The sequence below is a fragment of the Aulonocara stuartgranti genome, assembly GCF_965226115.1.
Source record: "Aulonocara stuartgranti genome assembly, chromosome: 6".
Classification (NCBI taxonomy): Eukaryota; Metazoa; Chordata; class Actinopteri; order Cichliformes; family Cichlidae; genus Aulonocara; species Aulonocara stuartgranti.
The window spans coordinates 40,640,434-40,712,522 of NC_138944.1; the positions used below are offsets into that span (position 1 = coordinate 40,640,434).

The 72,089-nt window shown below is 40.4% G+C and overlaps 2 protein-coding genes and 4 long non-coding RNA genes across 8 annotated transcripts; all 6 read left to right on the forward strand.

Annotated features, from left to right (window-relative positions):
• The first annotated feature begins 27,362 nt into the window (after positions 1-27,362).
• On the forward strand, positions 27,363-30,917 carry LOC309708543. The gene is made up of 5 exons (XR_014277290.1): positions 27,363-27,646; positions 29,016-29,082; positions 29,523-29,681; positions 30,143-30,235; positions 30,509-30,917. It is a non-coding gene; the product is annotated as an uncharacterized lncRNA (long non-coding RNA).
• Positions 30,918-30,991: 74 nt separating this feature from the next.
• On the forward strand, positions 30,992-33,160 carry LOC309709281. The gene is made up of 4 exons (XR_014277462.1): positions 30,992-31,499; positions 32,193-32,313; positions 32,397-32,559; positions 32,678-33,160. It is a non-coding gene; the product is annotated as an uncharacterized lncRNA (long non-coding RNA).
• Positions 33,161-36,723: 3,563 nt separating this feature from the next.
• On the forward strand, positions 36,724-41,712 carry LOC309709271 (uncharacterized protein; the record flags this gene model as incomplete). The annotated part of the gene is made up of 9 exons (XM_082537825.1): positions 36,724-36,760; positions 37,649-37,720; positions 37,889-37,990; positions 38,874-38,945; positions 39,114-39,215; positions 40,109-40,180; positions 40,349-40,450; positions 41,344-41,415; positions 41,584-41,712. Exons 2-9 carry the CDS (start codon positions 37,664-37,666, stop codon positions 41,710-41,712), a joined length of 708 nt encoding a protein of 235 aa, XP_082393951.1. The 5' UTR covers positions 36,724-36,760; positions 37,649-37,663.
• An 80-nt stretch (positions 41,713-41,792) lies between these two features.
• LOC309707814 lies at positions 41,793-43,973 on the forward strand. Its single transcript, XR_014277080.1, has 3 exons — positions 41,793-42,008; positions 43,698-43,768; positions 43,869-43,973. It is a non-coding gene; the product is annotated as an uncharacterized lncRNA (long non-coding RNA).
• A 1,384-nt stretch (positions 43,974-45,357) lies between these two features.
• Positions 45,358-51,098, forward strand: LOC309707813 (histone-lysine N-methyltransferase set-1-like). 3 transcript variants are annotated; one of them, XM_082535361.1, is made up of 9 exons: positions 45,358-45,832; positions 46,131-46,289; positions 46,368-46,424; positions 46,854-48,353; positions 49,048-49,168; positions 49,252-49,414; positions 49,533-49,725; positions 49,878-49,931; positions 50,021-51,040. In XM_082535361.1, exons 4-9 carry the CDS (start codon positions 48,315-48,317, stop codon positions 50,129-50,131), a joined length of 681 nt encoding a protein of 226 aa, XP_082391487.1. In that variant the 5' UTR covers positions 45,358-45,832; positions 46,131-46,289; positions 46,368-46,424; positions 46,854-48,314; the 3' UTR covers positions 50,132-51,040. The 3 variants fall into 3 exon arrangements, 2 of the variants coding, with proteins under 2 accessions (XP_082391487.1, XP_082391488.1); XR_014277079.1 differs by lacking the exons at positions 49,878-49,931; positions 50,021-51,040 and adding an exon at positions 51,047-51,098 and having other exon boundaries at positions 46,371-46,424; XM_082535362.1 differs by lacking the exon at positions 45,358-45,832 and having other exon boundaries at positions 45,845-46,289.
• A 2,567-nt stretch (positions 51,099-53,665) lies between these two features.
• LOC309709009 lies at positions 53,666-56,140 on the forward strand. The gene is made up of 4 exons (XR_014277391.1): positions 53,666-53,897; positions 54,702-54,860; positions 54,939-54,995; positions 55,428-56,140. It is a non-coding gene; the product is annotated as an uncharacterized lncRNA (long non-coding RNA).
• The last annotated feature ends 15,949 nt before the right edge of the window (positions 56,141-72,089 follow it).

The following is a 72,089-nucleotide window of genomic DNA, read 5'->3' on the forward strand; positions in this document are numbered from 1 at the left end:
GTGCAACACATCGTCGCATGGAGTCTATCAGATTGTCAATTGTGGCCTGTGGAATGTTGGTCCACTCCACTTCAATGGCTGTGTGAGGTTGTTGGATATTCGTGGGAACTGGTACACGCTGTCGTATACGCCGGTCAAGCACATCCCGAACATGCTCAATGGGTGACATTTCCGGTGAGTATGCTGGCCATGCAAGAACTGGGACATTCTCAGCTGCCATCTGCCCTGAACAATGTGAACCATGATTCATCCGTGAAGCGCACACCTCTCCAACGTGCCAGACGCCATCGGATGTGAGCATTTGCCCACACAAGTCTGTTACGGCGACGAGCTGGAGTCAGGTCAAGACCCCGATGAGGACGACGGGCATGCAGTTGAGCGTTCCTGAGACGGTTTCTGACAGTTTGTGCAGAAATTGTTTGGTTGTGCAAACCAATTGTTCCAGCAGCTGTCTGGGTGGCTGGTCTCAGACGATCTTGGAGGTGAACCTGCTGGATGTGGAGGTCCTGGGCTGGTGTGGTTACACGAGGTCTGCGGTTGTGAGGCCGGTTGGATGTGCTGCCATATTCTCTGAAACGCCTGTGGAGACGGCTTATGGTTGAGGAATGAACATTCAATGTACGGGCGACAGATCTGGTTGACATTCCTGCTGTCAGCATGCCAATTGCACGCTCCCTCATTGCTTGTGGCATCTGTGGCATTTTGCTGTGAGACAAAACTGCACATTCCAGGGTGGCCTTTTGTTGTGGGCAGTCTGAGGTACACCTGTGCACTACTCATGATGTCAGATCAGCATCCTGATGTGGCACACCTGTGAGGTGGGATGGATTATCTCAATATGGCAGATGTGCCCACTACCACACATTTGGACTGATTTGTGACCACTGTTTGGGAGGGATGGTTATATTGTGTATCTGGAATGAATTTTAGGTCTCTACGTCCATCCCATGGGGAATGGGAGCAGTAACAAAGGTGTTGCGTTTATATTTTTGTTGAGTGTATGTCCTAAAACATGTATGGTGTCTTTTCTTATTGCCAAGTGACCAGCGTCACCACCATCATGACCATTACCAGAGGTGATGATGTTGTAAATAGTTCTGGATAAGTGTGAAAAGTCTACAGTGGTTTTTAACTTAATTAGGTTAGAACAATTAAATTGGGGATTTTGTTAGTGACACCAACAAGATAAGCTTTGTTTCTTTTCATGTTTCTACAAAGAGAAACATATTTTGTAAAAAGCTGAAATAGTAGAAACAGAAAAAAGCCATTTCATATCATGACATCACATTTACGGGTGTTGTTCATTGAGCAGTGCTACAAATACAAGCGTCAGCAACATAACAGCTGCTCCCACGCTCACGTTTTCACTTTCAAATAAACAGAAAAATGCTGGGGTTTTTTACTGTAGTATTCTAAGATTATGTGGGCATTGGCTAATAACTATACTGTGTACTTCATAATGAACTACAATATGTGATTCTTGAAGTCTAAAATGTTATGGTATGAAGTGTACTGGTTAGCTATTGATGTCTTACAAATTTCTTTTAATTTTTTTCTTATATGAAATGTATATGAGGTCTACAGGATTAAAATAATTAAAAAGACTTTTGGTTCGTTTACTTTTCTATCCTTTGAGGCAGGGGTGTCCAACTCCAGCCATCGGGAGCTACTGTCCTGCAGCTTTTAGATTCATTATTGTTCCGACACACCTGAATGAAATGAGCAACTTGTTACCAGGCCTTTTCAAACTTGATGGCATGCTGAAGAGGTAATTCAACCATTTGATTCAGCTGTGTTGGAGTAGGCATGCATCTAAAAGCTGCAGGACAGAAGCCCTCAAGGACTGGAGTTGGACACACCTGCTTTCAGGTGACTCAGTGTGTGGCATGCCAGGCCAGCAGCGTCATAATTAAAAAGAAGCTGGAGTACACACAAGTACAGGTAGACACTGTAGGTGTATTCTTTCTGTAGCTTTTTCTTGACATAATAAAAACAGTTTCTATTGCTAAAAAGGAATTGGTTAAAGCTATATGTGTTTGAAAGGTAACCCAGCCATTTGAGCTAATTGGAATGGATTTGATTAGGAAATTCAAAATGACTTTAAATGGAAACCAGTACATATGTGTACTGATAGACTATTTAACAAAACCGCCTCCTTTGAAGTCCACGATCGCTGATGAGTATTAAATTCCGGTTCTTTTGGATTCTTTAGGGCCAAGAAAGACACGGCTCAAAATGGTCCTTTTACTTTAAAAATGATCTTTATTTTACATATCCGGATATGGAGACCTGGGCCCTGTTTCAGGAAGCCGGTTTAGTGGAAAAACTGAGTAAGTATACCCTGAGTTAACGAAAACTCTGGGTTTTCGGTTTCACAAAGCGAGTTCAGCTGAAGCCTGAGTGAGTCACTATGACGACACACTCCGTGAAGCTAACCTGCCCCCTAGCAGGTTTACTACAACTAACCCTGACTGTCTCCGCCCCTTTGTCGGAAACCTGACAGTAGGAAGTGTCGGACATGGCGTGCCACTTCCTTGAAGAGCCAGTAGATCGTGAAGCCCAAATTCTCCGCAGAGCTCTCCGCCGGGAGAGAGTGATCAGAGCGCGTTTGGACATTTTATCATTTCCTGATGATTTTCTGTGCGAACGTTACCGTTTCTCAGCACAATCTATAATTTATTTGGATAACATCCTCAGGCCATATATTACGCATGTGACACATCACGGACATGCTCTCAGTTCATTGCATATTATTTGTATTGCACTTCGGTTTCTTGCAAACGGGAGCTTTCTGTATAATATTGGTGACGCTGAGCACGTTTCCAAGGCTACCGTCTGTCGGGCAGTCAGGAATGTTACAGTTGCACTGAAACGTCTCCTGTACTCGTCTGTGGTGTTCCCCGGTCACAGACCCACAAGATTTATCAAAGAGGGATGCCACAAAATTGCAGGTATCAGGATGACCAAAACTTAATGTATGATGTGGTGATACTTGGACTACTACTTAAATTGCACATTTATTTTCAGGGTTCCCAGGCGTGATTGGCTGTACAGATGGCACTCACATTCCAATCATTGCTCCTTCAGTAAATGAAGGAGACTATGTGAACAGGAAGTCTTTCCACAGCATTAATGTACAGGTACATAGTTCCCTGTAGCATTTCAAACTAACAAATTATTTCATTATAGTAATGGATGCTAATTTGTGTTCTCTGCACTGTGAAGATCATATGTGATGCTGCCAACATTATCACAAATGTGGAAGCCAAGTGGCCAGGCTCTGTCCATGACTCACAAATATTCCGTGAATGTACACTGAGCACAAAATTTGGACATGGTGAGTTGAGAATACTTTAAAATATATAAAGACCAATTGTTTCAGGGACATTTGAACTGAAGTGTACCCTTCTGTCTTAGGAGAGTTCACTGGCTACTTGCTTGGTGATAGGGGGTATCCATGTTTACCCTATTTGCTTACCCCTTACCCTGACCCTGAACTGGGCCCACAGCAGCGATATAATCTGGCTAATTGCAGGACAAGAGCCAGAATTGAAATGACTATCGGAATGCTTAAGGCCCGGTTCCAGTGCCTGCAAAGACTCAGGGTCACCCCAGAAAGGGCATGTGACATTATTGTGGCATGTGTGATTCTTCACAACATTGCCACAATTAGAGGAGAACACTGTCCTTCTGAACCAAACATCAGCAGTGATCCAAACCATGAACATCCTGACCCTCCCACGGACATACAAGATGGAAGAGCAGTCAGAGACACCATATGTCACAATCATTTCTTTTGACCCATCACCTCAACATGTTGAAAGAAGAATAAACAGATTTTTTGTTCAACTGGCTTTATTGGTCGCCTGTATTTCCTGTACACAAAGTATTAAAAGATGTAAACCTCATAAAGTGTCTCTGTTGCTTCCTCCTCTGTAACAGCTGTCAATGTTTCTTCATTATTTTCCTGTAGTAAAGAAATAAACAACATTGCTGTTCTACTGTAAACTCATATAATCTGTGGAGTATTACTCACAACTGCATGTTGGTCTGGCTCAACAGGAGGCTGCACCAGATGCAGTACACCATCACCATCAACTGATAGAATATGAGGTTTATACAGGTCACTTATAACTTACAAGGGACCAAATGGCAATTAACAAACATACCAAGCACCTTACACTTCATTGTCATTATGCTCTCAAAGACAACCAAGGCTGAGGGAAGGCAAAATCAGTAGGAAAATAACTTCACTACAAAATAATCCATTATGGTAAAGAGTTTATCAAATGAATGAGTAGCACTGCAAAGGTGACTGGGAAGAAAGGATGTATGCACATCATGTATTATTTTGAATTTACCCCCTATGTAGGCACTTGTGTCTTGCGGGGTTATTGACTCAGAGGATGTCCCCACAGAGATGCCTTCGGCCACAGGGCGCCCACTGTTTTGGCTGAGGGCCAACTGCTCAGCCTCTGTGAGTGGTGGTGGTGGAGGACCCCCACCTGTTTTTCGGGCCTCCGCTTTTTTTCTGTTGGCTATAACGGGCCACATTTGAGCATACAGAGTAAGCAAATATGTACTTGTAATGTGCTCAGATAATTTCAATAAGTGCTTACAGAAAGAAAATTAATGTAGCCTCTAACTGCAATTGATTTACATGGGACAAACAGACCAAGCACTATGGCTCATAATACAATTACACCTTACCTGTTTGGACTATATTTTTATATTTCATTTTTACTTGCTGCCAGGAACGTTTGGGGCCTGTTGGGTTGCACCTGCGCTCACATCACATCACAAAATAAAATGTATAAAATAACAAATAAAATAACATATGATAAAATAACGTGTTAAATGGGTGGAAATCCCTCGATCAATGTTTATATTAACACTCACGCATTGACTCTGTCGGCTATGTTTTGCCATGCATGCTTTTGCAGCTGTGGCTGTGTTACTTTTTTCCGCGGAATTTGCATGTTATCGGCATATGCTGCCATCAGAATTTCGGCCTCAAGCGCTGTAAAATACATTGACCGCGCCTTCTTTCCCTCCGTCTCCATGGTGACTCGCTTAATCTGTGCTCCGCTTATCAGGGCTTTATGTATCCTCGTCCGCGCGCTTCACTTGGGGTTAAAGCAACTCCGTGTTGACTGAACTAATTGTTATCAGCCTTTCTGAAACGGAATATTCCGAGTTGGACAGTTCGGGGTTACTCAACCGTGAGTGTCGTTTTTCACTCTGAGTTTTCCAAACTGGCTTCCTGAAACAGGGCCCTGAAGACAAAACACACAACCCCAGGCAGAGGCGGAGCCAGACATTTGAAACACCCGGGGCTTAGCCCAAAAGGGTAGTATGCATGTGGGATTTTTTATTTATTTATTTTTTTTGGGGGGGGGGGGTAGAAATGACTGAAAGATTAATAGGCTCTGTTTTGAGTTTTGTTCAAAAAAGAATGACTTCATATAGGGAAAAATATTAGTGATGTGCGATACCACTGATTTCCTTTCCGATCTGATACCAAGTAATATTCAGGGTGGTATCGACGATACTGATCCGATACCGATACTTTGTACAAAAACTTATTTTATTTATTGTATCTCAAATTATAGCGTCATAATGATTACAGGACATAAGATTACTTGTTCTTATCACTTAATAATGCAGAGTTCATCACATAGAAATAAAAAAACTGAAGTTGTGCACTATTTGAACACCTTGCCTGCCTGCAGCACTAAAGGACTCTGTGAGAGACGTCTGTCTCGCCCTAGCAGCACCTGTCCCTCTCCTCCTCTTCAGTTCGCCTCAACATATGCTCGTCATATTCTGTGATATGATTTACTCTGAGGTGTTTGACAAGGTTAGTGATGTTGCCACAACCATACATGCCAACCCTGCTGAAAATCTCCCGGAGCCACCATTCTGCCGAATTTCTCCCGATTTTCCACCCGGACAACAAAATTGAAAAACCATGTTGCAGAATTCATAGCCAATTCCAGTTTCCACCAATGGCGGCAGCTACTTAGTTTTAATATTACTCTTATTTCTCTTTCTGGGTCGCAAAAAAACTTTTAACATATTTTCAGGTGAGAATGTAGCTGTGTAAACTTCAAATATCTGAGACAATCGACACATCATTTTCAAACCCCCGCGGTCTTTCACTACTCAGGTTAAACATGATATATAAGTCACTTTGATAACTTCAAAATGTTCTTGTTTGGCTTTTTCAGTGTTTTATTTGTTTGTGAGTAAATCGGTTTGGCTGAGATTAAAGTTATTAGATTAGATTAAATTAAATTTAACTTTATTAATCCCTCGGGAGGGTTCCTCCGGGGTTTTCACACAGCTGAATAAACGTCAAACAGAAAACGAATTAAACAAAGTGTGAGACGGTCGAGAGTTTACGTCAGCACCCGGGTTATATTTTAGATAGCAAGGAGCAGACGGCAGAGTTTCACTCCACCGAGGGAGCTCGTGAGGTACTACCCGGCTTTCTTTAGACCGCGAAGGCCGGGTCCTCAGGTGGAAGCAGCCTTTGAATTTGGACACCCCCGCTGTTTCCGGGCCGGCCAATAATAACTGTGACATTTAACGTAAAATGTATTTTGAATGTCTCCCTGATTCTGAGGTCTCAAGGTTGGCAAGTATGGCCACAACACCTCACTTTTTTGCCACATGTATTGCAAACCACGTCTCAGCTGTTTGTGGAGGTAAAATACGTCCGCATATGACTCCAATTATGCTCAGCTATTGTTGTGAGTGTGCACGCCAAGGGGCTGCGAGACTTTTATACAGCCGTATTTCACACATGACTATGAAAGGCGGAAGAGGAAGTAGTTCCTTTGAATGTAGGCAATCTGAATGTTATAGTTTCTTTCCACTGTGTTCCTGTTAATGATAAACTACAAATTTACCATAAATTACTAAAATATCGATATTTTAATGTGAGATTCGATTCTAGAACATAAATGACTGGTATCGGAGGAATCGATATTTCAGGATCGATCCGCACATCACTAAAAAATATATATCACATGTGCAGGACACCTTAAACTATTTTTTTAATTAAGCAGCGAGGCAGAACAAAGTCGGGGCTGTATCAAGACACGAGGACTAAACCCCAATTCAACCAGACCCAGAACTGATCCGGAATTAAAACAGGACTACAACAGTTCAAAATCAGGACTACTGAGGACTTAACCAAGACAGAACCAGAATCAGAGCTAGATGATAGTAGCACTAAAAATCATCACAGACCTGCACTACACTTATTTTTTAATTCTACCAAAGTACAATATTTAGATTGAGAAATGTTTATATAATTATTCAGCCTTGTTCTGCAAACAAGCCTGCATAACTTAATAAATGTAGAATTTGAAAAATAACAAACCTAAAAAGAAACACTAGGTACGAGATACATGAGGACCTATGATACGGTGATACTTTTGGCAAATGACCATTTGACTAACATGTGTGTCTCACCTGCTCTTGTTCATCTCTGTTCTGTCCTCATTCTCCTCTCTCTCCCTCTCTGTTCCCCTCTTCCTCTCTCTCTCTCTTTGTGCTGACAATCATCAAATATACAGATATTTACAAACTCTTCAGATAAAAACACAAACACTTTTTTAAATTGTAACATCAAATCAGACTAAATGTTTATTTTTCTTAGATTGATAAATATAAAAAACATATGTGTTAACTTTAAGAGTAAAGAGAGAAACTATCTGTATTTCTTAATTGTAAATGGCACCAAATTGTATTCAAAACTGAGCCACACTTATGGAGCTCCACAGTTCTTTTCCTGGTGTTTTGGTTGACATCTCTTGATGTTCCCATGTCACAGAAACAGGCTCTGTGTTTTGCCTTATATGCATCCACAGCTGTGCCACCAATTTACTCACATGGACTCTACTAACCAATCAGAAGCTTCTTCAGCTCAGAATGGAATCGTCTGGAGTTTCTTATTAATTAACAATAAACTTAGTGTACATGGACTCCTAATTTTGATGAAAGTGATAAAAATAGACAGATCTCTCTCTCTTTATTCTGACATTTAACTAATTCAAAATATATTTCAATATGTATCTAAAACAAAAGTTTACTCTAAATTGATGTTGTACAGTAAAAATGTTTTATGTTTTCTCCCTAAAGTGTAAATATCTGGTTACAAATGTGACTATCCTGCTGTGTACTGAAATCCCTCTTGTTTTGCATAGAAATATACTGAACAACATGCAAAGCATAATATATAAAATAACATCAATCAGAGTTTTTTCTTTGAAAGAAGCCTCTAATGTCCATTCTTATATTTCAGTACATAACTGAAACCGATTTAGTCGGGGAGGGTAAGAACTGAAAATATGAAATAAACACACTTAAGCTAAGACTCTCTAAAGAAACAGCATTGTTGTTGTTCGGCTTTTCATTTCGCCATTTGTTGATTCACTTGAAGAGCAAGTAACGTAATATGGGTCAAGTGATCAGTTTGATATCAATCTTTCGTGATGCACCGTCATATTTACATTATTTGTACGGTACGAATGATTTGCTTTGGTACCTGGTCAAACTTAAGCTCTCCTTAGTATGGCTGGCTCCGTTTCTCCAACAGCGCACTCACAGGCAGCAGCTGCCCCAAACTTATTGGTAATGTCACAAGAAAACCAATGGTGTGCTTGGTTTCAACGTAACTTTATTCTTTCATGAGTTATTTACAAGTTTCTGACCACTTATAAAATGTGTTCAATGTGCTGCCCATTGTGTTGGATTGTCAATGCAACCCCCTTCTCCTACTCTTCACACGCTGATAGCAACACCGCAGGCGAAATGCCAACACAGGCATCCAGTATCCATAGTTTCAGGTGCTGCACATCTCGTATCTTCACACCATAGACAATTGCCTTCAGATGACCCCAAAGATAAAAGTCTAAGGGGGTCAGATTGGGAGACCTTGGGGGCCATTCAACTGGCCCAGGATGACCAATCCACTTTCCAGGAAACTGTTCATCTAGGAATGCTCGGACCTGGCACCCATAATGTGGTGGTGCACCATCTTGCTGGAAGCAAGATGGTGCACCACCACATCTTGAACTCAGGGAACGTGCCAGCTTCAGTGCATAAAGAGGGAAACACATCATCATGTAGCAATTTCAAATATCCAGTGGCCTTGAGGTTTCCATTGATGAAGGATGGACCCACTATCGTTGTGCCCCATATACCACCAAACCATCACTTTTGTTGTTCCAACAGTCATGGAGGGATTCATCCAATGTGGGTTAGTGTCAGACCAATAGCGCTGATTTTGTTTGTTAACTTCACCATTCACATAAAAGTTGCCTCATCACTGAACAAAATCTTCTGCGTGAACTGAGGGTCCTGTTCCAGTTTTTGTTTTGCCCATTCTGAAAATTCTGTGCGCCGATCTGGGTCATCCTCGTTAAGATGCTGCAGTAGCTGGAATTTGTAAGGGTGCCATTTGTGAGTAGCTAATATCCGCCAAAGGATGTTCGCCTAATGCCACTCTCCAGTGACATGCGGCGAGTGCTTCGCTGTGGGCTCTTGCTGAATGAAGCTAGGGCAGCCACTTTTATTTATATATATTCTTCAATGTTACTCATCTCAGTAATCAACCTTTTAACACCTTAAAACACACTTAAAGCTCCGCTTTCACGCCCCTCCATGTGCTTCCTGTTGCTCGCTCTCTTCTCTCTTATCTGATTATCAACATCCTGTACACAAAACTCTTGCTTCTGCAAGTGCGAAAGTTTCCAAGCAGAATGCGCCTTAACTCTGACCTACAAGTCACAATACATGTTATCTGTTTCTGCAAGCATCTTCATTGACCTTTTACACCCTGACACCTTTCACAATAGATTAGAAGAAAATCATCATAACCGCTTATTCTACTAAAAGATCAAAAAGAAAACAAACATTTTAATCAATTAAGTTTAAGCATAAAAGCAATTACTTATGAGTAAGTTTTATCATAGCTAAATTATCAAGCTCCCTTGATAAAGCCCCTTATTTCAAATTAAACCCAAAATCACCCCTTCTTGACACATCTCATGTGTCAAATACGCTAAAGCCAGCTACTAAAACTGAAAATACTGAAAATACTTCACCACCCCTTATAAAAATGACAGGAAAAGCTTTGTCACGTTATTTCTCTAAAACTCTCAGCAATTCTCCTCTAGGGTATATTTGCTCCGGGCCTCCAAACCTGTGTTTAGGAATAAAATCAGTCTAATCATCCTGTTACAGTTTTTTTCAATCGCTAACAAGCGCCTACCCATACTTCAGATACTTTTTCTAAACTCTTAACACAGACTCACACCTACAAAACACAATTGGCCAAATGGATAATTTTCTTCTCAAAAATACATTTTGTTAAATATATACTACCTCTTCATTTCAAAATAGAACACATCTTTCTCTGCACACACTAACTGTACAAAAACACTATAAATCTGACTCAAAATGAAATTAGTCTGTCAAAGAATAACACTTGTTTTCACTTCACAAGGTACATGCAGTCAATCAAAGTACACCAGGTTTCAAAATACTGGCTATTATTGACATTACACAAACTGCATAGACCTTTATGATTCAGTTTTACAGGTATTTGCATGCGAAACATGCAATCCACCATTTTGACACCAGAAATGTCTTGGTTGGTAACTGTATGTCCACATGTACAGTAATGTTCACATTCAAAAGCATTCCAGTAAAAAGCAAACAAGTTTCTGTTTCTTTACTGTTTACTACAGGAGGTACAGTAGAAACACGGTATGATAGGACAGAGAAAGTTCTACAGTATTGCTTACAGTGAACAAAATATCCATGAAACACACAAGAGCATTCTGAACAAAAAAACAACAGCAAAAAGCCAAGATAAAAAGGGGGGGAGGGGGAGGGGGGCTAAAAAAAGGCAAAAAATTTGCATCTAATCTCTGCGATCTTCAGGGTTAGGACACATGTTTTCATCAACATCACATCTGATGTTATCCAAGTCGATGCACCTGGGATAAAACCGCATGGTATGTCGGATCCACCCTTGGCAATCGTCAACTGTGATGTCCCTGGAGCCAGCATCCATGGCTTCAAGGAGGGACATCTGGTCATATGGCTGATGGTCATAAACCTTCCACCTCCATGCAGAAAAGAACTCCTCTATGGGGTTGAGGAAAGGTGAATAGGGTGGAAGGAAGAGACTTACCAGTCTTGGGTGGACTTCAAACCATGTTGTTATTGCCTGCGAGTGATGGAAAGCCACATTGTCCCAGGTAATTACAAAGGTCCTCATGTTTTCACCCTCCTGACCCTGCTCTGGAACCAGGCACTGGTGGAGATCATTGAGAAAGGCAAGCAAGCGCTCTGTATTATAGGGTCCAACCTGACATCTGTGAAGGAGTAATCCTGCATTTGCAATTGCTGCACACATGGTAATGTTTGCCCCTCTCTGTCCTGGCACATCAACTGTGGCCCTTTTTCCAATTACATTTCGTCCACGTCGACGCCTTTTGGCCAGATTGAATCCTGCCTCATCGATTCATGAGGGGCATGGTTGGCCTCCAATTCCATAACTCTCTGAAACAAAGTTTATGTAAGTCATGTTATTACTGTATACCATACTGTACTGTAACCTAGTATTGTGTAGGTTACCTACTTGCAAAGTGCAAAGCTTATAGAACTGGACATTGGATTGAATATACACTATACCTGGACATATTGTCGTCGTAGCTCCTTGACCCTCTCACTGTTCCTCTCAAAGGGAACAGTGTAGAGCTGCTTCATCCGCACTACTGTGTTTGGACAATGTCCGCGTAATGGTTGTGAGGCTGATTCTATCGATATTGTCAAATATCTCATGGTCCGCCACAATTCTAGTTTGAATTTCACGCAGTTTTATTGCATTATTTGCAGTAACCATTTCTACAATGGCAAGCTCCTGATCATTACTGAGGAGCTTTCCTCTTCCCCCAGAGGGTGGAAGATGTTGCATTCTTTAGAAAGACAAAAAATTCAACATATGCATTACTGTATGACCATATTGACATGTCAAGTGAGAATAGAAACAATCCATGTAAAATGCAATACTTACCTGTTGGTTTGTTGAAAGATGCGTATAATGGAGGCAACCGTTGACCGCCTCAAATTGGGCTGCACTCTTTCACCAGCCTCTCTTAGTGAAAGACCATGGTTGATTACATGGTCAACGATAGTGGCACGAATTTCATCACTGACTACTGTTCTTGCAGCCCTTGGAATGCCACCACCACGCATTCTTACACCTCTACCTTGCCCTCTCCTTGGGCCTGCTCTTCTCCCTGGGCCCCTTGCTCCTACTCTTCCTCGACCAGACATTACAGTGTTTGTCATTTTTTTTGTTTCCAAAAACATCACTCCTCAAGGTCTTGCCTTATAAACCCCACTGACTCTAAGCCAGAATGGAAGAAGCTGTGGTTGGCCCAATTTACCCAACATAAATCAGCTGTGTGTCAATTATTCAATTGTTTGTTTATTATCAGCTGAGATATATTTTTGATATTGATATTGTTTTTGTACTGATATCATTGCAGAAGCAGAGGTTTTTATACTGTATCTAAGGTTTGGAATATTGTTTTTGCTATTGTGGGATGTTGTGTGTTAACATTCGTAGATACTACAGAAACAGTCCATAATTTTGTTGGGAGGTATAGCTTGTCTGTTAAGAAAATGTAAGCATTGTGGAAATGTGTTCACTGACTGCATATTGGGTGAACACGACATGAAATGTGTGAATGGTATGGCCACAACAGACCAATGCTGTGCTAATTGTGTTTAGAGTTTTGCAAATGTGACAACTGTTTGGACAAACGCTTGTTAGCGACTGAAAAAAACTGTAAATCTTTTACACCACTGGCTCCATTCAAACCTTCCTAGAAACAACACCTGTGTGTTAACACTAACTTCATTTTAAAACTCACATTTCCTGTGTTATAACATGTTCTTGATACAGCATATTTTGATTTCATTTTGCTCCTCTTAATGTAACGTTACATTCTAATTATACTTTACCAGACTTAACCAAAATATATATGCTTTCCTTACTTTGCTCCTGCTTTAAAGGAAAAAACCTTGGTCACTTCAACAAGTGTTTGTTATTCTATAACTGCATGTTATATGAAAAGTCTAGCAATCTCCTATGCGACTCATAAATATTACTTTTGTTTTAGTTATTTTCCTCTATAAACTTTATTTCTTTAGTGGCCTATTTTGTTAATGGCAAGAGTTATATCGAAAAGTTTCTCCCCTTTAGCATTTGGCATTTTCCCAACAATATAATCTAGTACCATAATCTAAACCCAGTCAATAAAACAGAAATTTTCTTTTTAAAGCAATCATCAGCAACCCAAAATCCGCAGAGCATCCCCTTTCTCTCCCCAACAGAGTCAATTGTTTGTCCCTCTTTATTCATGCTAACCCTCATTCACTTATTCACACGCATTCACTCAAAAGAAAAACAATTGTCTATAATTTTTGGTCTGGATTGACACGCGGCAATCCTTTTAGACAGGAACTTCAGGTTCCCACAGACGGCCTTCTCCTCAGCAAGTTGTAATCTGGAAAAGGTCACCTTATATTTGCTCTCCCGAAAATTTTTTCAGCACTGTTAATTCAATCTTGCTGGCCTGCTTACAAAAAATGAGAAAAAAGAGAGCTGATTATTATTAGCTCATCAAAACACGACACATAATCACCTGACAGGTTTTCCCTAAGTGCACTGTTACAATTTTAAAGGGCCCAATTCTAGACATGTCCAAGTTTACTAAAACTCCCTCTATTAAAATAAGAAAACAACACAAACCTAACTGACACAATCAACCCATCACTCAAACAACAAACCCAAAGATCTTAAACACAAAAAAAATTCTTATTAATCTATCGATATGTTATGGAGATTAGAACTTCAGGGCCACAAAAGTTTTGCCCTACTCTTGGTTTAATTAATACTTACATAGTCTGAAATCAGACTTAAACTCACTCCCTCTGTTCATTTTCTGACATAATTTCACCTGCTAAATACACAGAAAATTTTGTTAAAAGCCACACAATTTGCACACAATAATGTTCCCCTTTAAGCACTTTAACATACTTAGATTTAGCATAACATATAAACCCATTATAACAATGTGTCATCACTAAATTATAAATTTCTTGTCCAACTCTGCACCTCTGAAAAGGCCTGACCACCTAATTTAAATATCCTGTTACTTTACCATTATATATTTCACCAAGTAATCCTCCTCAGTCTCTGCTATGTTTCCTCCATTGAAAGCCTCTGACACCCAGCCACACAGGAAGCTTCTTTCTCACCACTCATTTCAGCTAATTTATATACTGAGTCATATCTCAAGAAGTTACCATGACAAGAGAAAAACATATTTAAATCTTACCACATTATTAAATTCTTTTCTTTTCTTCCTAGAGTAATCACTTGTTTTGCTCAATCGACACAAGAGCACTTCCAATTCACTATTTTAAAACTACTTTAAGCTTTTAATCACTTTTTCATTTTCACAAATGTCACTCTCTTGTCATGAAACTTTCCTGAGTCATTCCTCAACTTCAGGGTTTAAGTGTGTTCACACTATTTTAACACTAATAAACAGACTCACATGCTCAACATGCTGTCTAATCTTCATGAGCTCTCTCGTAGTTGTAAGGTTAATGCATTTTCTGTTTGTGTGTGTGATTTTGTATATGTTTCTTTTTGCAGTGTTTCAGACTCCTTCACAATTTCTAAACCTTAATAAGTTCAGCCTTTGATCCAATTTTCCCATATGCATTCACTATATAATGTCCAGGTTTACCTATTACTGTTCTCACGGTTTCCTGTGGGGCCTCGCAGATCAACACAGGCCCAAATCAGGGGTTTCTTCTCTCCATTTCTTCTCTCTTGATCTTTTCAGTCTTTTCTTTTAAGGATTACTCCAAGCATGGCAAATATGAAACTCAGTGTTCAGTGCTTTCACACAGTTATTTATCCCACTGTTCTTATCAGCCTGTAATTCACCGTGCATGTTGCATCACGTGCTTTCTTACATGCTGCTGCTGGCGTCGTCAGTGTTATAGTTCAGTTGCACTGACTTTTTCGCCTGCTGCTTGCGGCATGGGGAGGCGGCAGGGGATTCTCTGGCTGGCTGGAGCAGCATCTAATAATAATCAACTCGCAAAATAAAACAAAATAAAAACAAACCGACAAACATGAAAACACTAGACATTATAATACAGACTTATAATTTGCATCAATGTTTTTTCGAAATTCTGTACACGAAAAGTGAGCACGAGAGCCCTCGGTGCGCCTGCTTGCTGCTGAAGTCAAAGTAAACTTTATTGTCATCTCCGCTACATACAGTCCAGTATATAGAGAGACGAGGCGACGAGGCTCCAGTTACAGCAGTGCAAGTAAACAAACAATATATATAAGAAGAGTAAGAAAATAAATATACACTTTAGGACTTGGTGTAAAGGGATCAATAACAATTTAAAATTTATAGTTTGATGATTTAAAGTCTAACACACAACCCATCGAAAGAGGGGGGGCTGGCTGCTTCCAAATAGAGCACATTTCATTTATAATGATGTAAATCTAAGTCCATTATGTATTCATGATTTGAACCTTGGGTTGTGTGAAATCCCAGAAATAAACCCTAGACAAAGTGAATCTGTGAACTAAGGTGTAGGTCTATTAGGTCATGTTGTGGTGATCCTCATGTTGAGGGATGGGTGTTCATAATGGAGTGCAAAATTAAAACCAATGTAAGATGGACAAGAAAAGTTCAAAGCCATCAGGTGCTCAGTTTAGAAAAAAGAGAAAAGAAGAGGAAGCGAAACGAGCAAAAGATGCAGGTAAGCAGATGTGTCATTGGATAATGGCAGCTCATCCTGAAACTATCAGGATCAGAATACTTTATTAATCCCTAAGGAAATTATGTGGGTTACAGTTGCTCTAAGAAGAAATGGTAAAAATAGTAACAGTAACAGACTAAACGCCAAACAATACATTATATTACAGATTTTAATATTAATTAGTCATTGTTAATTGTTGATTTGTCCTGTTCTCATTGTATGATGAATTATGATGGCTGTTTGGTGGCAATTTGCATACTATGCATACTCTCTCTCTCTTCACATGTGTGTGTGTGTGTGTGTGTGTGTGTGTGTGTGTGTGTGTGTGTGTGTGTACAACAGTTTTATGTTAATGTACAACCCTTAAAATATTTTGTGTGTGTGTGTGTGTGTGTGGGGGGGGGGGGCGCCAGAGGGAGTGTTCGCCCAGGGCGCCTAACAGGCTAGGATCGCCACTGCATCAGCCAGTTTCCTTTTATGGGCATGCAAAGTTCCTGTCCCACACACAGCTTCCTGTCACACACACACAGCTGATTAGTCTGTAGAAACAGGAAAGTTTCTCTCGTTCCTGTTTCTGCAGGCTAATCAAACTCTTTTTTTTAATATTTACAGTCTATAAACCCTCTATAATTCTGCTAAGTGTTGCTCTAAAAACAATGCACCCTTATTTCACGCACACACACTTAAATATACTAAGCTCTTTGCATTTGCAAGCATTCACATCACAATCTTCAACGTGCTCAGCAGAGCTCTTTCAGACATCAGGACAATTAACAGTTTTCCACACATATCACCATTCTTTCAACTCAGTTTCGTAGCATCATCCACACAATACTTTCATTAGCATTTTACACACTTCCCTTCAATGAACTTCGTTGTCTCCCACACACTTTTCTCTCAAAACAATGTGCACCTTTAATCATTCATCCCAATAACAATTTCACACTTCATTTATACATTCACACATTTATATATCTATAACAAAAGACTGCCACTGAGTGCCAAGATAAATCTATTAGATAATTTCTATATTGGTTAGAATTAAGATTATTTTTATTTTTCCAGTTCATGAGGACTGTTTTCTTGGCAATGCCTAGGACAGTGAAAACCATATGGGCGATATTCTTTTCTGTAGTGACATAATCTAAGCTGCCCAACAAGCACACTAAAGGGGAAGTTGGAATGTTACATTTCAGACACTTTGATAACTTTAACACATCTCACGCCAAAACTTCTGAACTGGTGGACAGAACCAAAGCGCGTGGATATAATTGTCCGGTGTATTGGTTTGACAGTGTGAGCAGCTGTTGGAAGACGTAAAGCCCATCTTGAACATTCGATGACCAGTATAGATATGAGATGAGATGATGAGATAGCCTTTATTTGTCAGTTGCAGGTCTTTGCCCACAACCGAGATGACAGACCTTGCCGACCCTACATACAATACACAAACATCACAATGGGGTGACAGGTCAGGCTAGGTAGCGAGGAAAAAAAACATCGAAATGTGTAACACAAAAGGATAATACAGGAATGCACAGATATCAACACACCATAGCACAATAAACACAGACAGCACCATGGGAAAGAGTTCCAGTGTGTACATCTGATCTGGGATCGCTGCAATCTTTCGACTGTGCCTCCAACTGACCCGATGTCCACATCAGAGGGGAGGTAAGCGTTGGATGTAGCGTTGGATCCGGGGTAGGGAGGGTGATGCGTCAGTATCAGTATATGTATGTGTGTGCGTGTCCTTCACCCTGCCAGGCTAAGTAAACAGTCTTCCAGCCAACCCAGGTGGCCTTGCATGGAATGGGAAGGAACAGACTAAGCACAGTCGTTATCAGGGTGTTTTGTTCAGCTCCGGCCTTGCAGCTGGCGCCAAAGGGGTATCCGCATAAGTGATGGTATTTTTTACTTTAGTGCGAACAGCTCATATGAATTTCAAAGCAGTTCTACAGTCCAACACTGGTCTCTCAATCTCCCGTTGGAGAGCCATACTTGCTGTGATGCTGTCATTTCTTGTGCTCAAGGAGCCAATTTCTGAGAACTCACGGCTGTGTGCCTCCCCGAGATGTCATCCAATTTGCGCCCAGAGATGTTATTCCGGGCTAGCCCTTCCGAGATGTATCCAATCTGCAGTCAGAGATCTTATTCTGAGTATTCACAGCAGCCGTAGCCTCTCCAAGATCTTATCCGTGCTGACTCAATGAGCCCATTTTGAGAAACTCACACCTCTCCCATCGTTCCAATCCCAGCGGGCAGCCTTGTGGAGGTTTGAACAGCTGGTTCTGCTTTCTTGATTCTTTGATAAGTCAGGGCCAAGCCAGCTCCGACCAGCCAGAACCCTGTTACCATGGTTCCGAATAGGTAGATATCTTCAGCACTCAGGCTCACCCAAGCCCAAACTTCTTGTTGAGAAAGGGGTGTCAATTGCATTTAGGGACCACTTCAACATTTAGGTGATCACCTAAAACCACTGGGGGAAAGGAAAATGAGCATCAAACACTGCCAGGACATTACCAGGTAAATTAGTCTCTGCAAATTTTTAATGACAATGTAAATAAAGTATGACAAAACCACAGACAAGTAAAATATATTGAAATTTTAAGTTAAAATTTTGGTAGTTGTACTGATCTTTGGAAGAATCTGTGTTATTCTTCTGGGATTGCAGAGCTGCTGTATGTTACCAAAACTATAAAAACACAAGCTGACAAGTTTAGTTAAATGAAAGACTGACAAGTTAGAAGATCAAAGAAAATCAATTTTCGAAAATATTATGGACTTCCACCCGATCAATATATATTTGATCCACCTACACTCAGAAAAATAAAGGTGCCAACTGGAACCAAAAGTGGTTCTTTAGACTGATGCCATAGAAGAACCTTTTTTGGTGCCACAAAGAACCTTTCAAGCAATGGTTCTTTGAAGAACCATTTCTTTCAGTGGTTCATTGAAGAACCTCTAAAGGTGTCCCAAAGAACCATCAAGAAATGGTTCTCACTACCATCTTGTAAACCTTCCCTTTCAGTCTTGCTGCTATCCTTCTCTCACAAATCACCCCTGACACTTATCTACGCCCACTCCACCATACCTGCACTCACTTCTGTGTTTAAGTTTACTTTTGTCTCAGTGAGTCTGTATTTGGGTCCTTCCCTGCTTGCTGGACAGCTGATTTATGACAACTGCAACCTTTTAGCTTGAATGTGTTTGGAATATTTGTCTATTATTGCTGTAGTATTATTTAGTCAGGAAAACATTGTTTATAATTATTAAAAGTAAATTATTTGCCTCTTGTTGTTGAAGATGACCTGACTGACCTCTGCCCTTATTGTGGGAAACATGATAGTGACGCTCACTGGGTAAATGCTTATGTTTTATGTGTCCTTCTCAGGTTCTGCTTAAAAAAGATCGTTTTAAAAAACCCAAAACATTTTTAAAAATTGACCATGTCAACGCTGAACAGGACTTACTCTAGTTGTAAAGCATGATAGCCTGCTTTATGATCTGAGCATTTTGCAACCTTTTACATCTTTTTATAACCATTTTACCATAATACCTGTGTTTCCTTGTTTGTCTCAGTCAGAGTGGCTGTGACAAAAACCCATTTGTTTGTGAAAGATGCCAGTCAAGGAGTTAGGGTCTCTGGGTTTTGTGTTTCGTATCCCAAATCATTCATTTATTTATTCATTCGTTTATGTTTTTGATAAACAACTTTTGAATTCAGCTTTGATTGCTGTTTGTTTGTTTGACTATTCCAGTGTTTTGTCTTTCTTCACATGTTTGAATTGTAATAAACTGAGGCAAGGAATTAGGCAAGGAAGCTGGAAATGAAAACTGATCTTTATAATAGTTCTCCATGGACTTGATCTGATCCTAGTGTCGTCTCTGCTATTCCAATCGCTGCTCCCTGGTGTGAGCTCTCTGCTCTCTCAGACGATTCTACTGTATCTCCAAACCCTCGTCGAATAGCTGACGAAACATCCTGTCCTCTTTGGAGAGTGATCCAGTCAGGTCCATAAATATTGGGACATCAACACAATTCTAACATTTTTGGCTCTTTACTTCACTACAATGGATTCCAAATGAAACGAAAGAGATGTGCTTCAACTGCAGACTGTCGGCTTTTATTTGAGGGTATTTACATCCAAATCAGGTGAGCGGTGTAGGAATTACAACAGTTTGCAAATGTGCTTCCCACTTCTTAAGGAATCAAAAGTAATGGGACAGAAAACGAACCATAAATCAAACTTTCATTTTTTAATACTTGGTTGCAAATACTTTGCAGTCAATCATAGCCTGAAGTCTGGAACACATAAACATCACCAGACGCTGGGTTTCATCCCTGCTGATGCTCTGCCAGACCTCTACTGCAACAGTCTTCAGTTCCTGCTTGTTCTTGGGGCTTTTTCCCTACAGTTTTGTCTTCAGCAAGTGAAATGCATGCTCAATCGGATTCAGGTCAGGTGATTGACTTGGCCATTGCAAAACAGTCCACTTCTTTCCCTTCAAAAACTCTTTGGTTGCTTTTGCAGTATGCTTTGGGTTATTGTCCATCTGCACTGTGAAGCGCCGTCCAATGAGTTTTGAAGCATTTGTCTGAATATGAGCAGATAATATTGCCTGAAACACTTCATCGTGCTGCTTTTGTTAGCAGTCACATCATCAATAAATACAAGAGAACCAGTTCCACTGGCAGCCATACATGCCTATGCCATGACACTTCCATCACAATGCTTCACTGATGAGGTGGTATGCTTAGGAGCAGTTCCTTTCCTTCTCCATACTCTTCTCTTCCCATCACTCTGGTACAAGTTGATCTTGGTCTCATCTGTCCATAGGATGTTGTTACAGAACTGTGAAGGCTTTTTAGATGTCATTTGGCAAACTCTAATCTGGCCTTCCTCTTCCAAACAGTTGTTTTGGCCACACCTAATGTTTTTGCTATCTCTCTGATGGGTTTGTTTTGTTATCTCAGCCTAATGATGGCTTGCTTCACTGATAGTGACAGCTCTTTGGAGCTCATTTTGGCAGTTGACAGCAACAGGTTCAAAATGCAAATAGTACACTTGAAATGAACCCTGGACCTTTTATCTGCTCATTGTAATTGGGGTAATGAGAGAATAACACACACCTGGCCATGGAACAGCTGAGAAGCCAATTGTCCCATTACTTTTGGTCCCTTAAGAAGTGGGAAGCACATTTGCAAACTGTTGTAATTCCTACACCGTTCACCTGATTTGGATGTAAATACCCTCAAATAAAAGCCGACAGTCTGCAGTTAAAGCACATCTTGTTCGTTTAATTTTGAATCCATTGTGGTGGTGTATAGAGCCAAAAATGTTAGAATTGTGTCGATGTCCCAATATTTATGGACCTGACTGTGTGTGTGTGTGTGTGTGTGTGTGTGTGTGTGTGTGTGTGTGTGTGTATATATATATATATATATTAAAATTCCATAAATACATATCTTTGCCTAATAACAAACACGTAAATATGATTGTTTGCGCGCTTGCGAATGGCAATCACCTTCTGGCAGCCAAAAACTCTCCTGACTTCATGCAACCACAAAAGGTATACCCAGTTAGCTAGCAGAGATCTCACATATTACAAAACTGCACGTTGCCCACGCTCGGACTAAAAGTAACTGAACCAGCCGCAATAAAGGCCACAAAAATGTGTAGTGTCCAATATCTGTTAAGACAGAAATTCGGACCTGTGATAGCCAATAGCAGCTGTAGCTATTGACAATCCAGTCTTCAAGTGATGACGTATGAACCATGCTTCTGGGTCCAAACTACTCTGTTTTTATCAAGGCTGTTGTGTTTTTAACATGTTTTAATGCTTTGTATCTTGTTCTATTTAGTCTGAACAAGCCCCTTAAAAAAAAAAAAGTCAGTGATCACCGTCAGCATCTATCAGTTTTTATTAAAGACTGGTTTTTAAACCCTTAGATGTAACTACAGCCCCATCATCAGGAACCAGGGCTGGACTGGGACAAAAAATCGGCCCGGGCATTTTGACTTAGAGACCGGCCCACCAGGTATTATAGGAAAAACCATAAAGCCTTTGAATAAAAACAAATGCTGTTGTCACAGTGATGCACACTGTCTTGTTGGTATATATGTAACAATCTAATAAACTTAAACCTACACCATCCTCCCTGTTCTGGTATTCTAAACAGTACCAAAAGTAGACTGCTTGGTTGAGTTAACCTCCTAAACTATCTAGAGCACATGGTGAAAACCTGAAATTAAGACAGAGGAGACTAGAGGTGAGAAATGATCATTACTGTTTACTGATGACAGATTTATATATATTTTCATAAACCATTCATTTGCCACATCAATAAACAGCATGGCAGGGCAAAATATTTTTTCTGACATGGCAACCTTTAAAAAGTGAAAGGAGACAGAAAGACAGGTGAGAAAGAATAAAACTTAATTGACTTTTTGATGGCATTTTACACACAGTACTGGTACAGTATCTAGAAAATGTGGGAAAATACTGGCATCATATACAGTACTTAGCTACTTCTGAAGAAATTATGTTGGGACCCTCAAAAAAATTACTATGTACAATAATGGATTTCTATACATTTTACATCAGATGAAAACGTTTGTTGTAAGATTCAGATAATTATTTATTCAAAGTTTTTATATGACATAAAAAAGAAAAGTATTTCTTTGTTTCCCCCTTTCCCTGTTAATGCCCTACATGCCCCCTGACAAAACTGCACAGTTACCAGCTGTCAGCTACTTAGAAAAAGATCCTGGTGTTATTTGTCTCTCAGAAACAGTTCATAACTTTCCTTCAACTCATTCATGTCACCTAAAAGGTAAACCTGTTTCTCCATCACCTGTTCAGCTCTGATGATCCAGTAAGGACATCTCCTGGTTTCATCTTCATGTTTCCCTCTCACCACATATCCAAACCGACATCATGACCAGCAGCTTTTACAGCTGTGGCTCCAGCAAACATCAGCTGATACTAGAAATTAATATTAAATAAATTATAACAACAGTTGATCAAGCTTAAATGTGCTGCTGTTGTTTAGCGCGACATCCGCCGGTTTCTTCTTTCTGGCGCAAAGTGGGCGATAAACAAGAGAGAAAAGCAAATCAGCTGATCATTGATCAGTTTCATGATTGAAGTAGAAACAGGAGAGAGAAGGGGAGAGAATGAGAGAAGAAGAGGCAGCTGTGCAGCTCCAGCTTTATGTCTTTTTCATTGTAGCTGAAGTCCGGGACAAACTGTGTTCCTTTTCACCTCAATACGAAACGCGCAATATTTTCTCTGAATACGAGACGATTCCGTTTTTTACGGGACGGTTGGAAACTCTAATAACTAACCTTATAAATAAAATAAGATAAAACAAGTTCAACATCAATAATATCATAGCACCCGCCCAGCTACAGTATATATAAACGCCGTCATGCTAGCTAGTACGCAGTACGAGTTATTGTAACTGACTGTAAAAAGTCAGCATAACGAAAACAAACTCCATCTAAACTTGGTTTATATCTGACCCAGATAGACTGCAGGTCAGAACGTCTTACCTGAAGTTCAGTTCACCGCCTCGGGTCTCTGCTCCTCCTGCCTTTCCGTCATCCACCTGCCAGCATGTTGCATCTGCTGGCCTCCACAACTTGCTAATGTTACTGAATCTGTGGAAGCTCCGCAATAGCCACCACCAAACAACTGAGTTATTTTTACACACCTCCCTTCATCTGGGCAATCCACGACCTTTCAGTGTTTATACCGGCAAATGCCCGGTATGCCCGATGGCCAGTCCAGCTATGTCAGGAACCGTCATGTTAACTTTTATCAAGTGGAAAAGTTAGCGTTCATCCTACAGCTTCACTGTTTATATTATGCTAACCATAGGTGTGTAGCTAGCCACTACATAGCCCAACTTCAGTAACCCTTCAAACGTCACTGCTGTCTAGGTTTCTGTCTCCATTTATGTTGGAAGTGATAGCAGAGTTGGATGTTTTAATTTTTCTGAAATCTCTCAGTCAGAACATGCTCTATCATGTTTCGGTGGAAACTAGCAGGCTAACTTCCTGCTAACTTCTAACTCCATTAAATTTAATAAATTCAGTTTTCATAGATGCCTGGCTGGTAAACTTAATTGTTACACCAGGTAGAGCAGCAACGCTGATGATTTAATTAAAGAATTTAGACAGTTTGTAACTCTCAGTGATGCCGCAGTGTTCGTTTGACTTTGGGACCTAAAGCGGAGTTTGGACCCGGAAATGACTAATGACGTTAGACTTAAAAGACCGAATGGCAGCACGAACATGATGCATCAGAGCCACTAACGTCAACAATCGCCATTTTAAGCCCAGCTACAGATATGTGTCGTAAATTTAGTGTCACATGGAGTTTTCGTCAAGGTAAAAAGAGGTGTCAATCATGCAAATCAGCCAATAAAAGCAGACGTTACAGCGCCTCAGAATTTAAAGCAACAGAGTCCATTTAAACTGTCTATGGCACACAGGAGAATGGGCCTGCTGGATGACAGTCTGTGGGTAATTCTTCAAAAATATATTTAAAAAAAAGCATCTTTAGGCATGTAAATGAAATTAAATAATTACTGCGGGTTCAATACCTAAAAAATGCAACTCAGACATGGTGACCAAAGTGTGCCAAAATTGAGCAAGCTGCACAACACCTGAATATTTATTTATTAAAGGTGCAGTAACTTTTCACTATGTTGATTTAGAAGCATAAATCTTTGCACGGATGATGTTTATACATTCATTACTGATTTTCTGGATTAAAATGTGAACAAAGCATAGTTTTATAGGGCTTATATTAGTGATGGGAATGCTGGCTCTTTTTAGAGAACCGGCTCTTTCGGCTCCCAACCAGCTCTTAAGGTTGTTTTGTTGCTTTAATTAATTTATCAACAACAATATAACATTATGCACAAAATGAATTACTAATGTAAAAAAATGTGTTTTTATTTATATATGTTTGTTATATAAATATGCTTTTATTTATTCACTCCACATTAAATTAAAGAAATTATAAAATACAAAAACCAACTATTTACAATTCTACTTTTAACTATTTAAATTTTCAGCTTTTTCCTTTTAAACAAATTTAAAGTGAAACAACAGAAAACACTAGAGGTGGGTTTTAATAATCAATTCATCGATTAAAATCGATTCTGGCTTGGATAACGTGATATTGATTCATTAAAATCCTGAATCGATTTTTTTTATCTAAATGTATTTTGCCCAAAATTCCAGAATCTCAGGCGAAACGTCACAAAATTTAGGCAACCACCAAACATTTAAAACAGTAAATGAGAGCAGGTACACGGCTTCTGCACAAAGACGTAAACACACAGCGCGGACCCGCGGATCAGAATCAGTGAGATGTCGCCTTTCTCACCCGACAGCACGGACACGGCTGAAAACCGACAGCTCGCTGATTCCGATGTTTCGGCGGGTCCGCGCTTTGTGTTTACGCCCTTTTTGCGCTGATTCTAAAGCTGTTAGTTTTATCTCTCTCCAAACAATACTGACTGAACCAGCAGCAAAAGAAGATCCAAACTACGCTTCACATAAACATTGTCATGGACTCCCTCTTACTTTTTCTTTTTTGCTTCCACCACACTTCATGCACAGCTCTCTCTCTCTCTCTTTCTCAGTGTACTTCAAGAACAGTTTCCTGTCTATCCCCAAAATCTGTTTTCTACATTATTCGCTTGCTTGTTACGCACAAGTCTACCATTATTTACAGCGCTGTCGGCCGATGTTTTTTTTTTTCCTTTTAGTTACTTCCGAAAAGAAAGCCTAATTTCTGCTGTTCAATAGGTTTCTGAACAAATTTAAACTTTTTAAAATTATACAAAATGCAAAACGCTTAGCTGTGTCTCTAATAAAACCGCTGTAACTTCAGAGGTAAGTTACAGCGGTAAGGCCAGGAAAATCACCATGTTTTTCTGTGTTTTATCTTCAGCTACTTTGACACAAAGCCATCTGCTGTGATGCTCACACCTTTGATAAAGTCTGGAAAGTGTCAGCTTCTTTTTTATAGATACAAAAATATGTAAATGTACTGATCTGAATTATAATATTTCTGACTGTCTGAGGCAAAATTTCCCAGATTCAAATCGAATTGAATTTAATTGACTCGAATTAAATCGAATCGTAGATCGAATCGATTCAGGACCTTGTGAATCGGAATCGAATCGATTCTAGAAATCAACAATACCCAGCCCTAGAAAACACTGCAAACCACAACACAATAAAAAATTAATATGCAAAACAAAAAGAAGATGCATGTTCTCTGTGATATGGGCCTGGGATGATATTTTGGGAGAGCGTTTTTTCCTGCTTTGAATTGCATACATAGGATTCAGTGCATGAATAAACTTTCTGAATCCTTTAACATCCACAACTGAAAATAATTGGAAATCAAGTGCAATCATTTTGCCAGGTCTTTATAAATTGAGTTGTCACAGAGGGGCCACAGACATCTGCAAAAACTCTCTAATATAGCTCTGGGTTGGTTTAGGTCAGGGGTGGGCAACTCCAGGCCTCGAGGGCCGTGTCCCTGCAGGTTTTAGATCTCACGTTGGGTCAACACACCTGAATCACATGATTAGTTCATTAGCAGACCTCTGGAGAACTGCAGGACATGTTGAGGAGCTAATTTGGCCATTTAAATCAGCTGTGTTGGTTCAAGGACACATCTAAACCTGCAGGGACACCGGCCCTCGAGGCCTGGAGTTGCCCACCCCTGTTCTAATGAGAACACACATATGATTTTTCTCTTAGTATTAAGTATGAACAAGTCAACAACACAAAGCAAAGGCAATAACCAGCATGAAAAGACGTTAAAGTAGAATCACTGTGGCAACTGCTTTGGAGTAGAATTAACATGAACAGGTTGAAACAGGGGCTTAAGCCTGTTTGCTCATCTGTTCGTTACCAGTAGAAGTTCAGGGTCTATCTGCCGTGTTTGAGTCTGCGTTCACTCAGCTTTAAAACTACTCTGGATTCTGTCTGTGTAGATGCTTGCAAAGCCAAAGTTCTGTTAGGAGCTGAATGCAGTTGTTTCTTTTCTGGATGCAGTTTGCACCTTACCAACAATACAGTGGCTTGCAAAAGTATTCAGCCCCCTTGAACTTTCCCACATTTTGTCACATTACAGCCACAAACATGAATCAATTTTATTGGAATTTCAGGTGAAAGACCAACACAAAGTGGTGCACACGTGAGAAGTGGAACGAAAATCATACATGATTCCAAACATTTTTTACAAATAAATAACTGCAAAGTGGGGTGTGTGTAATTATTCAGCCCCCTTTGGTCTGAGTGCACTCAGTTGCCCATAGACGTTGCCTGATGAGTGCTAATGACTAAATAGAGTGCACCTGTGTGTAATCTAATGTCAGTACAAATACAGCTGTCCTGTGACGGCCTCAGAGGTTGTCTAAGAGAATATTGGGAGCAACAACACCATGAAGTCCAAAGAACACACCAGACAGGTCAGGGATAAAGTTATTGAGAAATTCAAAGCAGGCTTAGGCTACAAAAAGATTTCCCAAGCCTTGAACATCCCAATGAGCACTGTTCAAGCCATCATTCAGAAATGGAAGGAGTATGGCACAACTGTAAACCTACCAAGACAAGGCCGTCCACCTAAACTCACAGGCTGAACAAGGAGAGCGCTGATCAGAAATGCAGCCAAGAGGCCCATGGTGACTCTGGACGAGCTGCAGAGATCTACAGCTCAGGTGGGGGAATCTGTCCATAGGACAACTATTAGTCGAGCACTGCACAAAGTTGGCCTTTATGGAAGAGTGGCAAGAAGAAAGCCATTGTTAACAGAAAACCAGAAGAAGTCCTGTTTGCAGTTTGCCACAAGCCATGTGGGGACACAGCAAACATGTAGAAGAAGCTGCTCTGGTCAGATGAGACCAAAATGGAACTTTTTGGCGCTATGTGTGGCGGAAAACTAACACTGCACATCACTCTGAACACACCATCCCCACTGTCAAATATGGTGGTGGCAGCATCATGCTCTGGGGGGGCTTCTCTTCAGCAGGGACACACTCAAAAAAATGAATGAGGGGGATTGTTCAGTGTATATTAATTATTTATTTTCATTTTACTTAAAATATGTTTTTGTTAAGTTAACATGTGTTTTTTCTAATCAAGTCTACGTAATTGTGTCTATTATTCAACGTACATAATACTAATGTGTTACTTGATGGCATAACATTTAAGTTAAGTCAATTAGATCGATATACTTTGTATATCCACAAGGTGGCAGTAATGCAAAAACAGTCGTAATAAAACCGCGAAGAACAACAAGGTTTCATGGCTTGGGCCTGCTCATGCGCAAGACTTCAAATTTAACTTGAAAACGTTGTTTTGGCGCCAAGCTGCTGTTTCTTTGAGAGGTTAGACCACTTCTTTCTTTGACTATGTTGTGTAGTATCTACATGTCGAGCATGGTTATATTTTGCGTTTGTCTTACAAGCCATGTTATATCGTTTGCGTGTGCTTGTTCTACATTAGTTTTACTGGGTCCTGGACATGCTTATTTTGTGGAGTGTGTAAGAAACATTTTTATTGTTTTTTGTTTTATTAAGGGATTAGCTACAGGGGTTCATGGGGTTATTTTTTCAAGGGGTTATTTTTTTCATTTGCTTTCTTGGGATTCCTTTACTGTAATACAAGAGTCATAAATATCGACTAGGATAGCAAGGATAGCATAAAGTGACATTTAAAATCCAAAAAGCCAAGAGCGAAAGCCACTGTGACACCATTGTTATGCTCTATCAGTAATCGGTATTATGTAAAAATGGTCTGTAAATACAGCATGTTTCCTAGCGGAGTTATACATATCAACATAGTTATAAATTACAGTTTGTTAAATCACACACTTAATTTTTTAAATAAAATTATTCACAACATATGAGTGGACAGACAATGGAGGTCGACAGACCTGGTGATAATTGCTTCTATAGAAAGTTAGCACATGGCAGTGTCAATCTCTTGCTTTTCTTCTGAGTAGTATTTTATTTAGCTGTAATTCAATCAATAATTTGCTTCTTGAAATTAAGTAATGAATTTCTTGTTTTACTTTATAAATTTCAGATCCGGGCCTTTACCTGCTCCCTCCTATACTGATGTGGTGTATGTGGTACTGCTGAGCTTGTATGTGGTATGTGAACTGTTATACTTTTAAAAACAAAACTGTTTTAAAAGTTAAGTTTTCTTTAGTCACCCATCCCATGCCCCTGTTATTTCTTCTCCAGATCTGAACCATTGTAAAGGTTGCAGTTCAAGGGCCTGAGGCATGAAATTCTTTTCAGATCAGCTGTGATCAATATTTTTTGGAACTTGATAAATAACAATAAAAGCTGTAATGGCTCCTTTAGCATTTTGTGTAAATATTTGTGTTAAAATTATAGCTTTAATGAGGTCTTTCTACATTAGTTTTAGTTATAAAGTATGTATGTGTGTGTATGTGTGTATGTATATATATATATATATATATATATATATATATATATATATATATATATATATATATATATATATATATATATATAGTATGTATATTTACAGTACAGTATGTTGTGTTTGTTGACATGTTTTCAGGTGGAAGCAGAATATGTGAGGATTACTACTGCTCCACTTGTTCCAAGGCTTTTTACACAACTTGACCAATACACCAATGACCAGCTCATAAAAGTCTTCAAGAAAAAAGGAGGCGTTGCAGGGAAGAAAATTAGACAAACTTTGGCCCCTGCCACACAGGTGCGTTATTCTGTTGGTAGCCAAATATTATGGCTAATAAGATCATTTTCAAATTTAAACAGCTAGTGTATGGTAGCTGCACAGTGCACTTACATTTATATTAAGCAAGACAAAGTTTTGTACTCAAAACGTTGGAAAACTTAAATTACCTAAACATATGTAAAATGTGATCCCTCAATTTCGGGTTAAACCATAAGTGAATGGTTTTTATGTCAAAGATCAGTTTTTGAATGCAAAAAAGATGATGTATTAGTTTGTCTTTACCTCCATTATGGACATATATAATGTGGTGGAAACCCTGCCTAACAGGTTAACTATTCATGTCCATGTGATGATTAGTTGGTCTTGTGTACATGTCTATCTGTGCAGTGGATATGTCATTCATTTTGCGTATAATGTGAGTTTGTGTCATCGTAAAGTATATCTGTTTTCTCTTCCTGTATCTCTGCCACTCTCTACAGAAGGAAACTATTGAAAAGGGGAGGGAGTGTGTCCTCAGGGCACTACCTTTTTACCTGAATGAAGACCCAAGCATCCTCTTCAAAGAATAATTGGTTGGTAATTTTAGTTTAGTTTTTTATCTGTATTAAACCAAATTTTGAATAACTAATGTTGTTGCATGTTGTAGTGTTGTTGTTGTTGTTGTTGTAATTTGCATGGAACCTGTTTAAATGTTTTGGGAAATCTTCTTGTATACCCAAACTATTTATATTTATTGTTGAATCTGTAGTCTAAAATAGTGGCTCACTGGGGTGCATGTTCCTAATATTGTGTTTACTTCATTAAACTGGACGCCATTTTTCTATGTTTTTGTGTCTAAGCTACAGCTACAGCTGTTCAGAGGGAGCTGGAACAAATTACCCTTGCTATCTTCACCATCGAAAGAGTTGATGCCAGCACTCCTCCAGCCGATGTGGGTATAACCGTCTCGGGTGTTCTGCATGACCTGGAAGACCTGGCCTCTGCATGTGCACTCTTAATGGGTGGGATATATGCACTGAATCTCAGTTAACCTCAGGACTGAAAGCTTTCTTTGAAGTACTTCAGAACCTCTTCCTTCATCTGTATGTCAGCAGACTCTTGACCAAGGTACAGATGCTCAAGAATAAACTGAATGAATAAGCCAACCCTTAATTTGGATGATGAATGTTCTGTCAGATGGACAGAAGTTTTTCGGAGGCTGAATGGGAATAAAATGGTAATTTGTTGAAAATGACAGATAAAGGGAAAATTACATGAGAGAAATTTAGAAAATTTTGAAAAGATTGTAAACTACTACAATTTGAGAGATTTTACTCGTGTGTGTGTGTGTGTGTGAGTGCGTCTATGTGGTATGGATTGACATTTGACCTGCGCTGTACCTGGGCTCCGGGGACATTTCGACTTTTTGCTGTGTATTCATGTGTCCCCCTAAAACATGACTTGTAAATGCATTTTTAAGTGTCTAAATAATAATTTTTTCTACTTCTTATGAGGTCATTATTTATCTTTTGACCTGTATTTGCTTAAACTGTAGTGTAAATTCATTTATTAAACTATAATTAAAAGATTTTCTGATTTTCTTAAAAGTCCACCTATACCCCTCACCTGATTTTTGTGTATTCCAGTGTATTGCACAGCGACGTTTCGAGTTAGAGTGGATGTGTGTAGGTACTGCAATTTAATACACATTTTCAATACACACGGCCGGAAGTCATTGTGATTGGTAGGCTATATATATAGGCGGTACCTACAGGAAACGGCGCCACAACTTTCGCGCGCGTGCCCTTTAACAAGTGTATGTCGACGGCAATACGAAGACGGATTAAAAACACAAAGGTAAGCCTTTTTTAATGTAAAATGCACCATGACTTTAATACTATATGAAATTATAGGTGCACAGGCCTATATTAAACTGGTTTAATTTATGCTTTATGGACTGTTAGTGAGTCTTTGAAGAAGTAAAACGGCCCCAGCGTTTGTCATTGAGTAAATAAAATAGGGCTGACGACTAACCGCGTCAACGCGATAAAGCGGGCTAACCCGTGTTAGGATTTACTCGGTGTTAAAGCATTATTGTGGCTTAAACGTGTTAATGCCGACATCGCGACTAACGCGATTAACAATTAAACCAGCGCAGTCTGAGTCAAAATCCCTGATGTCGCTGTTAGCTAATTTCGGGCAGTTTGTCCAATGTCTGTCATTCTGCTGACAGCCCTAAAATAAAAGCAAGGGTATAAGTGTATTTAGTCGTGTATTTATTTATATGCCTGAAGAAAAAACTTCTTACAGTTTTGATGCCTAAGCTTTCTCAGTACTTGTATCACTCTCTGCAGTCGCCATTACAGAAATGTCACATGTCGCCATTTTGAGTACTAGGCCTTTAACATTTTAAAAGAAGGCATAAATTAGCACTATGAATAAGTCAGCTGTGTTTATGCTGTAAACTACACTACTGCTAGTTCTGCTACTACTGATGATGATGACAATGATGACGATAATCGTAATACTTTATATGCTTTGGTAATACAGCCAATCGTACAGGAGAACATGCGAAGGAGACGCATTCCTCCACGGGAGGATGCAGTCTGTCATGTTTCTGCTGGAAGGGACAAACTGGGACTTGATATCCACTACATAAATGCCTTCAAAGGTAAGTTGGTCTTTAGTTTGGATTAGATTTGGAGTTTGTCACTTTGTCTTTTGTCACTCACTTGGTATGCCTCTGCAATTCAGGTCGGGGCATTTTCACGACTGTTCCATTCCAAAAAGGAGACTTTCTTTTGGAATACAGAGGTAAACTCATAACAAAAGAAGAATGTGAGCGGAGACACAGAGTTTATCATGACAGCCTGAAGGTGTTCATGTTTGAATTCAAGTTTGATGGAAAACTCTGGTGGTGCGTATTATATCAGTGTAGTTTGATTAAGATTAAATGACACATTGCTTTTGATTTATGAAAAAAAAAGCTTCCTAACTAACTAGTTAAGCTAATACTTTTTTGCCTAACCCCACAGTGTGGATGCATCTCAAGAAGATGGGTCATTAGGCAGACTTGTCAACGACAACCACATCAGTCCAAGTGCTAAGATGAAAATATTAAATATCAATGGAAAGCCCCATCTATGCTTATTTGCAAGCAGAGACATAAGTCCAGGCGAAGAAATAGACTATAATTATGGTGACTCGGATTGGCTCTGGAGATGCAAGGTATTTCTACAATTGTACTTTTTGGAACTGATAAATTGCATACCCTAAGCCATTTTTACATTTGTACCTACTCAAATTGGCTTAACGTGACTTAGGGCATCTAGTTTTTCACTGAAATTGAGTATCACCTACTGTGCCTGGGGTAACTATAGCAATGCAGCCGAGCATCCAGTGATATAAATGCCACAGCAAGCATGGACGTCAAGGTGACAAAATGCCTGCTGCTCAGTCTATACTTTAGTGTTCAATTCAGGGATCACGCTGTTAATTTTGGTCGCTATTTCAAACATTTCAGAGTTTCAAAAATGATGGCTTGGATTTTCATGAAGGAGGCGCACTCATAACTTATCGAGTGACACCATTGACCAGCCACCTGGTGGCATTCAGTCTGTCAAATTTTCTGATCACTTTGGATCACTTGGAACCTTGGTGCAGTAGTTACTGAAAAACTACATGGTACTATAACCTACTGGAAAAACAGGGGTAGGTACTAATGGAAAACAGGCAATTGTGATGGCTGCCACATCAAAGCCCTCTAAAAGCACTAAAAAAATATCAGCAGGTATGCAGAAATAAAAAATGGCTTTCGGTTTCTAAATTTTAACAGTGATTGATGTTTAATGTGATTCTACACAGCAAAATCTCCAGTGTTAAATTAACACTGGAGAGTGTCTATAAGGGTCCACACCTCTGAGTGTTAAATACAACACTGTTGAGTGTTAAATTAACACTTTTGACAGTGTTATATGTTTAAAAGTAACCTAGTCAGTTTTGAAGATTAACAATGGCTAACACTGAGCAGTGCTGATTTTCTAACACTGGAAAATAACTCAAAATGTTAGAAATATTCCAGTGTTAGAAAATCAGCACTGCTCAGTGTTAGTCTTTGTTAATCTTCAAAACTGACTAGGTTACTTTTAAACATATAACACTGTCAAAAGTGTTAATTCAACACTCAACAGTGTTGTGTGGACCCATATAGACACTCTCTAGTGTTAATTTAACACTGGAGATTTTGCTGTGTAGCCTCTTTAGTTAGATTCATTTTAAATTTTGTCCCTTGAAGATAAATGGGCCCTAGTGACAGTTCGTTGCTGCTACAGGTGATTGTTTTACTCCTTTAGCAATGGCTTAAAAAATAAAGAAATCACACTGACTATTTGTCTCTTAATCATAGGGCCTTAAATTCTCTATACATGACAGTGAATATTTTAAAGACAATAGCTTGAAACTTATCTTTCTCATACAGTTTATTTAATGTTTCAAAAGCCTCTTGAAAAAGGCACTGTATATTCATTCTCTATCTGTTACACACGAAGACTGAGACCAGCCAGATTCAGAAGACTGTGAGCTGCCTAAAGCCGCAACCAAACAGCTTTCCAAACAATGATCTGGACCTGAAACATCCAGAGCCTGAAAGGGTAAATATAATCCAATGTACCACTTAATGAACTAATAATTTAATCTATCATCATTCTTTATGGATGCTGTGTGTGTGTGTGTTTGGCAGTCACCTGGGTGTGATGTGATTTACATGGACCGTGGCTTGTAGGTCCTTTTCATTGTTTCAAAGTGCAAGTCTGGATAACATCTGAGTGTGTGTGTGTGTGTGTGTGTGTGTGTGTGTGTGTTAACCACCCAAATGTGACTTAGGAGGACCACACTGTTATTGGGGGACTCCGTCAAAGTTTGCTTCATGGTGACATCACTCTGGTTTTAGGAGGGGTCTTCTCGTATGTCTTGACAGTTTGACCTACAGCATGCAGAGCTGACTGCATGTGCTTTGTTTCTATGTTGAAATTTTTTGAAACTCAGGCTTGAACATTAAGATAGATAGTACTATACAACTTCTTAACTTGTTTTAGGCACTTTTTACTGCTGTAATGCATGGGCTCTCTCTGGCTGTGTACTCTGGCTTCTTCCCACAGTCCAAAGATGTAGCTTATGGGGTTAGGTTAACTGGTGATTCAAAACTGCCCTTTGGTGTGAATGCAAATGCTTGTCCTTCCATGTTAGACTGGCGATCTGTCCAGGTTGTACTGCCCTATGGTAGCTGGTATAGGCCCCAAAACTGCTACCCCACAATCCTGATAAGGATAAGTGGAAGAGGATGGATGATTGCAAAGGAATCAGTTGTTAATTATTGTAGCCAGTATTTTTTTCAGAAGAAAACATTTCTTGAGTGGAAAGCCCCCCCCCCCCCCCCCCCCCACACACACACACACACACATGCAAATTAAAGACAGAAGCACAGGACTGCCCAGTACAGTTGCAAGAAGAGCACTTGGTCTAATCTTTGTGCCATCTTTTCTTTGTTGCAGGATCTTGATGAAGAAATGCCTCAGCAAGGCTCAGAAGCCATGCATTCTTCTTCAGTGCAAGATTTTGAAGAGGTAACATTGACCTAGGACAGATTTTAATGAATGTTTCTCATGCACGATGTGTACCTTACGCTATTTGCCGATAGTGAAATGGTCTATTCATCCTCTTGAGTGATGCATTTTTAGTAACTGTCAGATTACTGTTCTTTTGTCTTCATTCTCTATCTGTTACACACGAAGACTGAGACCAGCCAGATTCAGAAGACTGTGAGCTGCCTAAAGCCACAACCAAACAGCTTTCCAAACAATGATCTGGACCTGAAACATCCAGAGCCTGAAAGGGTAAATATAATCCAGTGTACCACTTAATGAACTAATAATTTAATCTATCATCATTCTTTATGGATGCTGTGTGTGTGTGTGTTTGGCAGTCACCTGGGTGTGATGTGATTTACATGGACCGTGGCTTGTAGGTCCTTTTCATTGTTTCAAAGTGCAAGTCTGGATAACATCTGAGTGTGTGTGTGTGTGTGTGTGTGTTAACCACCCAAATGTGACTTAGGAGGACCACACTGTTATTGGGGGACTCCGTCAAAGTTTGCTTCATGGTGACATCACTCTGGTTTTAGGAGGGGTCTTCTCGTATGTCTTGACAGTTTGACCTACAGCATGCAGAGCTGACTGCATGTGCTTTGTTTCTATGTTGAAATTTTTTGAAACTCAGGCTTGAACATTAAGATAGATAGTACTATACAACTTCTTAACTTGTTTTAGGCACTTTTTACTGCTGTAATGCATGGGCTCTCTCTGGCTGTGTACTCTGGCTTCTTCCCACAGTCCAAAGATGTAGCTTATGGGGTTAGGTTAACTGGTGATTCAAAACTGCCCTTTGGTGTGAATGCAAATGCTTGTCCTTCCATGTTAGACTGGCGATCTGTCCAGGTTGTACTGCCCTATGGTAGCTGGTATAGGCCCCAAAACTGCTACCCCACAATCCTGATAAGGATAAGTGGAAGAGGATGGATGATTGCAAAGGAATCAGTTGTTAATTATTGTAGCCAGTATTTTTTTCAGAAGAAAACATTTCTTGAGTGGAAAGCCCCCCCCCCCCACACACACACACACACACACACACATGCAAATTAAAGACAGAAGCACAGGACTGCCCAGTACAGTTGCAAGAAGAGCACTTGGTCTAATCTTTGTGCCATCTTTTCTTTGTTGCAGGATCTTGATGAAGAAATGCCTCAGCAAGGCTCAGAAGCCATGCATTCTTCTTCAGTGCAAGATTTTGAAGAGGTAACATTGACCTAGGACAGATTTTAATGAATGTTTCTCATGCACGATGTGTACCTTACGCTATTTGCCGATAGTGAAATGGTCTATTCATCCTCTTGAGTGATGCATTTTTAGTAACTGTCAGATTACTGTTCTTTTGTCTTCATTCTCTATCTGTTACACACGAAGACTGAGACCAGCCAGATTCAGAAGACTGTGAGCTGCCTAAAGCCACAACCAAACAGCTTTCCAAACAATGATCTGGACCTGAAACATCCAGAGCCTGAAAGGGTAAATATAATCCAGTGTACCACTTAATGAACTAATAATTTAATCTATCATCATTCTTTATGGATGCTGTGTGTGTGTGTGTTTGGCAGTCACCTGGGTGTGATGTGATTTACATGGACCGTGGCTTGTAGGTCCTTTTCATTGTTTCAAAGTGCAAGTCTGGATAACATCTGAGTGTGTGTGTGTGTGTGTTAACCACCCAAATGTGACTTAGGAGGACCACACTGTTATTGGGGGACTCCGTCAAAGTTTGCTTCATGGTGACATCACTCTGGTTTTAGGAGGGGTCTTCTCGTATGTCTTGACAGTTTGACCTACAGCATGCAGAGCTGACTGCATGTGCTTTGTTTCTATGTTGAAATTTTTTGAAACTCAGGCTTGAACATTAAGATAGATAGTACTATACAACTTCTTAACTTGTTTTAGGCACTTTTTACTGCTGTAATGCATGGGCTCTCTCTGGCTGTGTACTCTGGCTTCTTCCCACAGTCCAAAGATGTAGCTTATGGGGTTAGGTTAACTGGTGATTCAAAACTGCCCTTTGGTGTGAATGCAAATGCTTGTCCTTCCATGTTAGACTGGCGATCTGTCCAGGTTGTACTGCCCTATGGTAGCTGGTATAGGCCCCAAAACTGCTACCCCACAATCCTGATAAGGATAAGTGGAAGAGGATGGATGATTGCAAAGGAATCAGTTGTTAATTATTGTAGCCAGTATTTTTTTCAGAAGAAAACATTTCTTGAGTGGAAAGCCCCCCCCCCCCCCCCCCCCCACACACACACACACACACACACACATGCAAATTAAAGACAGAAGCACAGGACTGCCCAGTACAGTTGCAAGAAGAGCACTTGGTCTAATCTTTGTGCCATCTTTTCTTTGTTGCAGGATCTTGATGAAGAAATGCCTCAGCAAGGCTCAGAAGCCATGCATTCTTCTTCAGTGCAAGATTTTGAAGAGGTAACATTGACCTAGGACAGATTTTAATGAATGTTTCTCATGCACGATGTGTACCTTACGCTATTTGCCGATAGTGAAATGGTCTATTCATCCTCTTGAGTGATGCATTTTTAGTAACTGTCAGATTACTGTTCTTTTGTCTTCATTCTCTATCTGTTACACACGAAGACTGAGACCAGCCAGATTCAGAAGACTGTGAGCTGCCTAAAGCCGCAACCAAACAGCTTTCCAAACAATGATCTGGACCTGAAACATCCAGAGCCTGAAAGGGTAAATATAATCCAGTGTACCACTTAATGAACTAATAATTTAATCTATCATCATTCTTTATGGATGCTGTGTGTGTGTGTGTTTGGCAGTCACCTGGGTGTGATGTGATTTACATGGACCGTGGCTTGTAGGTCCTTTTCATTGTTTCAAAGTGCAAGTCTGGATAACATCTGAGTGTGTGTGTGTGTGTGTTAACCACCCAAATGTGACTTAGGAGGACCACACTGTTATTGGGGGACTCCGTCAAAGTTTGCTTCATGGTGACATCACTCTGGTTTTAGGAGGGGTCTTCTCGTATGTCTTGACAGTTTGACCTACAGCATGCAGAGCTGACTGCATGTGCTTTGTTTCTATGTTGAAATTTTTTGAAACTCAGGCTTGAACATTAAGATAGATAGTACTATACAACTTCTTAACTTGTTTTAGGCACTTTTTACTGCTGTAATGCATGGGCTCTCTCTGGCTGTGTACTCTGGCTTCTTCCCACAGTCCAAAGATGTAGCTTATGGGGTTAGGTTAACTGGTGATTCAAAACTGCCCTTTGGTGTGAATGCAAATGCTTGTCCTTCCATGTTAGACTGGCGATCTGTCCAGGTTGTACTGCCCTATGGTAGCTGGTATAGGCCCCAAAACTGCTACCCCACAATCCTGATAAGGATAAGTGGAAGAGGATGGATGATTGCAAAGGAATCAGTTGTTAATTATTGTAGCCAGTATTTTTTTCAGAAGAAAACATTTCTTGAGTGGAAAGCCCCCCCCCCCCCCCCCCACACACACACACACACACACACATGCAAATTAAAGACAGAAGCACAGGACTGCCCAGTACAGTTGCAAGAAGAGCACTTGGTCTAATCTTTGTGCCATCTTTTCTTTGTTGCAGGATCTTGATGAAGAAATGCCTCAGCAAGGCTCAGAAGCCATGCATTCTTCTTCAGTGCAAGATTTTGAAGAGGTAACATTGACCTAGGACAGATTTTAATGAATGTTTCTCATGCACGATGTGTACCTTACGCTATTTGCCGATAGTGAAATGGTCTATTCATCCTCTTGAGTGATGCATTTTTAGTAACTGTCAGATTACTGTTCTTTTGTCTTCATTCTCTATCTGTTACACACGAAGACTGAGACCAGCCAGATTCAGAAGACTGTGAGCTGCCTAAAGCCGCAACCAAACAGCTTTCCAAACAATGATCTGGACCTGAAACATCCAGAGCCTGAAAGGGTAAATATAATCCAGTGTACCACTTAATGAACTAATAATTTAATCTATCATCATTCTTTATGGATGCTGTGTGTGTGTGTGTTTGGCAGTCACCTGGGTGTGATGTGATTTACATGGACCGTGGCTTGTAGGTCCTTTTCATTGTTTCAAAGTGCAAGTCTGGATAACATCTGAGTGTGTGTGTGTGTGTGTGTTAACCACCCAAATGTGACTTAGGAGGACCACACTGTTATTGGGGGACTCCGTCAAAGTTTGCTTCATGGTGACATCACTCTGGTTTTAGGAGGGGTCTTCTCGTATGTCTTGACAGTTTGACCTACAGCATGCAGAGCTGACTGCATGTGCTTTGTTTCTATGTTGAAATTTTTTGAAACTCAGGCTTGAACATTAAGATAGATAGTACTATACAACTTCTTAACTTGTTTTAGGCACTTTTTACTGCTGTAATGCATGGGCTCTCTCTGGCTGTGTACTCTGGCTTCTTCCCACAGTCCAAAGATGTAGCTTATGGGGTTAGGTTAACTGGTGATTCAAAACTGCCCTTTGGTGTGAATGCAAATGCTTGTCCTTCCATGTTAGACTGGCGATCTGTCCAGGTTGTACTGCCCTATGGTAGCTGGTATAGGCCCCAAAACTGCTACCCCACAATCCTGATAAGGATAAGTGGAAGAGGATGGATGATTGCAAAGGAATCAGTTGTTAATTATTGTAGCCAGTATTTTTTTCAGAAGAAAACATTTCTTGAGTGGAAAGCCCCCCCCCCCCCCCCCCCCCCCCACACACACACACACACACACACACATGCAAATTAAAGACAGAAGCACAGGACTGCCCAGTACAGTTGCAAGAAGAGCACTTGGTCTAATCTTTGTGCCATCTTTTCTTTGTTGCAGGATCTTGATGAAGAAATGCCTCAGCAAGGCTCAGAAGCCATGCATTCTTCTTCAGTGCAAGATTTTGAAGAGGTAACATTGACCTAGGACAGATTTTAATGAATGTTTCTCATGCACGATGTGTACCTTACGCTATTTGCCGATAGTGAAATGGTCTATTCATCCTCTTGAGTGATGCATTTTTAGTAACTGTCAGATTACTGTTCTTTTGTCTTCATTCTCTATCTGTTACACACGAAGACTGAGACCAGCCAGATTCAGAAGACTGTGAGCTGCCTAAAGCCGCAACCAAACAGCTTTCCAAACAATGATCTGGACCTGAAACATCCAGAGCCTGAAAGGGTAAATATAATCCAGTGTACCACTTAATGAACTAATAATTTAATCTATCATCATTCTTTATGGATGCTGTGTGTGTGTTTGTGTTTGGCAGTCACCTGGGTGTGATGTGATTTACATGGACTGTGGCTTGTAGGTCCTTTTCATTGTTTCAAAGTGCAAGTCTGGATAACATCTGAGTGTGTGTGTGTGTGTGTGTGTGTGTGTGTGTTAACCACCCAAATGTGACTTAGGAGGACCACACTGTTATTGGGAGACTCTGTCAAAGTTTGCTTCATGGTGACATCACTCTGGTTTTAGGAGGGGTCTTCTCGTATTTCTTGACAGTTTGACCTACAGCATGCAGAACTGACTACATGTGCTTTGTTTCTATGTGGTTTGAAACTCAGGCTTGAACATTAAGATAGATAGTACTATACAACTTAACTTGTTTTAGGCACTTTTTACTGCTGGTAGTGCATGGGCTCTCTCGCTGTGTACTCTGGCTTCTTCCCACAGTCCAAAGATGTAGCTTATGGGGTTAGGTTAACTGGTGATTCAAAACTGCCCTTTGGTGTGAATGCAAATGCTTGTCCTTCCATGTTAGACTGGTGATCTGTCCAGGTTGTACTGCCCTATGGTAGCTGGTATAGGCCCCAAAACTGCTACCCCACAATCCTGATAAGGATAAGTGGAAGAGGATGGATGATTGCAAAGGAATCAGTTGTTAATTATTGTAGCCAGTATTTTTTTCAGAAGAAAACATTTCTTGAGTGGAAAGCCCCCCCCCCCCCCCCCCCCACACACACACACACACACACACACATGCAAATTAAAGACAGAAGCACAGGACTGCCCAGTACAGTTGCAAGAAGAGCACTTGGTCTAATCTTTGTGCCATCTTTTCTTTGTTGCAGGATCTTGATGAAGAAATGCCTCAGCAAGGCTCAGAAGCCATGCATTCTTCTTCAGTGCAAGATTTTGAAGAGGTAACATTGACCTAGGACAGATTTTAATGAATGTTTCTCATGCACGATGTGTACCTTACGCTATTTGCCGATAGTGAAATGGTCTATTCATCCTCTTGAGTGATGCATTTTTAGTAACTGTCAGATTACTGTTCTTTTGTCTTCATTCTCTATCTGTTACACACGAAGACTGAGACCAGCCAGATTCAGAAGACTGTGAGCTGCCTAAAGCCGCAACCAAACAGCTTTCCAAACAATGATCTGGACCTGAAACATCCAGAGCCTGAAAGGGTAAATATAATCCAGTGTACCACTTAATGAACTAATAATTTAATCTATCATCATTCTTTATGGATGCTGTGTGTGTGTGTGTGTGTGTGTTTGGCAGTCACCTGGGTGTGATGTGATTTACATGGACGAAGTTTATTAGTTGATATCTGCAACTGAATTGAAAACACACCTTTCCAACTGTCCAAAACAAATAAATGTTGCAATATTTTGCTAACAGTGTCACAATCATCGTCTGGTGTGCACAACAATATCATCTTTGGACAAGTGCATTCAGTGTGTGGGACCGGTTTCCTCCCTCAAGTGGCTTGGCTTTAAGTGCAAAGGTGAGACATTTAGTGAATAGGTACAGTGTATAGTAAAAAGCATTAATAGAGTTCAACAAGTTAAGACGTGCTGAAATGAACACTGCTCCCTTTTTAATTAATGGGTGGTCACGTCTAATTAAAGAAATGCAGTATTACCTCATTGGTGCAGGACCTTGTAAAAATGGTATACTTGGGATTGTCCTCAATTCCCCATTCCATAACATAAACTGCTCAAAATAATAAAGGGAACACTTAAACAATGCGATGTTACTCCAAGTCAGTCACACTTCTGTGAAATCAAACTGTTCACTTAGGAAGTAACACTGACAACCAGTTTCACATGCTGTTTTGCAAATAGAGTAGACAACAAGTGGAAATTATAGTCAATTCACCATAATAAAGGACTGGTTCTGCAGGTGGTGACCACAGACCACTTCTCAGCACCTATGCTTTCTGGCTGATGTTATGGTCACTTTTGAATGCTGGCGGTGATTTCATTTTAGTGGTAGCATGAGACAGTCTACAACCCACACAAGGGGCTCAGGTAGTGCAGCTCATCTAGCGTAGCACATCAATGTGAGCTGTGGCAAGAAGGTTTGCTGTGTCTGTTAGTGTAGTGTCCAGAGCATGGAGGTGCTACCTGGATGTGGAGTAGGCCATAGGAGGGCAACAACCCAGCAGCAGGACCGCTACCTCCACCTTTGTGCAAGGAGGAACAAGAGGAGCCCTGCAAAATGACCTCAAACAGGCCACAAATGTGCATCTGTCTGCTCAAATGGTCAGAAACTGACTTCATGAGGGTGACTTGAGGGTCCAGCATCCACAGGTGGGGATTGAGCTTGCAGTCCAACACCATGCAGGATGTTTGGCATTTGCCAGAAAACACAAAGTTTGGCAACTTCAGCACGGGCACCCTATGCTCCTCACAGCTGAAAGGAGGTTCAAACTGAGCACGTGACAGTCTGGAGATGCTGTGGGGAATGTTCTGCTGCCTGCAACATCCTCCAGCATGATCATATTGGCAGTGGGTCAGTAATGGTGAGGGGTGGCATTTCTGTGCCTGCCAGAGAGCCTGACTGTCATTGGGTAACAAGATGAGGTCCTCGGACCCTTTGTGAGACCACATGCTGGTGCATTTGGCCCTGGGGTCCACCTAATGCGAGACGACACTGGGCCTCATGTGGCTGGAGTATGTCAGCAGTTCCTCCATGACAAAGGCATTGATGCTATGGACTGGCCCGCCTGTTCCCCAGACCTGAATCCAATTGAGCACATCTGGGACATCATGTCTCACTCCATCCACCACAAACTGTCCAGGGGTTGGCAGATGCTTTAGTCCAGGTCTTGGAGGAGATCCTTCAGGAGACCATCCGCCACCTCATCCCGAGCATGCCCAGGCATTGTAGGGAAGTCGTACAGGCATCTGGAGGCCACACACATTCAACTACACACTTTCATGCCACTCAACTACCTAAAGAACAAAGTATTTAATAAGAATAATTCCTTCATTCACATCTGGGATGTCCTTTTTTGGGGGGGGGAGGGGGATTAGCAGTGTATGTGTAGTCATTAAAATATCCTTAATGTGAACAGTTTTGTTTTTTTTTGTTTTTTCAGCATTTGACATTACTGCAATGCTTTGACAAAAAACTACTTCACTTAAATAGAACTGCAAAGCTAAATTAAGTCTATCAAAATGTGTTTCAGTTTGTTTAGGGGTCTGGCACAAATCTTGCCTTGCAAAATTGGCAAATCAGAATTGCCACCAGTCAACACAGGTGTGTATCCCATTCATATTTGGCTTGACTTTTTTTCAGTTTATTTTTTACCTGTCTAAAGTATTGATCAATTAAAAAAACTTTTGTTCTTACATTCCAGAAAGAAGAAATTTCTGAATATTCAGGGGAGGATGGATTGCCACATTCAGTTCTGGATCAAATATCAAGCGATGATGATGGCAACCACAGCATATCAGAAGAAGAATATGTGCCAGATTCAGAGTCATATGATGAAGATTCAGATGAAGACATCTCATTATTGCCAAGCACATCAAAAGGTCTGCTATGCCAAGATGACATCTCCAAAGCGCATGAACAATCAGATTCAACGAATTTAATCCACAACTTGACAAAGGACAAGCCACAAGATAAAAGTGAGCTTTGCGAAACTGAATCAGAAAAAATGACTTTAAGTAAAAGAAATTACTGCTATTTTTGTGGCAAACCACAAGCTAAAATTTCCCGCCACCTGAAAACGCACAAAACGGCTCCTGATGTTGTGCATGCATTTTCCCTGCCTAGAGACTCAAACGAGCGTAAAAGTCTGTTAGAGAAATTGAGAAATAAGGGAAATTTTAAGCATAATGCTGCAGTTTTGCATGGTGGAGTGGGACCACTGAAAGTGAAGAGAAGACCCAAGATTAAAGCAGTAGAGGGAAAGTTTGCTCATTGCTTTTATTGTCAAGGGATGTATGTTCGCAAGGATCTTTGGAGACATGTCCGCAGATGTCCTAACAAACCAAAAGATGACACGGATAAAGAACCTGGAAGAACCAAAGTACTCGGCCTGGCTTTAACTCTGGAGTCTCAGTGTTATCCGCAGGTGTCAAGTGGAGTCTGGAAGGTTCTTGCTGTTATGAAACAAGATGAGATTGCCTCAGCTGTGCGAAATGACTTTACTGTTATTCAGTTTGCCCAGTCCCTCTACAATAAACATGGACAAGACCCTACAAAGTATGATTATATACGACAGAAGCTTCGTGAAGTGGGACGTTTGTTGTTGTGTCTGCGCACAGAATTCTCAGTGCATAACATGGAAGAAGCTATTAAGCCTGCTAATTTCCAGAGAGTTGTGCAAGCAGTAAAGAAAGTTTCAGGTTTTGATGAAGAGACACTGTCATACAAAACTCCAAGCCTTGCGCTGAAACTGGGACATACACTGCATAAAATGTCTGACATTATCCATTGTCGTGCCCTCATGACAGAGGATGAAGCCCTAATCAAGTCCACTGATGCGTTCAAGAAGTTGTATGTCTCCAAATGGTCTGAGATGGTGTCTCACCGTGCCTTGAACACATTGAGTGAGGCAAAGTTTAACAAGCCATCAACATTGCCCTTTACAGAAGATGTTCGGATTCTCCATCACTACCTTCAAAAATCTGCAGAAAGTGCCTTTTGCAGCTTGGAGAACGAAGCCACAGCTCAGAATTATGCCCAACTTGCACAAGTTACACTCTCACAAATCATTGTGTTCAACCGAAGACGTTCTGGAGAGGTTTCAAAGATGCGCCTCAAAAGTTTTCTTGAAAGAGACAAAACAGCACTCCACACAGATGTTGCCATGGGGCTCTCAGAAATGGAACAGACTCTGTAACTATTTCTGTAGAATAGAAATAATGGGAAAAAGGGACAGAAATGTTCCAGTTCTGCTAACACCAAGCATGCTGGATGCTCTGTCACTACTGGTTAGTAGGAGGCCTGACTGTGGTATTTGTGCCACTAATATCTACCTCTTTGCAAGACCCCGATCAATGAGTCATTACAGAGGAATGGACTCCTTGCGTGTTCATGCACACCAGTGTGGAGCAAAGCAGCCTGAGTATCTAAGATCGACACAGCTCAGAAAACATGTTGCCACACTCTCACAAGTCCTTAATTTGAAAAACAACGAACTTGATCAGGTTGCAGATTTCCTGGGTCATGATATCCGCGTTCACCGCGAATTCTACAGATTACCAGTTCCCACAACACAGCTGGCCAAGATTTCCAAACTGCTTTTAACACTGGAAAAAGGACAACTTTCCCAGATCCAGGGGAAATCACTGGATGAGATCAAAATAGAAGGTTTGTATTGAAAGGAGCAAATATTAGGGCAGTAGTTGAATATTATGCTTTATCAACCGAATTAAAACCTAAAAGCACAGACCATTCTGTTAAATGTCCATGATTTAAGGTTCTTGAAGTCTATTGTTTCATCACTTTGCAACATTTGGCAAACTGCAGAGTGGTGGCCTTAAATAGTAAAACTATGTACTATAATTTCCAGTATTTGTTCTGTATTTTGTCATATCTCGTTGTTAATGTGAGGTTTTTGGGGGGTTTGTGTTTGGTTTTTTGGGGGGGTTTTCCCACAATTTCTCAGATGAAATTGCATTAAGTGATGCTGAAACAAAGGACAGTGAGAGTGAATCAGATGATGATGACACAGCACTCACAATGTTGGCGTGTGGCACCAGTGAGCCTGTACATGCAGTAGCTGATTCCACAAACACAGCGCAGCTCCAAGACACTGTAGATTGTGGTAAGTTACCACTAGCTTGGTTTCTGTGGATAAAATGTTTGTTACAAATATTAAAACTTAATCAAATTGTGTAATCAGCAGATGAAGGACCACTCACAATGCCTGCAGCAAGTGAGACTGCTGCTCCCTCTGAAGGTAAGGGGTGCAGTTGGTTCTCTAAGCTTATTATTGTTTCATCACTTTGCAACATATGGCAAACTGCAGAGTGGTGGCAAAAAGTCACTTGGATGAGTGACAAAATGTTTCTCCCACTGAAAACGCTACGTCCAGATTAACAGAATCAACGTTTTGGGATTTACTTACCTGGATGATTGAGCATGCATCAAGAGACTTTTATTCAACTTTTTATTCAGTCTTTTATTCACAGCGGAACACTAAATGTCTCATTTTAGAAATTTGATAAATTTTCAAAGAGAATTTTAGCTCGTTTTGATATTGATGGTAGCAACACATTTCAGAAGTTAGTACAGGGTAGCATCCATTCTTTTAACCACCAAATGTTTTTTGTTTTTTTTGTTTGGTTTTTTGTTTGTTTTAACTACTACTACTTTATATATCTTCCAGAGAAAAATGCTGCTCAATCCCACAATTCCCGAAGAGCTCCCAAAAACATGTGGTCCAAGGCTGAGGTTGCTGCAGTGATGAGGCATTTGAAAGACCACATAAACGAAGGGAAACTAGCCACCAAAAATGAATGCAGTCATTGCAAATTGGTAGAAGATCCGGTGTTGGCAGGAAGAACAGTTCAAAACATAAGAGATTTTGTAAGAAACAGAGGATTAACTGCAAAAAGGCAGAAAAAAATGAACTAAAATAACTGTTTAGAGAGCTGTGGTTTTACATCTTGGTCAGATTGCCAATTGTTGTTAACACTGATGTTCTGTTTAAAGAAAAAAAAGTTCTTGTTAAATACAGAAGTAGTTTGTATTTCATAATTTTTACATTTAATTTATTTAGGGTTTTTTTTGACGGGTTATATTTAAAATAAAAAATTATAAATGCATATTTTCTCCCCTTAATATTTACCTTTAAACTATTAAAATTCATTTTAAATGTTTTTAATTTTTCTGTTTTCTATATTTTTATATTTCTGTGGGAAGCGTGGGCATTTTTGTCCATAGATTTCTTTTTTATTTATGGTTAAAATTAATGTTCAGATCCAAGAACACTAATAAAATGATGTTCCAGTAATCCTGTGTCCTGTCAGATGTGTATTCATGGTAATGATGAGCTATTTACATATTACATCATTGTCCCTTTAAAGACCCAATATTGTTTTTTTTGGACCTCATAAAACACATTGTTGTCAAGTGGACAATGTCTCCAGAAAACACAATAGAGTCTGGTTGGTGTGTATCAGTGTATCTAGACTTCTATAGGGAGTGTATGAGGTCTGAAGTGACCCAAATTTTTTTCAGATTTTTTCGAACACTTTAACCTCGCTCCCTTGGCTCTAAGTCCTTTCAAAAGGGTAGTCCACTTAAACCACCACCGGGCGGATTGACGTAGTATAGTCCCGCCATACCACATAGACCCGTGTGTGTGTGTGTGTGTGTGTGTGTGTGTGCGTCTATGTGGTATGGATTGACATTTGACCTGCGCTGTACCTGGGCTCCGGGGACATTTCGACTTTTTGCTGTGTATTCATGTGTCCCCCTAAAACATGACTTGTAAATGCATTTTTAAGTGTCTAAATAATAATTTTTTCTACTTCTTATGAGGTCATTATTTATCTTTTGACCTGTATTTGCTTAAACTGTAGTGTAAATTCATTTATTAAACTATAATTAAAAGATTTTCTGATTTTCTTAAAAGTCCACCTATACCCCTCACCTGATTTTTGTGTATTCCAGTGTATTGCACAGCGACGTTTCGAGTTAGAGTGGATGTGTGTAGGTACTGCAATTTAATACACATTTTCAATACACACGGCCGGAAGTCATTGTGATTGGTAGGCTATATATATGGGCGGTACCTACAGGAAACGGCGCCACAACTTTCGCGCGCGTGCCCTTTAACAAGTGTATGTCGACGGCAATACGAAGACGGATTAAAAACACAAAGGTAAGCCTTTTTTAATGTAAAATGCACCATGACTTTAATACTATATGAAATTATAGGTGCACAGGCCTATATTAAACTGGTTTAATTTATGCTTTATGGACTGTTAGTGAGTCTTTGAAGAAGTAAAACGGCCCCAGCGTTTGTCATTGAGTAAATAAAATAGGGCTGACGACTAACCGCGTCAACGCGATAAAGCGGGCTAACCCGTGTTAGGATTTACTCGGTGTTAAAGCATTATTGTGGCTTAAACGTGTTAATGCCGACATCGCGACTAACGCGATTAACAATTAAACCAGCGCAGTCTGAGTCAAAATCCCTGATGTCGCTGTTAGCTAATTTCGGGCAGTTTGTCCAATGTCTGTCCATTCTGCTGACAGCCCTAAAATAAAAGCAAGGGTATAAGTGTATTTAGTCGTGTATTTATTTATATGCCTGAAGAAAAAACTTCTTACAGTTTTGATGCCTAAGCTTTCTCAGTACTTGTATCACTCTCTGCAGTCGCCATTACAGAAATGTCACATGTCGCCATTTTGAGTACTAGGCCTTTAACATTTTAAAAGAAGGCATAAATTAGCACTATGAATAAGTCAGCTGTGTTTATGCTGTAAACTACACTACTGCTAGTTCTGCTACTACTGATGATGATGACAATGATGACGATAATCGTAATACTTTATATGCTTTGGTAATACAGCCAATCGTACAGGAGAACATGCGAAGGAGACGCATTCCTCCACGGGAGGATGCAGTCTGTCATGTTTCTGCTGGAAGGGACAAACTGGGACTTGATATCCACTACATAAATGCCTTCAAAGGTAAGTTGGTCTTTAGTTTGGATTAGATTTGGAGTTTTTCACTTTGTCTTTTGTCACTCACTTGGTATGCCTCTGCAATTCAGGTCGGGGCATTTTCACGACTGTTCCATTCCAAAAAGGAGACTTTCTTTTGGAATACAGAGGTAAACTCATAACAAAAGAAGAATGTGAGCGGAGACACAGAGTTTATCATGACAGCCTGAAGGTGTTCATGTTTGAATTCAAGTTTGATGGAAAACTCTGGTGGTGCGTATTATATCAGTGTAGTTTGATTAAGATTAAATGACACATTGCTTTTGATTTATGAAAAAAAAAGCTTCCTAACTAACTAGTTAAGCTAATACTTTTTTGCCTAACCCCACAGTGTGGATGCATCTCAAGAAGATGGGTCATTAGGCAGACTTGTCAACGACAACCACATCAGTCCAAGTGCTAAGATGAAAATATTAAATATCAATGGAAAGCCCCATCTATGCTTATTTGCAAGCAGAGACATAAGTCCAGGCGAAGAAATAGACTATAATTATGGTGACTCGGATTGGCTCTGGAGATGCAAGGTATTTCTACAATTGTACTTTTTGGAACTGATAAATTGCATACCCTAAGCCATTTTTACATTTGTACTTACTCAAATTGGCTTAACGTGACTTACGGCATCTAGTTTTTCACTGAAATTGAGTATCACCTACTGTGCCTGGGGTAACTATAGCAATGCAGCCGAGCATCCAGTGATATAAATGCCACAGCAAGCATGGACGTCAAGGTGACAAAATGCCTGCTGCTCAGTCTATGCTTTAGTGTTCAATTCAGGGATCACGCTGTTAATTTTGGTCGCTATTTCAAACATTTCAGAGTTTCAAAAATGATGGCTTGGATTTTCACGAAGGAGGCGCACTCATAACTTATCGAGTGACACCATTGACCAGCCACCTGGTGGCATTCAGTCTATGTCAAATTTTCTGATCACTTTGGATCACTTGGAACCTTGGTGCAGTAGTTACTGAAAAACTACATGGTACTATAACCTACTGGAAAAACAGGGGTAGGTACTAATGGAAAACAGGCAATTGTGATGGCTGCCACATCAAAGCCCTCTAAAAGCACTAAAAAAATATCAGCAGGTATGCAGAAATAAAAAATGGCTTTCGGTTTCTAAATTTTAACAGTGATTGATGTTTAATGTGATTCTACACAGCAAAATCTCCAGTGTTAAATTAACACTGGAGAGTGTCTATAAGGGTCCACACCTCTGAGTGTTAAATACAACACTGTTGAGTGTTAATTTAACACTTTTGACAGTGTTATATGTTTAAAAGTAACCTAGTCAGTTTTGAAGATTAACAATGGCTAACACTGAGCAGTGCTGATTTTCTAACACTGGAAAATAACTCAAAATGTTAGAAATATTCCAGTGTTAGAAAATCAGCACTGCTCAGTGTTAGTCTTTGTTAATCTTCAAAACTGACTAGGTTACTTTTAAACATATAACACTGTCAAAAGTGTTAATTCAACACTCAACAGTGTTGTGTGGACCCATATAGACACTCTCTAGTGTTAATTTAACACTGGAGATTTTGCTGTGTAGCCTCTTTAGTTAGATTCATTTTAAATTTTGTCCCTTGAAGATAAATGGGCCCTAGTGACAGTTCGTTGCTGCTACAGGTGATTGTTTTACTCCTTTAGCAATGGCTTAAAAAATAAAGAAATCACACTGACTATTTGTCTCTTAATCATAGGGCCTTAAATTCTCTATACATGACAGTGAATATTTTAAAGACAATAGCTTGAAACTTATCTTTCTCATACAGTTTATTTAATGTTTCAAAAGCCTCTTCAAAAATGCACTGTATATTCATTTTCTATCTGTTACACACGAAGACGGAGACCAGCCAGATTCAGAAGACTGTGAGCTGCCTAAAGCCGCAACCAAACAGCTTTCCAAACAATGATCTGGACCTGAAACATCCAGAGCCTGAAAGGGTAAATATAATCCAGTGTACCACTTAATGAACTAATAATTTAATCTATCATCATTCTTTATGGATGCTGTGTGTGTGTTTGTGTTTGGCAGTCACCTGGGTGTGATGTGATTTACATGGACTGTGGCTTGTAGGTCCTTTTCATTGTTTCAAAGTGCAAGTCTGGATAACATCTGAGTGTGTGTGTGTGTTAACCACCCAAATGTGACTTAGGAGGACCACACTGTTATTGGGAGACTCCGTCAAAGTTTGCTTCATGGTGACATCACTCTGGTTTTAGGAGGGGTCTTCTCGTATTTCTTGACAGTTTGACCTACAGCATGCAGAACTGACTACATGTGCTTTGTTTCTATGTGGTTTGAAACTCAGGCTTGAACATTAAGATAGATAGTACTATACAACTTAACTTGTTTTAGGCACTTTTTACTGCTGGTAGTGCATGGGCTCTCTCGCTGTGTACTCTGGCTTCTTCCCACAGTCCAAAGATGTAGCTTATGGGGTTAGGTTAACTGGTGATCCAAAACTTCCCTTTGGTGTGAATGCAAATGCTTGTCCTTCCATGTTAGACTGGTGATCTGTCCAGGTTGTACTGCCCTATGGTAGCTGGTATAGGCCCCAAAACTGCTACCCCACAATCCTGATAAGGATAAGTGGAAGAGGATGGATGATTGCAAAGGAATCAGTTGTTAACTATTGTAGCCAGTATTTTTTTCAGAAGAAAACATTTCTTGAGTGGAAAGCCCCCCCCCACACACACACACACACATGCAAATTAAAGACAGAAGCACAGGCCTGCCCAGTACAGTTGCAAGAAGAGCACTTGGTCTAATCTTTGTGCCATCTTTTCTTTGTTGCAGGATCTTGATGAAGAAATGCCTCAGCAAGGCTCAGAAGCCATGCATTCTTCTTCAGTGCAAGATTTTGAAGAGGTAACATTGACCTAGGACAGATTTTAATGAATGTTTCTCATGCACGATGTGTACCTTACGCTATTTGCCGATAGTGAAATGGTCTATTCATCCTCTTGAGTGATGCATTTTTAGTAACTGTCAGATTACTGTTCTTTTGTCTTCATTCTCTATCTGTTACACACGAAGACTGAGACCAGCCAGATTCAGAAGACTGTGAGCTGCCTAAAGCCGCAACCAAACAGCTTTCCAAACAATGATCTGGACCTGAAACATCCAGAGCCTGAAAGGGTAAATATAATCCAGTGTACCACTTAATGAACTAATAATTTAATCTATCATCATTCTTTATGGATGCTGTGTGTGTGTGTGTGTTTGGCAGTCACCTGGGTGTGATGTGATTTACATGGACCGTGGCTTGTAGGTCCTTTTCATTGTTTCAAAGTGCAAGTCTGGATAACATCTGAGTGTGTGTGTGTGTGTGTTAACCACCCAAATGTGACTTAGGAGGACCACACTGTTATTGGGGGACTCCGTCAAAGTTTGCTTCATGGTGACATCACTCTGGTTTTAGGAGGGGTCTTCTCGTATGTCTTGACAGTTTGACCTACAGCATGCAGAGCTGACTGCATGTGCTTTGTTTCTATGTTGAAATTTTTTGAAACTCAGGCTTGAACATTAAGATAGATAGTACTATACAACTTCTTAACTTGTTTTAGGCACTTTTTACTGCTTTAGTGCATGGGCTCTCTCTGGCTGTGTACTCTGGCTTCTTCCCACAGTCCAAAGATGTAGCTTATGGGGTTAGGTTAACTGGTGATTCAAAACTGCCCTTTGGTGTGAATGCAAATGCTTGTCCTTCCATGTTAGACTGGTGATCTGTCCAGGTTGTACTGCCCTATGGTAGCTGGTATAGGCCCCAAAACTGCTACCCCACAATCCTGATAAGGATAAGTGGAAGAGGATGGATGATTGCAAAGGAATCAGTTGTTAATTATTGTAGCCAGTATTTTTTTCAGAAGAAAACATTTCTTGAGTGGAAAGCCCCCCCCCCCCCCCCCCCCCCACACACACACACACACACACACACATGCAAATTAAAGACAGAAGCACAGGACTGCCCAGTACAGTTGCAAGAAGAGCACTTGGTCTAATCTTTGTGCCATCTTTTCTTTGTTGCAGGATCTTGATGAAGAAATGCCTCAGCAAGGCTCAGAAGCCATGCATTCTTCTTCAGTGCAAGATTTTGAAGAGGTAACATTGACCTAGGACAGATTTTAATGAATGTTTCTCATGCACGATGTGTACCTTACGCTATTTGCCGATAGTGAAATGGTCTATTCATCCTCTTGAGTGATGCATTTTTAGTAACTGTCAGATTACTGTTCTTTTGTCTTCATTCTCTATCTGTTACACACGAAGACTGAGACCAGCCAGATTCAGAAGACTGTGAGCTGCCTAAAGCCGCAACCAAACAGCTTTCCAAACAATGATCTGGACCTGAAACATCCAGAGCCTGAAAGGGTAAATATAATCCAGTGTACCACTTAATGAACTAATAATTTAATCTATCATCATTCCTTATGGATGCTGTGTGTGTGTGTGTTTGGCAGTCACCTGGGTGTGATGTGATTTACATGGACGAAGTTTATTAGTTGATATCTGCAACTGAATTGAAAACACCTCACCTTTCCAACTGTCCAAAACAAATAAATGTTGCAATATTTTGCTAACAGTGTCACAATCATCGTCTGGTGTGCACAACAATATCATCTTTGGACAAGTGCATTCAGTGTGTGGGACTGGTTTCCTCCCTCAAGTGGCTTGGCTATAAGTGCAAAGGTGAGACATTTAGTGAATAGGTACATTATATAGTAAAAAGCATTAATGGAGTTCAACAAGTTAAGACTAGCTGAAATGAACACTGCTCCCTTTTTAATTAATGGGTGGTCACGTCTAATTAAAGAAATGTAGTATTACCTCATTGGTGCAGGACCTTGTAAAAATGGTATACTTGGGATTGTCCTCAATTCCCCATTCCATAACATAAACTGCTCAAAATAATAAAGGGAACACTTAAACGATGCGATGTTACTCCAAGTCAGTCACACTTCTGTTATATCAAACTGTTCACTTAGGAAGTAACACTGACAACCAGTTTCACATGCTGTTTTGCAAATAGAGTAGACAACAAGTGGAAATTATAGTCAATTCACCATAATAAAGGACTGGTTCTGCAGGTGGTGACCACAGACCACTTCTCAGCACTTATTCTTTCTGGCTGATGTTATGGTCACTTTTGAATGCTGGCGGTGATTTCATTTTAGTGGTAGCATGAGACAGTCTACAACCCACACAAGTGGCTCAGGTAGTGCAGCTCATCTAGCGTAGCACATCAATGTGAGCTGTGGCAAGAAGGTTTGCTGTGTCTGTTAGTGTAGTGTCCAGAGCATGGAGGTGCTACCTGGATGTGGAGTAGGCCATAGGAGGGCAACAACCCAGCAGCAGGCCTTAAATAGTAAAACTATGTACTATAATTTCCAGTATTTGCTCTGTTTTTTGTCATATCTCGTTGTTAATGTGAGGTTTTTGGGGGGGTTGTATGTGTTTGGTTTTTTTGGGTTTTTTTCCCCCACAATTTCTCAGATGAAATTGCATTAAGTGATGCTGAAACAAAGGACAGTGAGAGTGAATCAGATGATGATGACACATCACTCACAATGTCGGCGTGTGGCACCAGTGAGCCTGTACATGCAGTAGCTGATTCCACAAACACAGCGCAGCCCCAAGACACTGTAGATTGTGGTAAGTTACCACTAGCTTGGTTTCTGTGGATAAAATGTTTGTTACAAATATTAAAACTTAATCAAATTGTGTAATCAGCAGATGAAGGACTACTCACAATGCCTGCAGCAAGTGAGACTGCTGCTCCCTCTGAAGGTAAGGGGTGCAGTTGGTTCTCGAAGCTTATTATTGTTTCATCACTTTGCAACATATGGCAAACTGCAGAGTGGTGGCAAAAAGTCACTTGGATGAGTGACAAAATGTTTCTCCCACTGAAAACGCTACGTCCAGATTAACAGAATCAACGTTTTGGGATTTACTTACCTGGATGATTGAGCATGCATCAAGAGACTTTTATTCAACTTTTTATTCAGTCTTTTATTCACAGCGGAACACTAAATGTTGTCTCATTTTAGAAATTTGATAAATTTTCAAACAGAATTTTAGCTCGTTTTGATATTGATGGTAGCAACACATTTCAGAAGTTAGTACAGGGTAGCATCCATTCTTTTAACAAGCAAATGTTTTTTGTTTTTTTTGTTTGGTTTTTTGTTTGTTTTAACTACTACTACTTTATATATCTTCCAGAGAAAAATGCTGCTCAATCCCACAATTCCCGAAGAGCTCCCAAAAACATGTGGTCCAAGGCTGAGGTTGCTGCAGTGATGAGGCATTTGAAAGACCACATAAACGAAGGGAAACTAGCCACCAAAAATGAATGCAGTCATTGCAAATTGGTAGAAGATCCGGTGTTGGCAGGAAGAACAGTTCAAAACATAAGAGATTTTGTAAGAAACAGAGGATTAACTGCAAAAAGGCAGAAAAAAATGAACTAAAATAACTGTTTAGAGAGCTGTGGTTTTACATCTTGGTCAGATTGCCAATTGTTGTTAACACTGATGTTCTGTTTAAAGAAAAAAAAGTTCTTGTTAAATACAGAAGTAGTTTGTATTTCATAATTTTTACATTTAATTTATTTAGGGTTTTTTTTGACAGGTTATATTTAAAATAAAAAATTATAAATGCATATTTTCTCCCCTTAATATTTACCTTTAAACTATTAAAATTCATTTTAAATGTTTTTAATTTTTCTGTTTTCTATATTTTTATATTTCTGTGGGAAGCGTGGGCATTTTTGTCCATAGATTTCTTTTTTTATTTATGGTTAAAATTAATGTTCAGATCCAAGAACACTAATAAAATGATGTTCCAGTAATCCTGTGTCCTGTCAGATGTGTATTCATGGTAATGATGAGCTATTTACATATTACATCATTGTCCCTTTAAAGACCCAATATTGTTTTTTTTGGACCTCATAAAACACATTGTTGTCAAGTGGACAATGTCTCCAGAAAACACAATAGTCTGGTTGGTGTGTATCAGTGTATCTAGACTTCTATAGGGAGTGTATGAGGTCTGAAGTGACCCAAATTTTTTTCAGATTTTTTCGAACACTTTAACCTCGCTCCCTTGGCTCTAAGTCCTTTCAAAAGGGTAGTCCACTTAAACCACCACCGGGCGGATTGACGTAGTATAGTCCCGCCATACCACATAGGTGTGTGTGTGTGTGTGTGTGTGTGTGTGTGTGTGGTGGTGGATTTAATTGAGAGATGATACTGCACCAGAAATGTTGAGGGGTGGTGTGTATATTAGCGTTCAAGGCATATTGTTATGAGGTGGAAATATGTTCATATTCTGTTTGTGTTACATTGTGTGCATTGTAAAGGTAATTGCAATACATACTAAGAATAAGGGTAAGTTAGGAATACAGGATGAATGTATATTTTGCGGACTTTTAAAGACGAACATTTGTTTCCATGTTAAAATGTTTACAACTCAAGCTTTTTGCCCAAACACTGGTAAAATAAACGTTGACAGTGGCAAGTGTTAAATGGTTACTTCTGTGCTGTTGCAGAAAAACTGAACTCTGACAAGCTTTTTTTTTATTTTTATTGTTAGACCATAATGTTGGCATGTTTTATTAAAGTTTTATTTGGGATGGTGATATAATTTTCTTTGATTGCTAATATCAGTGGATTATTATTATTATTATTATTATTATTATTATTATTACATTAATTTTTTTTAATTGTGGCTGTTGAGGTGGACACTTCACTTTGCATTGTTAAAGGAAAGCACTTCATTGGCGTTGTGTTACTGGACTGACCCTAAGCAATCATTGCAAATAGCAACTTTGCTATCCATTTTAGACACTAAAAGAAAAAAACACTCCACAGACCTTACTAGCATCACATGTGCATAACTCAAGTGTCATCTTATCAACATGTTATGTGGGCTTCAATGTTTTTTTTTTTCTTCTATTTCTGGCAGATACAGACATTTAATTTAAAGTCGTGATGTTGCATCTGTCTACATACTGTTAGTTACTAACCCTAATGAGCTGTCGTGTTTTGTTTCGGACCGGTTTTACACAAATGCTCACTGAATGTGTTGGCAATAAAAGAAATTTAAAAAAATAAGTTGGATGTACTTAATTCATTTGTGTGGAACCTGTTGACAAAATAGATTTATGTAAAGCACAAGGTGGCTGAAAATATAATATTTGAATTAATCTAACTTAAATTTAACATTTTACTGCCACAAATAAGAAATGTGTTGAAGTAACTAATCTAAACTATCTAACCTGTAAATATATCATCTATGTTCATACAACATAACTTGATTTAGGTAGTCTTAAATATCTCTTGTTAATCTTAAGTATTTTAAAATTAGATGAACTAAAGATTTTTTCTTTAAACTAACACAATGCAATTTCGTGGAACCTGTTGACAAAATAATTTTAATTAAAGTCAACGTTTAGCTGGTCAGAGTTGATGGGAAGGTGGATGGAGCCAAATACAGGGCAACCTTGGAAGAAAACCTCTTGGAGTCTGCAAAAGACTTGAGACTGGGGCGGAGGTTCAGCTTCCAGCAGGACAACGACCCTGAACATAAAGCCAGGGCAACAATGGGATGGTTTAAAACAAAACATATCCATGTGTTAGAATGGCCCAGTCAAAGTCCAGATCGAAATCCAATCGAGAATATGTGGCAAGATCTGAAAACTGCTGTTCACAAATGCTGTTCATCTAATCTGACTGAGCTGGAGCTGTTTTGCAAAGAAGAATGGGCAAAGATTTCAGTCTGTAGATGTGCAAAGCAGGTAGCGACAGACCCTAAAAGACTGGCAGCTGGAACTGCAGCAAAAGGTGGTTCTACAAAGTATTGACTCAGGGGCTGAATAATTACACACACCCCACTTTGCAGTTATTTATTTGTAAAAAATGTTTGGAATCATGTATGATTTTCGTTCCACTTCTCACGTGTGCACCACTTTGTGTTGGTCTTTCATGTGGAAGTCCAATAAAACTGATTCATGTTTGTGGCTGTAATGTGACAAAATGTGAAAAAGTTCAAGGGGGCTGAATACTTTTGCAAGCCACTGTATAGACTGCCACTATTTTTCCTCCTCTGGCACACAAACCGAAAAGTAAAAATGGAACCAATAAGTGGAATCGACAGGCAAGCAGACAAACATTTCCAAGGAATTAAACTACTGCAAGAACTAGTTCTTGATTCCCATCCCTACTCCCTCCCTGGGTGGAGAATAAAATGATGCTGAATTAAATATAATAGATTGCACCTATTTCCCATTTCCTTCAATCAATCAATCAATCAACCTGTGAGGTGGGATGGATTATCTCCGCAAAAGAGAAGTTCTCACTAACACAGATTTAGACAGATTTGTGAACAATATTTGATAGTAATGGGTCCTTTGTGTATGTAGAAAATAGGAGCAAAAACAAAAGCGTTGCGTTTTATTTTTGTTCAGTGTATAAAGAATCGAGGGGTGTTGCAAAACTTTTGCAATCAACTGTATTAGTTACAGTTTACAGTGATGTCAAGATGCTGTCTGTGCTGTCAGTTGACTGTGTGAAAAGTTAAAATGAAATGATTTTAGGGCAAAGGGGTAAAGTGACAAAGGGGGGAGTTGAGGGAGACTTGGAAAAGGGTGTACAGAGTGGGGGAAAACAGTGCCAAAGTTTCAAACATTTGGTGATGACTGAATATGGAACAATTACAGCAGATATTTGGGTTGAGTGGTGGAGGGGTGATCTTATTAAGGCTTTCAGGAGAAGCGTGTCATTTCATCGACAGTGACAGTGACACCAAATGTCATTTTAATTGACACTGTGCCATAGGAGAGAAGGGAAGGACAGAGAGAGAGAGAGAGAAAGGGAGACAGAGCGAGAGTCCTTCTTCCCCCAGGGCGATCTTAATTGGTAAAGTTAGGAATATAAGCTATGAAATATTAAATGTATAAAGTAGAATATTCACTGTATTCTGAAAGCACTTTAACTCAACAGGAGCCTTTGCACAGCAGAGCACCTAATAGGAAAAGTTGGTAAATATTTCTTTTTCAGTCACATCTCAGCTGTAAAAAGTGCCACTTCTCTGCATTAAATAATCATAAAGCATAAATGCTGTGCTTGCTTTTATGCACGTGCAGTGGGGAGCTCCTTAGAGAAATAAAAATGAAGCCAAGTTATGAAATTGTATGGTACCGCCTCTGAAGGGAAATAAGTGTTAATTTTTTGAAATTAGTATGCCTATACCTTATTTGGAAGTCTTACTTGTGTCTTATTTCAATCCATCTGTTCATGCATGCACAACGTGCACACCACAAAGCAGGATGCACATGCACATTCACAGCAACACTAACATGTAGTTTGCACGGCTCTTCACTCATAGTGAAAGGCCACTGTGAGTGAAGTCACAAGGTTCACAAAGGTAAACTTCAGGGCGACCAACACAAACATCTGCAAAAACAAAACGTGGGCATTTACAAAACAGCTGGTTAATGTTTAAAGCTGTCAAGAGCTCAGAGCCAGCCAAAATGTGCATTGTTTTTGGGTGTTTTGTTTCTGTTCTTTAAAAAAATTTGAATACATTAACACAGTGACTTTCTACCAGTTCACTGGAAAGTTACACAATAGTGATGATACGCATAATAAAATAAAATTTAAAGGGAAACATGAAGGGAAAAATATATAAAGGGAAAACACAAAGAAAACATTGTCTGAAAGGAGTCACTTTCAGTACAACACGCAAGACATATTACAGCTTACAGACAGGACCATTAACCATTATCCTTTTTGATATCCAGTTTGTAGCCTGATAAGAGTAGCTTCCTGCTTTGTGTCTAGCAAAAAATAAGCTCAGGTAATTGGGATATCAGAGTATGTACTATAAGTGCTGCTTTTTGTTGCCATTTTCTTGTGCTATTGAATACTAAAAACAAACTGGATTGCCTCAGGGACATCTGTGTACAGCGTGGACCTGGGGTCTTCCCTGGTGTAATAGACTCTTGTGCTCAGAGCTTGTTCCTTGTTCCATGATTAGTGCCTCTGTTACGTTTTTCAGTCCAGGTTTGTCCAGCCTCTGGAAGGATTTCTGGATGTCAGTCACTTCTTCTAACTGACAGTGATACATACAGTGCAGGGGCCTGTCCTTACATAATGATCATTCTGCTTGCTCCACTTTTTTGGGGGTTTCTGCTGCCAGAGGTATTCACTATGCATGTGGTAAGTTGTAGCCATCTTCCAGTTGTAGTGATAGATGTTTGCTGTTTCATCCTGGACAGCAGTTCTGACACTCACTAGTCCTTTATCAGAATCAGAAAGACTTTATTTATCCCCAAGGAGCAATTAAGATACAACAGACCAGCATAATGTTGAAGATAAGGACAGGCAATGAGATAATAAATACACAGAATATACAGAAGAATACAAATATACTGACTGGATGGCGAAAAACAACGAAAAGAGCATTAAAGTTAGAAAAAGAACGCAAAACTGCTCAGCTGACTGGCCGGTCGACCGCGCTAGCAGCGGCTAGTCCTCTGTCTCCTTTCATCTGCTTAGTGTGTGGTCTCATGGTAATGGACTGGGGGTAAAACCCTCCAAGTAACTTCCTTGTCTTGATCTCAGTGGCTTCCATCTCCTCCTTTGGCCAGCTTAGTATCCCAGCAGGGTACCTGATCACAGGCTGGGGGTAGGTGTTGCCTGGATCTTGTTCTTCCCATTCAGCTGACTCCTCAGGACTTGCCTTACTTTCTGCAGGTATTTAGTGGTTGGGCCTTCGTAGCAGCCTCTTCATACTTTTCCATTTGCTTGTTGAAATCCGAGGTACTTGTAGCTGTTCTCGATGTCTGCAATTTTGCCTTCTGGTATTCTCTCAGGTATCCCTGGACCCACTGAGGCCAATTACCGAGATGATGTCAAGTAGCCTCTAAATGGTCTACTAGAAGATGTGAATGCAGCATTACGGACAATCCGTAACTTGACCACCACTGGAAAAGATCCTGTGGGACTTGCATATACAGAGAAGCTAATTGGTGATGGCTAACCAACCGGGCATGGTAGTGATGGACAAGTACAGGAAGACAGCAATAATGATAGATGTAGCTATAACGAATGATAGCAATACCAGAAAAAAGGAAGATGAGAAGCTGGAGAAATGCCAAGGGCTGAGAAAGCTGCTCAAGAAGATGTGGTGAAGGCAACAGTGGTCCCATCGGCATTCAGGGCACTTGGAGCAGCGACCTCCCCAAGCTGGGCGAGTCGCTCCAGCAGATCCCAGGAACAACGTTTGAGATTTCGGTCCAGAACAACACAGTCCTAGGAACACCAAAAAGACTGCACAAGACCCTTAAGGTCCCAGGCCTCTGGTGGAGGCTCTGATCTTGAAGGATAAAGACTGGCCACAATGCAAGAGGGTATTTGTTTTCTTATTTATACAGCTATTACTATTTTTATGATTATTATTAATATTTAAAAATTTGCATTTGTGGCATGCAGGATTTCTATCCTGCACCATTGCATGTTGCAGCAGCCTCAACACCCATACTTCCTATGGCTTTGTAATCTTGCAGAAGGAACCTAAAAAAGTAAAACCAAAGCTTAAAAAAATGACTACATGAAAAAAAAAAATTTACTAACAGGAGCTAAACAACAGGGACACTGCAAGGTCAAAATTCTGTGGTATGTTGTATTAATACGTAAGTCTTTGTGTGAGGTATCTGGAGGTTTGGCTTCTCCTTCCTGGTAGGCAAAAGGTGCAGCTGCTGCAACATGCACTGGTCTTTGTTCACCGTCACAACAGGAGCAGAAAAAGTCACCGATTGCCAGCCTCGATGCTCCACGAATATATGTTTTATGCAGAACATTTAGAATAAGTCTGTCATGTAGACTTCTGATAGTGCTTAATGAGCAGTTGGACAAAACTGTATTTTTGTAATTAGTACTACAGTTAGTACTACAGTGGTTTGTATACCACAGTGAAATAAATGTAGTTAAATATTTGTATATTTTATACTCTTTCACATATTTTAAACTTTTGAACAATGGAATTCTAATGGGCATTACATTTTATTACATTATATTGATGAAAGAGAATATTTTAAAAAATGACAATTTCAAGTTTCCTTTCAGTTTCCTTTCATCATGCTTATAGTAATTGCATGATAAGTGTTGTGTAAGGCTTTCAAAAAAACATGAGAGAGCCTAAAAAGACGTGAAGGAAGGTGAACCGATGTTCTGGCAAGGGACAAATGCGAACTGACACAATAAATACACATACAGGTGATTAGGAGAGTGGGAGGACACAGCTGGAACCAATTAGACACAACGAGACAGGAATACAGGAAGACAGGAAGCACAATAAACACATAAACAGAGACCCGGGGCCTGTTCTTCGTACGTCGCTTACTACATCCAAGATCAAATGACACATCCAAGACCAAACTATCGCGCTAACCGTGAGCTCGCTAATCCGGTTCCCCGAACACACCTGCTGTTGACGATTAGTACAGCTGGATGAAGTAATGTGCGATCACTGGGTGTCGTAAAAGGGGATACGCATCGATAGCAGAAACAGTGATCGGCAACCCTCTGATTGGTCGGTGAATATGTCGAAGGAGCGCGCCCAGTATTTCACCGCAGCAGAGCAAGAACTCTTGATTGAGGGATTTCAGGAGTACCAGAGTGTAATTAAAACGCAAGGGAACACTGCGAAGGCTGCAAAAGCAAGGAGAGAGGGCTGGCAGAAAGTTGCTGACAAATTAAACGCGTAAGTAATGCAACATATTACATGACACCATACCATATCATATTGTAACATATCAAATCATATCACATGATATCCTTGTACACATTAGAGCCACAACCGGACCCACCAGAACATGGGAACAAGTAAAAGTGAAATACAAGAACATACTACAGAATGGTAATATCCAACACTTATATTGCTGTCAGTCTCTTGAAAAGACACCCTGAAACAATCCCTGTGTTTGTGTATAACAGCAACCAAGAAAAGGGCAGAGCAACAAAAGACAGGTGGTGGTCCTGCACCCCCTCGTCACACCCCAGCAGAGGAGCTGGCCCTAAGGTTGAATGCCACCAGACCCATTGTTGAGGGCATCCCTGGGGGCAGCTCTTCCGTAGACCAGCAGAAGCCGGGGTGCAGTAGCAGCAGCACCTACATAACTGGTGAATGGGCTCATGATTCCATTTGCACAATGTAAAATATGTGGTTGTTGCCTTAATGAAAATGCTATTCGTACTGTGACATTCATTGGCACTGTGGGTTTTCTCTGTGTGTAGTGTTACATGACACTCCATCACTTTTACCTGTTCCCATGGAAGGGGTGACTGGAGCATGCACAGTAAGTTGGGAGATATACATATATCTGTCCCCACCCAATTGTACAGACCAATAGGCTGTACCACATCCCTTTGTAACACCATTGTGTTACCATTGCACAGGACAGTGACGCAACCCTGTCAGATGGCTGTGGTTTGGAGGAAGACCCTGTGAGTACATGCATGCATTGGCCTGAATTGCCATCTACTTGTGTACTGCCATGTGTGTCTGACTGCAGTATGATTTGCAGGCCAAGAGGCCGGCAGAGAGGCCTGCTCATACAGAGGTGGGCAGTGTTGTGACTAATTATACTGCCTATGTGACATGTATTCCCCGTTAAATGTTGTCACTACAATTGACACAGGGTGACATTCGTCTCTACAAGAGAAGTCTCCAGCAAAAAATGGAGTATACTGAGCTGAAGAAACAAAAGCTCCTAGGTGAGATCGAACTACAAGCTCTAATGAGGCATAAACTACAACTGGAAATCGAGTTGCTTCAAAAGGAACTCCAGAGTAAGTAAGAATACACGTTCATACGGAGCACTGTTGCTGACCTTGCGTGACACAGTATATATGCTCTGTTTTTCCAGGCAACTCTGATGACTGGCCTGTGTGTGATGGGACAGACAACGATGCTCAAATAAACGTCAATAGAAAATATGTCATGTCATTTTTTTATTATTCGAAATTGTGTTGCACAATCCTGTCCCGTGCAGCTCTGCCACTAGGTTGGTCCAAGTGCACTGGCTGGAGGTCATCATCAGGCTGCACCTCCACCACGGGGGTCCTCTCTTCTCTGATGGTGGCAATGTTGTGCAGTACGGCACATGCAACAATAATGTCACATGCCCTGTCAGGTGCAACCCTCAGGCGTTTCAGACACTGAAATCGTTCCTTCAGTTGCCCAAAGGTCATTTCAATGCGTGCCCTTGTCCTGGCTAGAGCTGCATTGTAGCGGGTTTGTGGCCCAGGGTTGGGGTCAGGGAACGGTGTCATGAAGTACTGCCTGCATGCATAACCTCTGTCTCCGAGGAGAATCCCATAGTAGGCCCCTGTGTAGTGGGGAAATGCTGTTATGTTAGGCCCGAAAGGAGTATGTAGTATCAAAATAAGCCTCTTTTACTTACCACGCTCAAATGATGTGCATAACCCTGACTCTCTGAAGATCCTTGAGTCATGCACTGATCCGGGCCATTTAGCTTCCACATTTGTGATATGGCACATGGAGTCACACACCATCTGAGGAATTCTATTATATGTGAACACACTCCTCCCATTATATATTGCCATCTGGAATGTTAGTATTACTCACCTGCACATTTATACTGTGGCCCCCCTTTCGATTGACAAAGTCCCCTTCATTGGGGCCTGGGGGGGCCTTGATCGCAATGTGTGTGCAGTCTATGGTACCAATCACATTCGGGAAGCCTGCGGACGATCGAGCTACAGTTACCAACATAGGTCATGATTGCATCACATTCACTATCCAATTTACTGTACCTGCAATGGCAAAAAAGCCCTGTTTGACGACCTGTGGTCTTAAGTGGCTTGGAAAAACCACAAACACACCCAGGAAATGCTTGAGTGCGAGGTACACTTTGCGAATGGCCCGGCAGACGGCACTTTTGCCAACGTTCTCTGCGTCTCCACAAGCGTACAGAAACGTGCCACTCGCAAAGTAACGCAAGGCAATGCACACAGTTTGTGCAGTTGTTAATGCCCGACTACGGTGAGTGGTACTCTTAACATGGGGATCCAGCAAGTTGGTTAGGTAGATGATACCCTCACGGGAAAATCAGTATCTCTCTATGAGCACACTGTCGCGCTGTGCTAAAGGATCCTGTCTATCCCGCAATATACGTTGGATTCTGAACACTCTCCTTATCACTTGCACCTTCCGCAATGGGTGGCTCGCGTACAAACGGACAGGACATGGCTGCGACAAACTTCCCACTTCCACCTTCGCTTTTATAGCCGTGGTCTGTCATCTTGATTACACGATGTAATTTGCTATTCCTACTCTGAAATGTGTGTTGCATCTGGCGTGATCACCTACATGACATAGCGTGATTACTAGTACATTTCCCTTTTTTTAGGGACTGACCTGTATGTATCTGTGTGGAATCAATAAAAGGATCAAGTGCTGCATTATCTTTAGTTACATTGATGTTATTTATTTATGGTGAAACAGTGGCGGAATGTCGCTGTTGCTTTCGTATGATGACGCGGACATACCTGCGTGGCCGCGATCTAATCCTGTTTACATAAAGTAAACCTGCTCCCGAGCAGGTTTACGCTTACGGCTCTGTTGCTATGACAGCAAGTCCCGGATGAGCTTCGGGGAACCGAACGATCCAGGATCACGCGAAATCGTCAACAATCTAATCCAGCTAACTTACTTAGCGAGGTACGAAGAACAGGCCCCCAGACTCAAAACACAAACTTGATGCTGTAAGCAAACAACAACAGGGCCCAGTAATGACAGACAGAGATGGAGAGTGAAGGAAACCAAACACTAAAACAAAGAAAAGACGAGGACAAAGACCAGTGGGGTACGCTAAAGGAAACTAAACTAGTCACCCTACAGTACCCTAGAGATATATAATATAACAGAAAACTCATGAGCACAGGGAAACTAAAGTTTGAAGTAAACCAATAGAGTATAGGAAACATAAATTACTCCTCAAGATCAAAACAATAATGCTTAACAACGTTCAAAAAACACAAAACACTGGGCCATGACGTGCATCATGTGTCATTGCACTTGCTACTTATTATTAATATTAAATGTTTTTAATGGACATTTTGACATTTTAACACTGTGGCGGAGGTGTTGTCTCTGGCCTGCTGCAGAGGAGGGGTGACACAGTGAGTTCGCGGTGTGCAGAGCACCAAAACAACAGAATTTGCTGCCATAGACAATCAACCTGACAACACTGTGTGTGCATGGGCTCCTTGCTACAAACACATTTCTGTTTATTCACATATAAACACATTTATGTGTGTTTTGACTTTTACTTAGTGCGTCATCAATTCATTCATTCGCAATGTAAATCTCTAATAAAGTGAACAGTACAGCAGTTTTCTCTAATTCTTTTATAGAGTTGTGGGTCCAAATGAAAAAGGGAAAAACCATTCTGAACAGGTGGAGAGCAGTGTGTAACCTAACCAAGCACAGCACCCAAACAGCCCTGGCCAGGGGGGGAAAAAATTAAGACAAAAAACCAAAAAAACCCCGAAGGTATAAAAACAATATCTAAAAAAAAAAAAAAAATCAGCCGTGTGTAAATAATAAGCTGTCGTTCCCAAACGAACAAAGTCCATTAAAAAAACACTAAAATTCTGTTAAATACACACCTGTGTAGGCTTGGACTGGTAACTGCAAGGTGTGAGTTTTATTCCCCAACTTAGGTTATGAGTTTTTTAAGTTAACATGTACCAATTGTCATCAGTTACTATGAATTTATCTAACAAATATAAACATATTTGTCTTTTAGACTTTTAGACAAACTTTTAGCATTAAGCCTTGTGATGTATTTTTCAAAAAGTGGTGGCATATTTTTAACTTTGTGTTTGGTTGTTTCGCAACTGATAGTAAAAGCAAAGCAAATCTGGTGTAGCAAAACGAAAATGAAAATACAACAGAGGATAACAATGGACTGAATCTCAAACCCTTAAAACACAATTTGCTTTCTTTTTATGCCTAATATCAAATATACTTCCTGAATCTACATTTATAGCCATAAATGACAGAAATTGCCATTGCTTTAAAGCGCTTTGAGTGCTCAGAAGAGTAGAAAAGCGCTATATAAGAACCAGTCCATTTACCATCCATTACTTTAACATAGTGCAGTCTTAAATTTGTCATACATCCAGTGGATACACTTGTATAAAAATGCTGAAAACTGAATTTCATAATGTCACTGACATTCAATACCATCAAATGAGGAACGACTGATTCACAATAGCAGAGAAAATAACACTTATAGAACCTAATTTTCAATCAATTAAGTGTTACTGGGTAGCCCTGAATCTACTAAGTCACTGGTGATTGAACCCTTAACATGATTCACATACAAATTAATTTAATTTACATGTGCTAATAACAAAGCACACTTCTGACACTGCTAAAAAAAGTAAAGGTCCACTGAAGTGAATGGAGTTGATGCAACTGTTCTAGTCAATGGTTCCGCTTATAGTGACACTTCTGGAGTCAATCAGCATTAAGAATAAAACAGACAAGAGAACAGGTCAATAAGAATGAAAAAAGGACAATAAGATGATGGATGTGCTGGCACACTGAAGGTACGTAGCACCTACGTAGAGCCAGGGAACTCGGCCGAAAGTCAACAGCAGGGAGCAGAAAGTGATGGACAAATTTGCCTTTAAGAACTACTCATTAGACTTTTAACTTGATAAATACCCAACATGGACCTGAACTCCTATGTGTTAAATATGGCCCAAGGAATCAGTGGCACTTGCCAACAACAGATTATAAGCCAACACAGTTAATGCAGCCTTCCATTTGTGGAAGAGGGGAGCAGTCTGGCTTTGTGACACTGTTGATCTTTGTAAAGTGTGTACAAAAACAATCAGACCCATAACACTTAGTGGCCACTAAGCAGTGTGAACTTTTTGTACTAGAACTACATTCTGCAATACCATGCAGCAATATAGTTACTTGTTTCTGCATGTGTAACAAACAATCCTTTGCTCTTCCTATGCACTGTGTACAGATTTTGTTTTCTAACTTGCAGGCCCAGTGATGTTTGAAGGAGAAAGCACTGACATAATCTAGTGCATTCTGTGGTTTTTCATTCCAAAGCCATTTTCCCCTCAATAGTTCAAAAGGCCCAGTTTAAGAGTGAACATGAGTGCAGCTGGATTAAAGTCACCACCTCTCATGCCGCAAACAGAAGATGAACACCCTCAACCCAGTCTGCATCAAACTTAAGGTAGTGTCCTCAGATCATGCTTTTGACAGTTTGATAAAACCTCTTTGAGTACAACTTGGCTTTTGGGGTGGAATACACTGGAATAACAGTGAAATGTGTCGAGCTGTTTAATCACTTGCACATAACTGGGCTATGACGTCTGGATATGTTCTCGCAGACCAAAGACTGAGGACCTTTTCATCACAGATTTTACCACCACAGGAAGAGTAAGATTTCCCATAGGAATTGCCTCAGGAAACCTAGTTAACGTACACATCACAATTAATAAAAAATTGTGACGAGCTTTTCTGCGGGGCTTTATTGGACCAACACAATGCAATAAAGCATGATCAGATGGCACACCGACAGCCGGAATGGGATATATTGGATAAGATCGAATTGTCTGATTTGGTTTACCTGATTTTTCGTAAAAATTACATTACAATACAGTATCACTTTACATTGTTCTTTTAACCAGATCAGTAACATTGGTGAGGAATGTGGTGAAAAAGAATGTGGCTTACTCAGATATACACACACCTTCTGTGCAACTTCTTCCTCAGGCACAAGATCAAACAGAAGGGAGTGAGGGAGGTAGGGAAGCAAAAAAAAGAAAAAAAGAATCACAACTCTTCTCAGATCTGAGATACTCTCATAACAAATGCACATCATTAACACTTTTGTTCTACCCAACGAGCACTTTGATGGATGGAGGACCAAAATAATTGCATCCTTTAACTCTATAAAGATAAACTTCAATAATAAAATAAAGTCCACACATCTAGCAGCCAACCCAATGTTTTAGCCACACAATCAAACAGGACAAAATATTTATCCTTATCCTCATCACATAATGGTGATATTAGATAAATGGATAAACCCAGTGACTGTAGTATAATCCCCCAAATTCCAAAATTTATATTGCTGGTGTTGGTCTGCATAGTGTTATGTAAAGAAGACTCAACATTTATCCATTGAGAGCCCATAGTGCTTGCAGTTGTGTTCGGTTTCCAACTTTGACTGACTGGGGTCTTTCTGACAGGAAGTCCAACAGCCAGTTAGAAAAGGAAGATCGCAGTCCTCTTATGACAGAGTAATGGCTAACCAATCAGACATAGTAGGGGTGGACAAGCAGAAGAAGTCTGCTGTAGTGATAGATGTAGCTATGCTGAATGATAGCAATATCAGTAAATTGGAACACAAGAGACCTGAGAAGTACCAAGGGCTGCGAGAAGACTCAAGACATCACCCTCCACATCAAAAAGATGTGGAGGGTGTTGAGGTTAAGGATCGAGGTTAAGGATCAAAAAGCTCTTCAGAGGGTGATACGTACGGCAGAATGCTGCTGCAGGACTGCTCTCCCCTCCTTCAGGACATCTACACCAGGAGATGCTGGACTAGAGCAGCTCAGATATTAAAGAACCCGTCATATCCCGGCAACAATCTGTTGGAACTTCTGCAATCAGGCAGAATCAGATTTTCTATTTTATTTAGTATTAATACATTTAATGTACACAATTCACTTACTTGCTGCATATAATGCTGCATATAATGCTACTTACTGCATATAATGTTCTCTCCCATTTTGCACAGTCGAGGAGCATGTCAGGATACATTTCACTGTGTGTTGTACTCATATAACTATGCATGTGACAAATAAAGAATCTTGAATCTTGAAGGAGAGGAAAAAAGAGGGTGAGAGAGCATGTCCTGGAGGTGCTCCAGGGCTTCCTCCTAGTGGGACATGCCCGGAGCACCTCACTCAGGAGGCATCTTAATCTGATGCCTCCTGAGTGAGATATCAAAAAGCCTCAACTGTGTCCTTTCGATGTGGAGGAGCAGCGGCTCTACTCTGAGTCCCTCCTGGATGGCTGAACTTCTCACCCTATCCTATCTCTAAGGAAGAGCACTCTTTGGAAAAAGCTTATTTCCGTTTCTTGTATCTGTCTCCCACTCCCTTCTCCCATCACTTGTGAATAAGATCCTGAGATATTTAAACTCCTCCACTTGGAGCAGGAACTCGTCTCTGACCCGGAGTGGGCAGTCCACCCTTTTCTGGCTGAGGACCATAGCCTCAGATTTGGAGATGGTGATTCTCATTCTCACCGCTTCACACTCAACTGCGAACGATTCCAGTGCAAGCTGCAGGCCATCACCCAATGAAGCCAACAGAACCACATCGTCTGCGAAAAGCAAAGATAAGATTCTGAGACCACCCAGGTGACAGTCTGCCACTTGGCTACACCTAGACATTCAGTTCATAAAAATTATGAACAGAATTGGTGACAAAGGGCACTCCTGGTGGAGTCCATCACCCACCGGGAATGAGTCTGAATTATTGCATGCTATGTGGACCAAGCTCTTGCAACGGTTGTGTTAGGATTGAATGGCCCGTAGCAATGGGCCAGAAACCCCATACTCATGAAGCACCTCCCACAGGACACCGCGAGGGCCAAAGAGCCAAATGCCTTCCCCAAGTCCACAAAGTACCTCCAGACTGGTTGGCCTAAGTCCCATACAGGTATCAAGTATTGTTGAGAGGATAAAAAGCTGGTCTACTGTTCCACAACCAGGACGAAAACTGCATTGTTCCTCCTATAACCATGGTTCGACTAATGGATGGACTCTCCTTTCCAGCATGTTGGCATAGACTTTCCTACGGAGGCTGAGGGGTGTGATCCCCTTATAGTTGGAACACACCTTCCTGTCCCCAGGTATGTCACAGCCCTAAAATATCCAGAGCCTTCAGGAACTCAGGTTGGACCTCATCCACCTCACCCCCAGAGATAGGCGAGTCGTCCCTTTTGTCCCCAGACTCTGCTTCCTCCAAGGAAGATGTGCCATTGGGATTAAGGAGGTCCTCGAAGTATTCCTACCATCGCCTGACAATGTTCTCATTCGAAGTCAGTAGTGCCCCACTTGCCCTATACACACTGCAGGTAGAGCACTGCATTCCCCTCCTGAGTCGCCTGACAGTTTTCCAGAATCTCTTTGAGGCAGTTAATCATATTATTGTGCTGTAGTATGTCAGGCTTGTTCCAAATGGGTATACATTTGAATGGAATTAGTGGAGCCGATATTGATGCTGTTAAAGCATACATTTCATTTCATGTTTGATCTAATGAATGCTAGGTCCAAAATCTCTATATTATCAGAATCAGAATCAGAATCGTGTTTATTGGCCAAGTATATGTGCAGACACATACAGGGAATTGGGTTCCGGTAGATGGTGGGCTCTCAAGCACAGCAATGTAAATCACACACACACACACACACACACACACACACACACACACACACACGTGTCTATATATATACATTACACATGCATACACATACATACACAAAGCTGTGTAAATCAACTATAAATAACGAATCTAAACTTATATACATAAAATACAGAAATGAATGAGGTGGAATGAATACTACAAAATGTACATAAGGTGCAGCTGCAGTCTGGCAGTGGGAGCAGTGTGACAGGTCAACTGTTAAGAAGGGAGATGGCGAGGGGAAAGAAACTGTTCCTGTGTCGGGTGGTCCTGGTCTGCAGGCTTCTGTACCGTCTGCCAGAGGGCAGCAGATCAAAGAGTCTGTGTCCAGGGTGTGAGGGG

Coding starts and splice junctions, on each gene's coding strand:
- LOC309707813 (XM_082535361.1), top strand. CDS start 48,315: ATGTCGACGGCAATACGAAGACGGATTAAAAACACAAAG. Junction 49,726..49,877: donor ATTGGCTCTGGAGATGCAAG/GTATTTCTACAA, acceptor GGGTAACTATAG/CAATGCAGCCGAGCATCCAG. Junction 49,932..50,020: donor CAGCAAGCATGGACGTCAAG/GTGACAAAATGC, acceptor CAAACATTTCAG/AGTTTCAAAAATGATGGCTT.